The sequence below is a fragment of the Calonectris borealis genome, chromosome 3 (genome assembly GCF_964195595.1).
Source record: "Calonectris borealis chromosome 3, bCalBor7.hap1.2, whole genome shotgun sequence".
In the NCBI taxonomy this organism is placed as follows: Eukaryota; Metazoa; Chordata; class Aves; order Procellariiformes; family Procellariidae; genus Calonectris; species Calonectris borealis.
The window spans coordinates 108,851,561-108,921,441 of NC_134314.1; the positions used below are offsets into that span (position 1 = coordinate 108,851,561).

The following is a 69,881-nucleotide window of genomic DNA, read 5'->3' on the forward strand; positions in this document are numbered from 1 at the left end:
ACAATCCACATCCTCTGTTTTCTTCTTAGCTGAGCTTCAACTGTGTTTGGTCAATAATTTTATTTTACGTGTGAAGCCCATAAATCACCTTCCAATACACATTGGACAGTGAAGAGTCCTGGTAGATTAGACATCAGCCACAGGAGAAATCACATCCGGATCCACGAAAGCCAGGTGCTGCTGGAGCAATCAGGCATTTTCATTTCATGTTACCATGGTTTTTTGAAGAGCCCTCATTACACAGCAGGACCACTTTCCAGAGCAAAGACTAATTGAATGGATAAAGGTTTACTGGATCAGGTCTTCTGACGTGAGAGAGAGACCATTACAAACCTGTGAACTGCAGTTTTATCCAGGTGACTGTCACTATATAAACATAACAAATTCACTGCTGGAACTGAGTTAGCCAACACTTACAGAGCTGAAGGAAACTTTGTCGGGATGCGAACATTGCTGAGCTGCGGTTTGCGGCCCAAGCCTCCGAAGCGGTTCATCGTGTGACTGCGTTTGTCCCATCCCATGGGAATCAGTAAGGTGCCATTTAGCTGGGGAGGCAGTCCGAGGGAACAGCCGGCCGTACGGAGCCTTCCTAAGGGGCTGAGAGGGTCACAAAGATTTCAGCAAAAAAAACCCTTCCCTCCTCTTACTTGCAAGAACAGGAGTTTTTGACATGAGTTGAAGTTGAGGTGGTCAAATGAAGTGGATATTTTTCACCATTATTTGTGTCGTGGGAATGAATATAACAGGAAATACTGATTTGTTCAGAGAAAGATGCTACACAAAGGGAAAGATTAAAGAATGTACGCCTTGGGCCGTGCACAAACTGTTAGTTTGTAGTCTACGTTTCCATTTTAGCCTTAAAACGCGATTCAACTAAATAAGGTGCCCCTTTAACATCTAGTGGAGGCTTTGTCATGTTTAAGGAGACAAGTTTCTTAAAAGGTTATAAAGACAAAATGAGCAGTAACAGAAGTGTTTAGTGAGGCTCTTTCAGACGGCTTTGTTGCCTTCCTCTGCGGACACAACAGGCTGCCTCGGCTGACACTTGTTTTAATGAGGGATGAACCGCAACGGGGTGCTTTTGTACAAGTTCATTACATCGGGTCCTCCAGCCAGACTTTTCTCAGGGCACACCATTCAGCCTGGACATTAGATGAAATTGGACCAATTTAAAATCATTTAGAGAGACATATAAAATCCAAAGAACTTTTGATGCTGAAGACATTTGCTCAGGCATGTTACTGCTGGAGAGGATGAGATCTGCCCCAAGTGCCATGCTCCTTCACACTTTTATCGACCACATTTTATTTTTTTCAATTCACTTCTCCTGGGATTGGTTTCAAAAATAGACTTCCGCATCTTATGCCAGCAAAGGCCAGGGAAGCAAAGGATGCGAGCTTCAAGTTTAAAGGTTGACTTCAAGGCAAACATCCAGCCCCCCCCAGCCTCCGGGTCAGCTTCGCTCTCCAGAGACAGCTCTCTATTGTGGTTGTTGATAGTGTTCAAAATACCAATATTCTTCATCCATGTTGTGGAAAAGCAGAGTGGTTTCTCATGTTCACTGAAAGGTGATCTGCCTTTATATAAAGCTGCCTTCTTTTAAGCGCAAGTATTATGAAACCCACAGGAATCCATAAAGAGTGATGGGACATTTTTCTAAAATGTCAGGCCTGTACATTTTCCACCTTCTGTGATTCAGAAGCAGCGTAAAAGGCCATAAACCGTTCAACTGCTGTGATTCACTGCCCTGGTTCATACGCTTGATACAAATATTCAGAGATCAAAGCGATACCTACCCCCCAAAAAAAGATTTTAAATGATTTTTTAATGCCTGCCATAAAGATGGACTTCCAGCTAAAGCATTATTCTCCTGATTGATATTGGCTATTTTAGGTAGCAAGTCCCCTGCGGTAAAGATTGACGCTTCCTTTAAGAATCATATGGTGCGGTACATAAAGCAATGTACTCTGCAGATGTGTTTCCTCCCTGACCCAGGCTGAACATGAAACACTGATCACTCAGGGGTTTTCTGGGCAAAAGTTTACAGGGAATTAAAAAAGGATGGAAACTTCTTCCCCCGTGAAGGAGTCTGGAAGCTCCCCTAAACCTTCCTATATTAACTTTGCAGTAGATGAAGGTGTTAAACTGGCATGTGTCTACCGACGGGGGAGTGATCCTTTTAAGTCCTCTGCTTCGTCCCCACTTGTGGAATTTGTTGTGCCAGTGGGACGAGGCTGGCTATAAAACCCCGGTGCAGGGGACCTCCGTCCCGCTCAGGCAGCCTGCCACCGCATCTCTGCCGAGAGCAGCCCCGGGAGATCCCCCCTTCATCCCTGCCGGGCAGGCGGCTGCTTCGCCGACGGAGGAGGATGGACGCGAGGTTCGCCCGGGTGCTCTGCGCGCTCTGCCTGGTCGTCACGGTCCGAGCGTTTACCCAGGAAGGGTTCAAGGAGGTGTTGCTGAAGCAGCTGGGGCTCTCCGAGGTCCCTAAGCTTCTTAAGAGAGACTTGGTGGATCTGGTTATCCCAGACCACGTAAAGAACAAATACATCTCCATGCTGAAGCGCCACAGGGTGAAGCGCCGAGCTTTGCCGAGCCTGGCCGGCATCCTCAGGGGGATCCCTGGCAACGCAGGTAACGTTTCGACCGTCGCTGTCGGGAACTCACAGAGCACTGTGCCGCTGCCAGGGGAAGCTGCCCACGCTCGCCCGGCCGGCCGCAGGACAGGCAGAGGCAAACCCACGGGGGGAATGAGGTTTGAGTCTGGCTCCAAGCCTGAGCTGGGTAGAAGAAGTGCATGTAACAGCATCTTAAAGATTAACACGCACTAGTAACTCCTTGCACCTGGAGAGGGGGTCCCAAAGTCCTTGCAAAGGGCAGGCTGCTGCTGGAGCTTGGTACCCAGGCAACATTTTGGGCAGGTGGAAAAACGATGTTAAAAAAAAAAAAAGTCAGAAGAAGTGCAGACCTTGCAGATTTGGGGTCAAAACTCCAGAAAGTCCTTTAATAGGAATCACACCTCTTTGAGGATGTTTCACTCTCCCCTGTCTTCTTTTTTTTTTTTGTCTGGGAAAAATATCAAGGAGGAAATCAGCTGTACAGACACAATGGTGCCTGTACAAGGACACTTAGAGCTTGCTTCACTTTCAAAAGACATACGTAGCACCCTGGGCAGCAAATGAAAACACTTTTTCATTGCAAGTGGTGCAGTTTCCTGCTTTCATGCCCAGCGCTGGCACAAAGAGATTGCACCTTTCGGGGCTTGCTCAGTTTGGGGTCAAATTAATATAGGAGATTTCTTTCCTCCAGGTTGCAGAGACTCAGACATAGGAGAAGAATTAGGGCATTTGCAAGACATTGATTCAAGTATGCATTAGAAAAGGTGTGTTTAGGGGCTGCCTCTGCCACAAGGGCTGGATGTGGGAGCATGGAAGGAGTGTGTTGTGATGATAATTGTGGACGAAGTGTGGGGACTTTGCTCACCAGGATGGCAATGACAGCCTGTCTTTTTTGTTCCCAACGGGCACAGGCATGGCAGGAGAAGTCCTCTACTCTGACACCACCACGCGCCAGAACCTCATCTTTGACATGGAGGGCAGAATACCTAAAAACAGTGAAGTGACAATGGCTGAACTGAAACTCTTCAAAAAGCCTCTGGACAGAGCAAACCTACCTGCCAAGCAGCCTCACAGGCCCGTCTCCAACGCCAGAGTCAGCGTGTACTGGGTGCAACGGCAGCACGATGGTACCAATAGGACCTCCCTGATAGACTCCAGGTAAGAAAGGGACCTCTCCTGAAGGCAGGACTCTAGTTACGGGGTATGGGTCCTCTGGGCTGGGTTTGGGTGTCATGTGTTTGTGCCTCTAGTCAGTCTGATGGGGTTACATCTGTAGAATCGGGCTCTATAGCCTCTAAACCCAGAATGAGTTCATAAGAGCAGATATTAGGTTAAGACTGCAATATATGATGATTCATTGAAATAATCTATTTCTGTGTCAAACGATGCTGTGTACTGCTAGGTCTTCCCCTCTAAAACCCTCTACCTGGTTCACTTCTCTCCCACTCTCTAACTCACATGGGTTACTGGCTGCTGGTGTTCTTTCCAGTAGCCATTTCATTAGCTGGTTTAAATAAGTAAATTATGCAAAAAGCATGTGATTCTGTAGCCTTGAGCTCTGTGGAATTTTTACAACCCTTGAAGGCAGAATTAGACATCAAACCAATTTTCTGGGTGGGTAGAAACTTACGGCCCTAATACAGCTAGGACAGGAGCACGTGGGAGTAGTGGTGTTTACCAGGCTGTCGTCACTCATACTGAGGCTGCATGTAATTCTGCACCGCCATATTTCAGTATGAGCATGAATGAATACCTTGACACGAGCATGCACAAAGGGTTTTATTTAGCCCTTCAGTATCTGCTAGATCTGCATGCTTCTTTTTGAGGTGTGAGTTAATTGCCATGGGTGCTTGCCCAGAGTGCTCAGCAAAAATTGTCGTGCAACCAAGGCATGTGACAATCTATGGGAAGCAAATTATTCTGCTGTAATAACAGCGCTGCGAGCCCGGGCTTTATCTGATGGGCTTTTCTCTAATGCCGAGCCCCTGTTGCACAGGCTGGTTCCCATACGCGAGTCGGGCTGGAAGAACTTCGACGTGACGCAGGCCGTGCATTACTGGCTGCGAAACAAGAGGCGGGAGCCGATGTTCCTGGAGGTCTGGATTGAAGGAGAAAGGGTAGGCAGCCATGCCTCAGAAGTGGCCAAAGCTGTGCGTTTCACCTCTCAGGACCCCAAGGATAAAGCCCTAGGCAAACCTGAACTGGTGCTTTACACTCTTGACTTGGAAGACTATGGGTACGTACGAAACCTAAATCTGTACTGTCTCCGGTGTAACTTTGCCCCTGAATTATTGTGCTGTGTGTGCCAACCCAGGGCGTGCAGCTCTTGCCCTAGCGAGTAAACGGCTGTGAACGGTGGAGTTAGAAAGTTGCTGCTGAATCAACCTCTTCTTTTCCCATATTTGTTGCCTGAATATTCTAACGAAACCCGAGCGTGGTCTAAGTTTCACGTCCCAGGGCCTGCCTGTGCTATCAACAGGGGGGTTTATTTCTTCCACCTTCCCGGTTTCCAGTTACGGCATCAGTTCTTGTTTCTCCCTTGGCGCGCAGGGGCCCCGGGGATTGCAAGGAGGAGGCGGTGACGGGGAAATCCACCTGCTGCCGGCAGAAACACTACATCAACTTCCGCGAGCTCGCCTGGACGCAGTACTGGATCATCGAGCCGGCAGGGTACCAGGCTTACCGGTGCTCGGGGGGCTGCCTGCAGCCCCCCAGCCCGCTGCGGCGCTTCGGCTACAGGGAGCGCGCCTGCACCGTGGCGGAGAGCTCCCCGCTCCCCATGATGTACCTCGTCAAGAGGGGCAACCGCACCGAGATCGAAGCAGCCGAGTTTCCCAACATGATCGTTGAGAAATGCAGCTGCGTTACGGACGGCATGGTGCTGGTGTGAGGTGCGGGCGGCCAGCCGGGGACCCGCGGCTCTCACGGGGAGAGTGGGATGTCACCCAGTCCCCCGATTCCCCACAGCCCTGCCCAGAGCCACCCCGGTCCCCAGCCCTGGGACTGGCGATAAAGGTCTGGGGGGACCCCCAGATACCCGCCTGCAAGGGTGGGCAGCGGCTGAGGCTGCGGCTCTCCCATACGCCCCACTACCCTGCAGAGAGGGTGCACTTAAAGGCACTGTCCATATAGATGGGCTCAGAGGAGCATGTGTCTTCACACATACCTATGTGAGGGGTACTTATGGAGCCTAACGCTTCTCGAGGCCCCCTTGATGCTAGCCAAATTTCATTGAATTTGGTGGAGCTGCGTCCAATTTATTTTAGTCCCCACCCCGGGAGTACTGCAAACAGCTACAGGCAAAGGAGGAGCCATCACCGCCAGGTGAAGAAGTAATGCGTGGGTTCAGCTTTCCGTTCTTAGACTCACAGCATTTCATAAGTTTTGGTCCTTGTCTGTCCCAGTCATGTTTGTGGTGAATTGTAGAGCAGAAGCACTTACATGTATATATTGTATACACACACGCACACACACGTACATATGGTATATGAATATATGTATGTATTGTCTACATACCTATTGGATATATACATATTGTCTACATACATACATATATGTGCATAAAATATTGTCTAGAGCTCAAAGGAACATATATATGTGTGTATGTATCGTATGCATATATACATATATATACATGTGCATAAAATACTGTCTGGAACTCAAAGGATTATATTTTTTGGTCCCTGCACCATGGGCTTAGCACAATTTTAGGCAGAATTTAGAGTCCTGAAGTCAAGGGGAATATCAGGGCTTAGGTTTGCTCGCATGAGTAACAGTTCGTAGAATCAGGCCCTTATTTTTCTGGTGGTGTATTACAGTTATTTCAATTTAGGGATATTTTTCAAGTTTTATGTGCTTTCAAACTCAAGGAAACAATAAAATTATTAAAGTAGCCACGTGTTTGCTTATATTTATTCATAGGTCTAAAAGTGGAGGGGAAAAAATCTGTCATATTTCTGAATGTACCGCAGTGCCCAGCTCCCATAAACATACACACCGTAACAGCTCTTCTCAGCTACCTGTGTCATCCTGCCTGCTTCTGGTAAAGCGTATCTACTTGGGCAGGGACTGGGACTGGGCTGAATGGGCAGGTGGAGCAGAGCCCACACCGCCAGCGCTTCTCCCTGAGCTGCTGCGGGGTTTAAGCCAACACTTTCTTAAAGAGAAAACCCAGAAACCTCTCTGACAGGCGAGAGGTGATGCTCTCCGCGTGAGCTGCAGCAGTGCAGTGCAGTGCCAGAACCTGCAGGCAATCAGCTGGAGCTGTAGTGCAGAAAGAGATGAGCTGCCTCCCGCCCCCGCCCCCCCCCTTCCCAGTGAAGCGTTTTAACCCTGACCCTTCCTTATGGACATCTGACCAACACATCCCCTGCAGAACTGCAATGATAACATGGTTTAATCTCTTTTTGAACTGTACTGAACTGTGGGCCAGGGTGTCACTCATGGTAATGATTTCCACACTTTGTGTCACTCCTCTCCTCAGTTCATAACCTATTGAGATGCCGGTGGCTCTGGGGATGAAGTGGTCGCTGCTGTCCATCTCTGTGGGATGTGGTCCCCGAGGCCCTGGCTGAACCTGCTGCTGGTGGGAGGATTCTGAAATGAGTTCGTCTGGCTAGACAGGGTGGCCATGGGCCATGGGCCAGGTGAAAAGAGGGACCCACTGGACTCTGCAGTGGCTTTGGGTCATTCATCAGGAAGGCTGAGATGTCAAGTGTTCCTGCTACCCTGCGGGACCCCAGGTCTGAGGTCACCCAGGCATCCCTGCCGTTGCCGTGGCCCCTGGGTAGGCTGGCACCTTTCACTTGTGTAAACGCCTGTGGCAAAAGAAGAGCTTTAAGGGGAGGAAAAAAAGGCAGAAGCACAGACTCACCAGTCACCAGCGCTGGGCTACAGCACCATGGGTTACTGGAATCAGAATCAGGTGAGCCGGATTGATCTCTGGCCATTTCCTTCTCATGACTATGTAGCATCTATCTCAATGGCATTGGCATTCAGCCCCAGTTCCTCTCCACTCCGGCTCGGGGCAGGGCATAGCCTGAAGGCCATGAGCTCAGCTATCACCATGAAGAACAAAACGGACGATTTACCCACACACTCCTGGGGAAGAAAGTGTTTGAACTGGTTCCTGCCTGAGAATGAAGAGCATTAACCCTGGCTTCCCTCCAGCACTTCGACTCTGGACATCATCCCCCAGGCCGAGGAGAAATCGGGGCCAGGCTGCTGTGGGGAGCAGAGCATTACAGCAGGGATGCGGGGCTGGGACCCACGGGGTGGACGAGGGCTGAGCCCTCTTCTGCTCCCCTCCGCCGGGATCCTGCACCGTGTCCAGCTCCCTTTGCTGTGGATTCCTGCGGACACAGGTACATAACAGCGAGTGATGGGTCTGTGTGGATGCGTGTGACGGGGGAGACGGTGGTCGAGGAGACCCCGCTGTTACTGTGGGGAGAACTGTGGGTATTACGGTGCAGGGACAGGGCACAAATCTGTGAGCGATCAAGCCCGGCCACCAGCATGGATACTTATTGCTAGGGGAGCCACAGAGACATCACGGCATCTCCCTCCTCAGTCCCACCGCCCCTCTCTCTGCACAGCCCTCGAGCCCAGCGCGTGGTGCCGTCCAGGGCCGGGAGGCTGGGGGTAAGCAGAGAGCGGAGACCTGCAGAAGAGAAGATTTATAGAAGGCTATAAGCACAGATAGCCTGGGTGGCTACGCACCAGGCTGGGCAGCACTAACACCCGTGCCTGGCAATTCACGTCCCCATCTCTTTGTGCCCGCGGTCGGTACCCCCGTCCCTTCCCGGCAGCCGCACATGGAGCCTCCGGGGGTCTCCCGGTATTGCCCAGACCCTCCCCACCCTGACTCTGTGCACAGCATCGCCGTCATCTGTTAAAGTGACTGAAAAATTCAGCTTCTTAATTAAAAATTAACCAGCTGTGTTGGTTAATGACAACAGTATGACGGATGCTGTGGCTAGTTTTTAACCCACATTTGGATTGAAACTCCTCGCTTTTGTGGGGACAGGACATTGCTCCTCAAACTCCAGCTGGTTTTGCAGTGAAAAGGCAGCAGACTCGGAGGTCGGGCTGATGTGCGGAAGGCTCCAGAGATTTCTACAGCGCAAACCCCTAGGCAGGAGGCTGTGGATGAAATACTGCCACACCGGGGGCTTCTTCAGACATCAGCCCGTGCTGCGGGAAATTATCTCCCCGCCTGTCATCTTCAATCCAGGCTGCATTGGCTGTGATACCGTCTGTGTGCTACCTCGCTGCTCTCATATGGGTACAACTTGTAACGCATACAAAGGCTGTCAAGCTGTCATGTTATCCTTTCCGTCTGAGCGGCACCACAGTCTCTGAGGAAAGACAGAACAACTTACGTACCTGGCAGCAGCGCGGTTCGGCATTAACGTTTATGCTGTGCTGTAAAAAAACAAAAGGAAGAGCAGTGCAGCCGCGTAATTAATCACATATAAGCAGAAACGATTTCAAAACATGTGAAGGTGTTTTAAGGCAAAACCAGCATTAAAATATGGGGCGTCCTCCCGCACTAGTGAAAGCGCAGAGGAGCCGCGTGGTACTGAAGGAGGAAGAGGTGCGTGCTGTTCATGTTAAGGGCTTCAACAGCCCTGTTAGTCCCACGCTTAAAGTTAAGCTCTCGTGTAAGCATTCAGAGTGGCAGCGTATCTGAGTTAAAGCTTATTGCGAGCGTGAGCTCTGACCTGCCCTCACGGCACTGCTCACAAGATGATCTGTGAGGTCCTGCGATATTTAATGGAGCTGGACATGGGGAAATCTATCGGTCTCATGAAAGCATTACTTATGAGAGGGGCTTGGTCAGGACAGCAGCACTTTCTCTCTCTGTTATCAGTACATTTTAGGAGAGATAACAAAGGTTTCAAGCCATATTAAATGCCACTGCTAGCTGAGTTACGTTGCCCTGGCTGATCCTTCCACGGTTTCATTTGAACCAAGGCTGCTGTCCCTTTTTCTTTCAAAATCTAGGATAAGTTGCAGCTTTACCCTGCTGGTGAGACCTTATTTCCTCTCCCTCTCTTTTTTTTTTCCCCTTTGCATTTCACAAACTCCTACCAAGAGTGTCTGACACTTTGCCTTTCAGGGCAGCCTTCTAATTGCTGGTGTAAGTGGAAAGTCAGAGGCCCAATCCACATCCCGGCAAAGGTGATAATCAGGAGAGCTCCTCCAGCTTTGGCTGGGAGCAGCTGGAGTCTGGGAAAGGGGAACCCGGGGCAAACAGAAAGGGGGAGGCGGAGATCCCGCAGGACACTGATGTTTTTGGAGGAGCCTCTTAACAGTCTCAACATCTCCTAGTTTTTGCCATTAATTTAACGTAAAATTAGCTCCAGGACCTGAACTCCTCTGCCCATTCCTGGAGCAGGCGCAGGAGAGCGGCCTGCACGTCAGCCCGTTTCAGAATAAAACAGAATAAAAAGCTGTTCACAACTGCCGCCTTCTGGCCTGCGCTGCAGGGGCACAAGGGCACTCCAGAGCTGCGTGGGTGCTGGGATTGCCAACAGCTAAACCAGCAGGTACAGAATGACCGTGGCAGGAAATAGTAAGTTATCTGGAGATACTGGGCACTGGAAAGTCATGTCATCAGTCCACAGCTCTCGGTATCCTTTTTGACAATTGCTGAATCAGAGGGTGGTTTTTTTTTTAAAAGCTATTTAGTAATTTTGTTTTAAAGGTACTCCTAATGTTTATTTTTCTGTTTACATTTTTCCTTCTTTTAATTTTCTCAGCCATGATAAATCTGCCCCTTTGAAAGTCCAAGTACCTGTATCCCCTTTAAAAGTTTGTCTTCTGTTTGCTGAAAATGAATGCAATCAGTTCATAATCGCTACTTCCCAGATGACTGCCAACTTCCAGCCCCGCAGTCAATGACTCTGCCACCCTTAGGAGGTCTCAGACAGTTACTGTATGCTGGACACAATATCACACAGGCCGTAAGGTACCATCTATAACCACCAGACATCATGTTTTCACTCAGATGTGTAATAGTTCCAGCAGATGTTTCACAAGCCGGCTGGCTCCTTATAATCACTGCTTTTCTTTCCGTACAGCTAGGTCTTTCAAGAGCTTCTTGCTCCTTTTTGCGCTCCGAGTTTTGTGCAAATTCCTGATTCCTTGTGCCTGGTGAGAGACACACGGCGAACACAGCGGGGAAAGGCAGGACACGCAGCACGTGCATTCGGGCCACCGGGACGCTTCCCAAGCAGGCATGGCTGCTGGGTCTAAATCCAGACTAACCATCCCGGATTAGCCAGCCCCTGCCCAGCCTCCAGCAGCGCTGGAAGGCAGCGGTGCCTGCCCAGCCCTCCTGCCCAGCTGGAGGAGGTCAGAGCAGTTGTCACCTCCCTACCTTCAGGTGCCATTAGGCATGTTAATCTGCAAAGCCACCCTAATTGCTCAGCTATAACCAAAAGCAAAGCCAGCTGAGGTGGCTGTGTTAACTAACTAGGGTGCAGTCTTTAACATCTCCGGTTAAATGTTTTGAAGGAACCTTTCAGATTTAAAAATAGCACCTTCCTGAGAATAGACATGGCTACAAACCAACCTTTAAAATGCCAACATTCTCCAGAAAGCAAAATCTTGAATAAGAATGAATTTCAGGTGGATCAAAATTATTAATGTTGGCTGTTTCTGGAAAAGGCAGAATGACGTAAACGTGACCCAATACCCCCGCTCTGCAGTGGCACCATATGCGTGTGCACCACGGGGCAGAGCCAGGGCCTCCGTTCAGGGATTTTGTTCCAAGGGCTGAGGGTTTCATCAGCGCTGCTGAGACTGGACACATCCTCCGCCATTAGCTCAGTGCCACCTACAGTAGCAAGCGCAGAAGCTGTCAGACGCAGGAAACCAAAGGAAGAAATTCCTGCACACTCGAGCAAAGAGCTGTTTAGGTCAAAACACTGAAGTGGCTTTTTAGTAACTCGCTCATTTGTCCATGTTGCAGAGAACTGCGTAGGCGAGGAAAATGGGAAAGGAGCCTTTTGGCTGAAGGCTGGCACAGCTCTGGCTGTGTCTGCTGGTGATGGTCCTTCTAAACTTCCACAAGTTATTTCTCTGTAGCTCAGTTTAGAAAGCAGGTAATCAGTCCTAATCTTACAGTGCGCTCATGAATATGAACTCTTCAGTACTTCTTACACTGCGGGGAGATCCCAAGATGGAAATCGTTAGTGGAAATCAAAACCACTGTTAAGCCAAGCCAGGTGGGTTTTTGTTATATTTGATTTCTCTAAAGTTTTTTCTTCTGGGCTGGGATGAAAATACCGATTTTCACTGAACAGCAGCAAGTTTCTGTCCTTTGTGTCACAGAAAGAAGCCAGAAAAAAAAATTACTCAGGTTTAGCTATGAATACTCCTGTTTGGCAACACTGGATGGCCGAGAGTGCTGCTTTTTGGCACCAACGCACTGAGCAATCAATAGACCAAAGGCTTGTTAGAAAGCAGCACAGGAGGAAACAGTATGCTCTAATTCTGAATTTGCCAGCCAGAAGCAATTTCTTATAAAATCTGAATATTTTGCCTGTTCCCTGCTATTTTTGTGTATTGTATGTATTTGTATTTCTTTCCAGGGTATAGATGGATCTGTATGAGGCGAGGAAAAGCACTCCCTCAGGTTTGTGACAGTGTTTTCACTAATTAATTTTTTCAGTCAGTAACTCTGAAATGCAGGAGAAACACGAGGCAGCGCTCTGGATCTTCTAGATGTTGGAAATGAATGCATTTAAAATGACACTTCAGAAGAATTCTGTAAGACACGCCACTTGCTTGTTAGGGAAGTGTTTGTGTGGGAGCATGAACCTTTTCTCTGGAAAGATGTTCACAGTTTTGGTGCATTTAGAACCAGAAACACTTTTGAAATCCAAAGCTGCATTAATCCTTGGAAAAAGAAAGATACAGGCAGGGGTCCTGCAAACTCTGCATTATCCTCTGGCCCTGGACTAGAAAGAGCACCTCTATTCTGAGGCCATTCTGTCTCATGGAAATGGCCCATACTACGTTGGAATGGTTTCAGTTTATATTCTTTTGTTTTTTTCCTGGTATTTGTTGACTTCTTTTCTCGCCCAAATTCTTAAGAAAGCTTCAAGCACTACACCTGCTCGTTTCTGTTCTGTTAAAGGATCAGTCCAAGTCCTGTTTGTTATCCAGCTATTTTCTGAAGGATGCCCTACGGACACGTGAAAGTCTAGCCTTGCCAGTGAGTGTCCGTACAGCTCTCCAGACACAGTATTGCTCTAGGCTAATCCTTTATGTGGGCATATCCCAGAGCAAGCGCTTGTTCCTGTTTAGCTCAGCAGGAGCTAAACAATTCCCAAATAAATGTGCCGAAGTTGGAGCTGGTTCAAGGTACACGTAAGCTGTTGTCCTCTAACACAGATTAGGGTATTTCTTTTAATGCAGGCACTACTGAAGACACAGTTTATCAGTAGTGTTTGGCACTACTGCTGGTTTAAAATATTCCAGTTCCCCTTCACCAGCCAGTGTTTACTCCCTACCCTATGTAATGCTACTTCAGTTGTGCTGGCACAAATTTATTAGAGCTGCATCATATGCTCCATGAGGGAACTGATCTGGTTTAACAAGGAATCCATAACAACAAAAAAAGGCAAATAGGTGACGCATGGGGTAGACTTAAAAATGGCTGCGTCACTGCAACTGAAGCAAGAGTGCAATTACAGTGAGGGGAAACAACTTAGGCAAGAGTTGTTGCCAAAACACGTCATTAAACTGGCCTGTTCTCTCTTGGCCCACATTATCCTTGCCGTACTACAGAGGAGCACGAGTGTGTTCACACAGCTGAAGGCTCTCCTGACCCAAACAATGTACATGCCTTTATGAAAGTAGCAGTCAGCAAGCCGAAGGCTTGCCACCCAAGTGGGGGACTGCTGCTGGTGTCATTCCCAGACAATGCATTTATGCCAGCAAAGCCTCATAATGTTGAGGTGACCTCCCAGGTACCCTCCATTCCAGTCTCCTAATGAAACATACTCAGTAAACAAAACCATTTCCTTTCTACCCAGGGTCCACTTGTCCTGTCGCAACCCCCATGAGATGGGATTTGCAGAGACTTAATGTCTCTCTACTCTCCCCCCCCCCTTTTTTTTTTTTTCCAATTTTCCAAGACTCCCTTATAGATTAAAATGTCAGACATGTCAAGTGCTTTACTGCCACCATACATCTTCTTACCTACTATATCATTTGCTGCATTTAAGTCACTGCTCATCATATAAACCAGATTATACTGATGATAAGCTGCAAAATGCTAATTTCATTACTTTTGGACCCCATAAGTAGGTAAACAGAGAACAGTTTAAATGTACTTTAACAATTTAGCCATCAAGTGCCGTGATTATGTTTTCAGAACAGTGTCAAACAGATCCATGAGAGCTGGGTTTGTGTATGACAGTATAGTTACCACCACTGCAAATACCTGCCCATCCTTTTCATAACTCCTTGGGATGCTAACAAAGCTTATCTTGTGGATGTGAATTTGGAAGTTGGGGATACTCAGCTGAAAGGATACCAAGGACTTTTACTTAACCACATCAAATATGCTTGCAAATAGGTAAATAGTCAATCCATCTTGCGGGCAGAAAAACTATAGTATGTGCCTAGACATCAGCTGTTGCATTAGAAATAAATTCTGCACTTCCCAACTCCCACCCCTGTCCTCAGCAGGCCCAAACTCCGTCTCCTACCGACCAGGATCCATGCAGAGCAGCAGCAGAGCTGCCTCCCGGCCGGCTGCCATGCGGGTGGTGGCGGGGGGGCCCGGGACCCCGCAGCCTGGGCCCGCAGCGACACCTGCCGGCACGGGGCCCCGAGGCCCCCGCACTGGGACGGATGGACGGACAGGCGGACACACACACGGACACACTCACAAACCTGCGGGGCAATGAGCCTTCCCACCTCATTTGATAACAAAGCGCGCCTGGGAAGGTCACACTGGTGGGGGAAGGAAAAACTGCCAGGTTAACCAGCATTGTGGAGCAGCTGCACCCACGCGGCTGTGTTAACGGCTTGCCCACAGTTTGTCAAAACGAATCCCTGAGCTTTAACACTCTCTCTCAATCCAAAATTCCCAAGCGTAAACAAAACGGCTTCTGAGGAGAGAGGTCGTAAGATTGCAAAACTGACTGATATATCAGATGCAAACTGCTCGTGTCAGAAACATTAAGCACTACACGAGTGAACTGATTTCCGAGCATTTGAAGTCCATTTCCTACCAGTATTGCAATTCAAAACTTTACTTTATGAGCCAAACTTTAAAACAGATAAACGGATGGTATGATGTCAGAACAAGCATCCCTAGAAGAAAGTCTGACAACTAGATCATAAACATAATATTCTCCAGCATATGGTGGTAAAATTGGAATCCAAGGCACTGAACTAAACATTTTTTAAAAGCCTCTCAAACCAGAGAAGTGGCAGCTGCACCCGCAGTCATGCGAGCATGCTACCCTTGCCACCTCACAGGGTAACTCCCAGCACTGAGATTACAGACATTGCTTCAGGATAAAGCACCACCCCTGCAGATATTTAAGTCCTTGGGAGACAATTCCATTGCTTTTACCACTGAAAAAAAAGTTAAACCCCATCCTACTAAATGTCCCATTCAGCATCAGAGGATCACGCGGTATGTTACTAACCTTCAGCAACCAGCAAGTGTACTTTACTCTTTTTAAATTCTTAAGGATGTGATTCTCTCTTTTCCCTCACTCAGATACTTTTCCAGAGCAAAATAAGTAAATACCCTTATTTAACTTCTAAAAGAAATACTTACGTGCCATAATAATTTATATCATACTGATACCTGACATCCCACAGAAACTCACAGCACAGTGTATTTATTTATACTGACCTCACCCATATAAAAATCTTCTTTTTATATAAAGAAACTTCAGCTTTTAAGCCTGGATCATAAGTTCAATGTTTCTCATTTGACAGTTGTAACTGTGATAACTGGAATACATGTTAAAGGAGATTCAATATAAAGCTAAGAAAGGATTGCTATTTTTCTTAAAATAGGTGATGACAATGTCATACAACCATTTTCCAGAAAACATTCAGGTTATTTCTTTCCATATACAGTGAGTTTGTTCTACCTGTTGCATTAAGACTTGTTACAACTATTTGTAAAGTTTATCAAAAGATAGTAGTTTCACTCCTTTAATATTGAACATGTAACTAACTCACTATCTAGCAACTTACTCTGTGTTACATTAATCGAACTTCCTTAAGAATAGAAACAAAAGACTATCCAGGGATGCCAAAGAATTCTATGTGGCAGTAGAGAATGACAACAGAATAAGAAAAATTTAAAAGCATACAGGTACAAAATGATGTTTTTTAAAAAAAAAAAAAAAATCACTTTTTTTTCCCTTTAGAGGGCTTTGCAAATAAGGCAGGATCGATCTGGTCTCTCGACAGACCTCTCACTGAAAAAAGCCTTGCTGCCCTTTCCTTTAAAGTGCCTCCACATTTCAGTCCTAAAGACATCAATTCCATCTTCAGTTTATCTAAACCCAGGGCTTCCAGTTCAGCAGCAGAGCTGAATGCCAGTAGGTCTATTGGTTCCGCCTCCTGCAAAGACAAAGACAAAGACATCCCATCAGACTATTTTTATTTTCTTCCTGACTCAGGGGGAGGAACAAGTATAGACAGAATGCTTCATTTTACGGAAGACCTTCAATTAGGATTATCTCAAACTCCTAATTACTTATAAGTCGAGCAATGTCTCCATATGTATTATGTTGGATATTGTCATTATTAGCGGTACTCATGCTACCCAGGCAAAGTATTACTTGCATCATGTACAAGCAAGTTAAAGCTAGCTAGCAGCCTCGTCCTAAAACATGCAAATCTCAGTAGAGGTAACACACCCAAGAGCGGGGTGAATGCCCAGGTGAGCTTCGTACCCGGTGTCCAACTGTGCTGCTACAACTCTACTCCTCGCAGTGGCTCTGCTAGCTAGTTAAAGGCTCACTCAACATGTCCAGACAAGCTGCAGGTGTGCTTAGGCTTGCAATGCACACAGCCTCCACGACAGAAGCACTGGTCATGTCAAACGATATGAACACCGCTGAACTTTAAAAATTATTCCACTAGAATTAACACATTCTACTTGTAATAGAGGAACGCCGAAAAAGTAAAATAAAAAAGTAAGTGACAATATTTAATCCTACTTCTCTGGAGACAAAATAGTCAACGCTATTTTTATCCCCAGGGAAGTTAAGTACTCCCAAGAAAACGGAATTAAAAACAACAGCCCACCATCTCACCTAGCAGTTCAGTAGCTTAACCTCAGCTTCCAGAGGCATGGCAAAGCTAACAGCCCCTTTTTAGCCCAATGTAGGATATAACCAATATACCCCCGGCAGTAGCAGGAAGGAGGGATGAATAGTAATTTCTAATGCAGTTACACTGTAATTATAGAAATAACTATAAAAGCACCCTCTTTTTAGTAAGATTAACCAAAAAGCAAGTTCTGAAGTTCACATCTCATCCTGCCACAAGAAAATGGATTAAAATTTCATCTTAAAAGGAAATTAGTATATTTGCAGAATAATCGAGGGTGAAAGGGGACCTCTATAGATTGTCTAGTCCAAGCCCAGGGCCTTGTCCACAAAAGAACATGGACGAAGACTAGATAATTCGAATGCTGGAATTTACTAACACACTAAACACTAACACTAAACACTAACACACGATAAAGGACACACAAATCTAAGCCCATTTCGTTCAATACTTAAAAGCACATATTAGTCTTACGGTACGTATCATGATGGAGTTTCAAAGAGACTTCAGAGCAAGTAATACCATCAGTGGGAATGAGACCACTCCATTATGAACTCAGCAAAACCAATTAATGCTAGCAGAATTAGAACCTGTGTCCTGCTAAGCATACAAAAAAAGACTGGTTGCCTCATTATTCTCATCCTACTTTAAAAAAAAAAAATCCATCAAGGACTATTATAAAAATATTTCCACCTGCAATAACAATCTGCCACAGCATTGGTGGAGTTTCCTGTTCTAGGAATAGACAGTCTCGCAAACACTGAGCAAAAGGTAAACAGTGAAGAATGATAAACATCCTGTTTAAAATTTGCCAGCTCTAATAGTACAGTAGATGACAAAGTTCTAATTTATCAGATTACATCCTTGGTCTTTTTTCCATTTAACTGTATTAAACTTTCACTTAACAGAATTCAGTCATTGGCAGTGGCAGCTGATGGTAGACTTTCTGCTCAAGCCAAAAAAAGGCAGAAAATCCAAGCAACTCCCAGGTTGGAAAAAAAGGCATATTTTGTTTTATTGCTAGAATAAGCCTAGATTCATTACCCCTAAAAATTTTAATAGTAGTATTATGCAAGGAGCAATGAAGCACAAGTATTGGCATCTTCTACTACCAAATATTAGTTGGGCTTTCATCAATTCAGTGGGAAAAGCTACATCCTCTCTTGACTGGAAGACTGATCCGAAGCCTCTTCAGCAGAAGAATCCCAGCCATCCTCCTGTCAATCACCAGAGAAGGAACCTCATGGTCAGCACTGCTCCTGATCTGGCTAAGGGCTGTGACACCAACCCAGACTGCCAGCAGAGATAGTGGTACGGCAACAGTACAGACTTGCTTCCACCGCACATACACTTGATGATCAATTTTAAGACCACTCTTCCACCATCCTTTGCAGTTCAGATGAAACCCATCACTTACACTAACCCTGTCCCTCTAGTGAAGGAGCTGCTGCTTTCAGACTTCTGATGGTCAATGAAGAACTGAAGTTTCACCAGACTACTAGGGTTCTCTATGAACTAGACTCAAGTCTTTTTATAATAAAAACTAAGAAAGATTGATCAGCTGATTGGTTTAGGGGGCATCTACTGGGAACAACTTCTAATTTAAACATTGAGGTCAATTATAAACATTAAGGTCAAATTATGTTATAAATAAGATTAGTCAAATTGGACAGTGTTTGGTAATGTGTCAAAAAGTATTGATAAGAGTCTTTCATCCTACAGAAGGGTTTTATTTTCCTTTTTTCCCCTCAATGAAGAATTTTGGATCCAGAGTGTATCCATTTATGTAGAAGGAGAAAAAAAAAAGCAACAAAAAAACCCCAAGAGAAACATGGATCTCAGGAAAGACAATGCTAGACAGCCAAGGATAACTGCATCTTAGTAGAAACTCTAGACTACTAAAATCTTAATCTTATAAAGTTCTTTCTTGACCCATTCTACTTAGCATCTCTCAAGACAATGCTATCATACTACAATGCAACTTTCTCCATGGAGACACTGTCAACCAAGAGCCTTCTTTGGCTGCAGTTTCCATTAACTTGCTACACTCCATTTTCATAAGTCATACGATGCATCTTCAGTTAAGCCGTTTTTCCTTTTAACCTCAGGATTTTTTGTGCTCTGAATCAAACTTTGGAGATTCTATTAGCTTCTTAGGGAGACTATGATTCTAATTCAAGCACGTACATCTAATGCAGTGAAGTCATAGGATATAAATCCCCTCCCCTTTTCTGCGATCCACAAAGGGAAAAGTGATTGAGTAAAATCAGCTAAAGAAAAAGATATATCACATGTTGTACTGCTTCATACTTACTGTGCTTTGTAACTGCTTCGTTTCCTGTGCCTTGGAAGAAACATCTTCTTGCTCCTCTTCTTTCAGAGCTTGGGTTTCTTCATTCTTTTCTTGGGCCTCAAAGGAAGAGGCCTTTGTCATTTTACTGTTTTCTTCAGCTGGAATTTCAGTTTGCCCACCTGTGTGTGTCCCTCCTTGCAGATCTCTTCCAGTACCTTCTGGCTGCTCCAGGGGTTTCTCAGTTGCACTGGTAGCTGGACTATCCTCTACCGAATCCAGAGAGCTGCTTGAACATTCATTCGAGTTTCCAGCATTTTCATTATATCTGCTGCCTGATGGACAACTTCCGTCAGATGCTTGAGGGGAGTCATCTTCACTGTCATCCTCACAATCCGAACTGTCGTGATCATCCAATCCTTCCAATCCCAGCCTGGCATAAGCAGTACATTACAGATGAGTATTCATCTATCTTCACTTTTTTGTTTTTTTTAATTATTTTTATTATCACACTTCTCTTTGCAAAACTCACTTCAGAGAGCTGCAGTGAACTACTCTAGCAGCTATTTAGGATAGTTTAACTAAATGGAAGAGCTGCTAATATTGAACAGGACCCACCATCCCCTGAAAACAGGTATCTTTTTACGGCATTCCCAATACAGAAATGTGTGCTAGCTATGGCTACTCCAAACACCACTGGAATCATTAAGGCTTCTCTTTCATGTTACATTAGGTGAAAAATGCCAGGATTTTTTTTTTTTTTAAAGTTAATTGTAAATTTACTTCATTAATGACAAGAAGGACAATGGGAAGTAGTAGAATATAACCATATTAGAAGGAGGTGGGGGGAAAGGGTGCCTATTTTTGCAAATAAAGTTCGTCTGCTCCAGCCGGACAGAATTATATAAACACAGCAACATTTACTTTCAGTTCTCTGATTTAATCAGTTCAATTTAATTTTATTATTAAAGTCTACATCTCAGATAAGATGTCGCTTACTTGTATGTACCTAACCTGTCATCCAGTCCAAGGCTTAATACTTGAGTATTAAGTACGAAGAGAGTCATAATCCTTACCAAAAACATCTTCTTTTTCGAGATTTTGTTCCATTCTTTCCAGATTCACCCGGACGCTTCCGACTGTCGCCACTTTCTGGTGACACTATTTTGCTTGAAGTGGCCTGCAATCCTTCAAAACGAAGTTAGAAGTCAACATCATCAGTACACAATTCATGTACTTTGTAAATTCTACTTATCTTTCAATTTCAGATGCAATTTAAAACACCAACTGAAAAGAATCACTATTAGAGCACATTAATGTAGAGTCAAAGCTTCAAAACAAACTGAGTAGCAGCAAAAGCTTTCCCACACTGCTTTACTAAGGCACAGAGACAATTAAAATTGGATTCCTGAACTGAACTCTCAGGTTCTACATCCCATTCAGCCTCAAGTTTCACTATCAAGCTGTCAGCAAAGGAACAATCTGTGGATAAATAAAATAACTACAAAGAACAGTAAGTGAAACAAGGTATTTTGTAGTTGGATTCAATTTCTAGTTTTTACATAAGACCTGTTTATATATTATCATTTCACTGACAATGATTATGTAATTCTTACTGCTGAACTAGAAACACTACCTTCACAGAATTTTGCTTTTCTTATGAGATAAAGCGGTAGCACAGCAAGGTGAAGCATCTGTGTGAAGTATCCGTGTTAATGCAATTTAAAAGAAGCAGTAGCCAAAAAGGAAAAATGAATTCCAACAAATTTTACTGGAATTTAAAATTTGATTCAATTGAAAGAGTTATTGACAGCAATTTTTTTTTTTAGATTTTCATATGGAGTGAGGCTATAGGGGTTTTATTTTGCTTTATTTTTTGAGGAGAGAAAGTGAGGTTAAACTGCAATACCTTTAAGGACTGAGTCTTCTAGTCGCTCAGCCATGTCATGACACTGCTGCTGGTAGTCAGGATTTGTGAAAAAGTGCTTTGGCTCCGCAAGTTTCCGCTGCAGCCTTTCCAAGCGCCTTTGCTCTTTTTCTGCTTCCCGTTCTGCTTGCTGCTTCACCCATTCAGCCATCCTGCAGATGACAGAACTATGAAAATGAGAGTGGTTCCAACATTTAATGTAATATCAGTTTGTTGCTTTGCAATTAATTACTGAATGCTTCTACCACCTGCTAGGATGGGAGACAATAGAAAAAGATGACTAACAGCACCCAGGGGAATTACTGAAGGACTATATAGAGATTCTGCTACAGAGAAAAGTTTGTTTTGAAAGCCAGAAACAGCAGTAAGGTTACATATTCCCCAATACCATGGTCTTGCAGCTTCAGAGAGAAGAACTGTGAGAATTCCAGATGAGAAATCAAAGAGGCGCAGAACACTCTCAGAAGCAGGCTGCAGTACAATCACCTCTATTTTGCAGTAATATAATTATAGTCAGAAGAATCCTGTTGGCTTCCAGTCTACCTTAAGATTATGCTTAAGATTTCACTTTTGCTCTTTTTAGTATTCAAAACAAAATTTCATTGCTACAACAGCCTGTCATTTGAACTCTTTTGTTAACAGCGAACTACATGGTCAGTTTATTTTATAATTCTAGCTTCTAAGAAAATGCCTTACGCTTTTTCGTGATTGACATCTCGAAGTCTCCTTCCACTGAGATCTCGGCAAGCCTCTCTATTTGTTGTCTTTTCAATCTGAGCACCAAGTGCTCGCAGCATAGATCCAAACCCTGAGAAAAAAGTAATCAAGAATTAGCTAAGCAGAAACAAATGGAGATGAGCTAGTACACCGCAAAATAATTAATTATGGAAAAAGAATACAGTCAATTCAACACTTCCCTCTCCCTCCCTGCAACTGAAATAAAGGGTAAGTTAAAAGTTGCAACATGTTGGAGAACTGTCATTGGGTGAAACGCAGACACACTAAGTGAAAAAAGGTATCCAGCGTTTACCACTCATCTTGGTTTTGCACTTCCGATATCACACCAGATGGACTCCAGATTTACTAGAACTTGTGGAACACTTCCAACATGAAAGCCTATTTCTGGACTCCCCCAGCAAAATGGTTTGAAACCTTTCTAATCGCAAGATTTTGGGTCCTTTGTAATTTAGCCAGGATATACCTCCCCCTTAAGCCCCTTTAACCGCCACCAATCTTAAATTCCCTTTTAAAAATCTAACAAAAAATAAAATTACTTTTTCAGGAGATAGCCTTAGCAGCTTCATCAAGATGATCATGATGTACAGTGTTGTGCTGGAGAGTCCCCCCAAATAGATTTCTCTATGCTCCTCAGCCACTAATTACTCATAGGCAAGGCTGCTGATTTCTCTTTATCAGTCCCACCTTATGTTGTCTCCAGTTTGAGAAAGACACTTGTTTAACTACCTCAAAGAAACACAATGTGCATTAATACAATCCTTCAAGCAATTTGAAAGTGCCAAGCACTGTTTTTTAACTAGAAGCTGAACAAATCTATACTTTTTAGTGCCCCAAAAATACCTTTAAGGACTGTTACAACCAATCCAGACAACCTACTATATCATGAAGCAGAAAAAGCATCGTGTTCAGCCAGCAAAACCAATTGCTGCCATTGGCAAGGAGAACTTCTGTAGCACATGAAACACATTCTGAAGAATGCGGACCTAGCTGCTACACCTAGCCAGGCATGCTCCCAAAAATCAACAGCAATGTATTCACTAAGGTCATGGGTGCTAAATTAGGTCTGATAATAAAATGCTCAGTTCTCTTTTAAACTGGTATGATCTGCAATCCCTTGAGATCACACAGTAAGTCTCAATAGTTTTGACCTGTTTGTTTGCCTGTTTTTAATCACTCTTTTAAGTTATAAAGTCACAATAAAAGGAGCACTTCAGAAATCAGACAAAATTGTTAAAGAACAATTTTAAACTGACCCCAATGGCACATCAGTAACAGAGAGTGAATGACAGAACACGTATCCTGTGTCATCCCAGGATAACTGAAGCTGACGGACAATAGGTGAGGAAGAAGCATCCTGTCCTGTGAACTTATACCATATGCACCACTTTTAGGGCACTTAAAAAACCCACAATAGCTCATAACCTACAGCAACAATATTTATTTCCAGTTCTGTCTAAAACTATGAAGCCAAAGCAAGCTGAGCTGCAGCCTGATGCAAGGCTGCATAATTATTCAGCATTTTAACTCAATAGCTGGAACATTCTGAGAACTGGATTCAAAAAGCAAACTCCAATTACACCCAAATGCTCTGCTAAACCTGCTTCACCCATCATGTTCCATTTTAGGGAATGCCCATGTTGTCAGTGGCTACATCATTTTGTATGATTACTACATGTCTTCTGTAATGCAGTTAGAATATTTTGTTAATATAAGGAGTCTGGTTTAGATTAAATTCTTTAGTTCTCAGGCTACTGAGATCTTGGCATTTAAATATTTTTTCAAATAAGAGAAGACAAAATCAGTTAAGTCATGTAACATATTCAAATCACAGACTATTTGTACCTGCCATATTTGTCCTAAGTGACCACAAATAAAACTTAGGAGTCTAAGAAGCCAGGTGCTATTAAACACAATTTCAACTCTGAAGTCACTTTGGTGCATGTTACAGATTTCTACTAGCAGGGCAAAGCTGACCAGGGGTGTGAAGAAGAGCTGTGCCAGCAAAGTTGTTAGCTGAACTACAGCTTCCCTGGTAAATTCTCAGCTTTGCACGTAGACTTTGGTTTCAGCTCACAGATAGTGTATCATAGTCACCCACATTAAAAGAGATGTGCTAATAGATTAGGACTGCTGCTGTCAGTATAGACTACGGTATAATAAAAGTTTTTTAATCTAAGAATCTAATCAATAAGAAGCAGTTGAGCAACACACCTCCTTTTCCACCACAAAGTCTTGGCTCCAGACTATAAACGGCTCCATTCTGCAGTACATCTTCATCATTAACCAGTCGCCCGTTACATTTCACATACAAGCTTTCTTCAGGAATATTCTAAAAAACAGAAAAACTGAGTCATATGATCAACTGAGAATGAAACATTCTGAGAAACTAAATCACTAAGAAATAATGTTTCCTTCCTTCCTACAGGAACAGAGGGAAAGCAAAAATCAGACAATCTTAAAAGCATAAACATTCTCTACAGTGCTTGTTTTAATTCCTGTTTACTCAAGGATTAAACATAGCCTAAATCAGCTTGTAAACATGAAGGGGCAAAAGCCGTGCTATGGGAAAATTTACACCAAGTGTTCAAACACGCTGAATGAAAAAACGAACAAAGAAACAAAACCCACATTTTTTGGGCTGTAAAGAAGTTAAGATCGATATCTTCCATATATATATATAATATATATAAAAGATTACAAGACTCTCCTATAGCAAACCCTCCTGCTTAGCTCAGCGACAGCAACGAGAAGAAGCGTGCCCGCAGTCGCGACGTGCCACAGCCCGTTAGTGGTCCCTCCACCGCGGCGAGGCCTCACGGCGAGCGGGGAAGGGGCGAGGGCAGACATGCGGCCTGCTAGTCGGCACCGGCAGCCCGGCGCCCTCATCCACCCGCTCCCCGAGGCCTGAGGGGACGCCGCATCCCCGCAACCGCCACCGCCTTTCGCTCACCAGCGCCCGAGCGCGATCGCGGAGGAGGCCCCGCACCGACCCGCCGCCGGGGGGCAGCGGCAAGGGCCGCGCCCGTGAGGCCAAGGGATCCCGCACCAGCAGCGCCATTCCGCCCCGGCGCCGCCAACGGCCGCCGCGCCTGCGCCTGTGACGACGGCGCCGCGCGGTCAGGTGACGCGGGGGCGGAGGAGAGGGCTGGCGCGAGCCGATAACGGCCGGCTGCCGGGGGCGGGGGGGCCGGGCCGAAGGCCTCAGCTCCGCTGCTGCCCGGCGGTTCTCGGCCCTTCTCCGGGGCTCCCTGAGGTTTGGCGGTGCGTGCGAGGTCTCTGCCTCTCTCCTCGGGTGGTTTGACTGGGCTGTTAATGGCTGTTAACTGTTTTTCCTTAATTGGCGTTTGGAAAGATTTCCTAGTTGCTGGGGTTTTTTTTTCAGTGCCGGAGGCTCAAACTGGACTTAAGGCAGCCTGTGTTTCTAATATTTTGGAGTCAACTTGATGTTTCAGTCCTTCTAGGGACCAAATTTATCATTTTTACACCTGAAGGGTGTAAGGCGACCTGTATTTCTTACATCCTAAACTTTGGAGTCAGTCCGACATTTCAGTCCTTTAAGGGACTCAATTTATCATTTTTAGACATGTACAGTTAAATGAGAATCCAGGTATTTTTAGCGGTCGGTCTTTGGGAATGAAAACCATGGTACCCTTGCCGAGGAGAGAATAGATCTGATCATACCATACAGGGTCTTACACATGGTGTCCTGGTATCTTGTTTTAGGAAGTGGCCCTGAGCACCATTCGTCTGGAGTGTGCTGCTCGGAGAAATGCCCCATCTCCCAGTGTAAGTGATACCAGAAGCCATCCTGGGAAGCAGTTTCTGTGCTTTACCTTTTCTACATGAGGCAGCCCTATCATTCTAATTCTAGGCTATGTGCAGCCTACTAGGTCGTAAAGGCTTTTTACAACCTGTCACGTCAGCTCTGTGAGGATGTAACAGCAGGCAAAATGGACCATGGCTCCAAACATGCTCGTCTGCGCTGCTCTTTTAGTAGTGGTGGCAGCAGCAGCATGAGAATGGAAATACTCGTACCACCTCAGGCAGCTGGGAAGGGGCAGTACTGCCATTGCGAAGCACTGCAAGTGTAAGAAATGCAATGGAAATGTGGAGCCGTTAATTGTCCAATCAAATATGGTGCAAATTTCATGTAAGGACTTGCAGGATGATGGACTCTGTCCTTTTGGCTTCTTTGTCCTGCTACATGCATTTTAGCATGTGGATGGGGAGAGGCCCTGAACTCTGATATTTGGGCTAGATTTGGTTACGAAGTCGCATAAAATGTTTTTAAATCAGGGTGAAAGTTGAGCTGGAGCAGGAGACCACACTCAGCTCTTCATGACATGTGGTAACCACCCGTAAGCAAGAGACTGAAGAAGTGGTTAGAAGAAAATGCACACCTCTACCTCTCCAGGAAAGGACGCATACAGAGGTATGATGACGATTCAGACGATGTAACCACTGCATTCTTTGGTGGCTTCAAATCTCTTCCATGTCTTCAACATGACTATCCAGCTAGAGGATATTTGAAGGTAGGTCGCTACCAGCTGTCTCTGGTGGGAACTGTTGCAAACACTAGCTAAGGCGTGGTTGGGCTGCCCTGAGATCTGCAGCACAATACACCTGTCACCTTGTTTCCAAATAACGACGTTACCTGCTATGCCTTTTTGTTTAGTAGCAGCATGGGCAAGGACTGTTGCTCACGGCATCATCTGCCCACTTCAGCTCTGCCCCTGCCCGAGGGGGGCTCCCCTGCCAGGGTGCACCTGGCACACTGAAAATCCCCTGTTCGCAAGTGAGATAGGCACCTATGTTGGAGCCTGCGGCTAAATTCAGGCCTCAAGCAACCACGCTGCTTTAAAAAGATGGGGCTTGTGTCTGAGCTGCCTGGCTGTTCCAGAAGGTTTGGTGCTGTGGCTGTCCCACCCTTTTTGCTTGCAGAAGAGCCGTGCTGCTTGGCCGGGCCTGCGTGAGCGTGGTTAGGTAGCTCTCGTGCCTGGCGGTCTTAAGTCAATGTGGTAAAAAAGGAGGAAGCTGGGAAACGGAGAAGCAGAGAGATGTCGTGACCCAGAAGTGGGGACTTCACCCATGAACGTAAACAAATTAGTAATAATTTAATTAAGGGAATCTCTCCATGGGCTTGTCTTGGCCAACTCACGAGTCAAACTTCACCCACCCTTTCTTACGCTATATTAATTTTAGCTAAAATGTTTTGGCAAAGCATTTTGACTCAGTCTAGATGATCCCTTACTGTCTTTCTATAACAAGTTGGTATTTCCAAATTGTGTGTCATGTTGCTGCAGTGCGACCGACCGTTCAAACCTGATGTCTTTGTAGCCTGGAAAAGCTGTGGTTATTTTGTGCTGGATTGGGCCCAAATTCAGTCGACGTATTTTAAGTCACGTGGTACTGCTTGTTTCATTTATAATCACATGCCATATCTTTGCCATGCCACCTAATGTTAAATTCCACTAGATTTGGGGTATTTTTATTCATATGCGATATTTGATTGAAATGTAATTGGCAATATACGAGGTATGCACATATACATATGCAGATGAATAAGTATTTTCTTAGATCTGTGGGATTTCAGTTGCATTCCAAGGGCATGATTCATTTCCTCCTCCGAAACTCCGGCTATTGGTGCTGAGGGTGTGGAGCTTGCCAGTACAGGCCAAATAGGTGGAGTTGTCCAGGAAAGACTTGGGCCACAGCACTGTCCAGTAGATATGCTGAATCCGTGTAATTCACAGGTCGTTTGATCCATGCCTTTTCTGAATGTTTCGAACTACTCTTATATCTGTGCTGAATTCGGGGCCCTAGGGAGCACCTACTGAATTACAATTTCCCTGCGAGGAGTACCTTAGCTAACACAGCTGACATCATAGGGAAAAGAGGACCAAAAAAGAGGGCCCACTGCACCCTGAGAGGAGGTGTGCGTCAATGACAGCTGTCATTCATAACTGACACCTGGATTCTGCCTGCAGATACATGCTATAGCTGTGATACACCTGTGAGCATGAGAGCTGACAGCAGTAGAATCATACTGACATAAATCAGGCCCTTTGTAGATCATACATTGCCACCTTACAGGTAGTTTTGGGCTACTAATGCCATACTTGGTTCGGGGTGGCTATACTGAGGTGACTCACACAGATCCTTGCACATAGTCAGACTACAAGCAAGTGACATCTAATAGGTAGAGGAATAGTTTTCTTTCAGCTTGGTCCTACAGCAGTGCTAGGTATATAGTCCCCGTTCTCATGATTTATGCAATGCCGTTTAACTAGAGCCACATTAATGTCAGCGGGCGAGTGTTCCTGTACCTGTTGTTCTTGATTACACTTCTATTTGTAGAACTCATCAAAAGTCTATTGCCTTGCTCCTCACAAAAAAATCAAAATGAGTCAAAAAGGCTGTTGTTAGAATTTCCCATTTGAAATGTGTTTTATTAGAAATGTTATTCTCTTGATAAAACAATGATCAGTCTCTGATTCTGCAGTGGTGTTTTAGACTTAATTAATAAATCATGCTTGCCACTTTTCATTTAGAAAGGATTTTACAGACATAATTAATTAAACCTGACAGTGTCCTTGTGGGATAAGTACTCCAACTTTTTAAATAGTGATACTCAGGCAAACTGATTATACTACTTTCTCAAGTCAGTGGAAGGACCGAGACTAGAATTTAAAACTTCCTGCTATCTTGACATAATTTAAGAGATGAGACTACCCATCCTTTTCTTATTTCATTCTGATATCCATGCGTGTGATGCCTGAGTTATTGGGTGTGGTTCTGTGGCCTATAATATGCTGTGCGTTAGACTAGACTATTTTCTGCTTAAAATCTATTACTTGATTTAACGTGGAACAGAGCTTTTACAATATCTCTATCTGGAACCATCAGGTGTGTAACCGTCATAATGCTGCTATTCATTCATTCATTCATCCTTATTGTTTCCTCCACTATATTCCATTTTAATAGTAGTAGCAGTGCTTTATAGTGCTTAATAACGGTCTGTCAAGACCAAGATCACATTATGCAAGACTCTGTACTGAGAGAAGATGTAAGGTACTCATTGGCCCTTGACTTCTAATCTGCACATGGAAGCTGCTGCCTGTGGGAGTGAAGAATACAAAAACAGTTGTTCACAAGGTACCCAGATTAACAAGGGATGGGTCAAAAGTTGCTCTGATAAGAATTCAATGTTTCTCACTTCTAAAAATGTTCCTAGATATAGGCGAGAGAAAGGATGAAAGATATCACTTAAAATATGAAACAAATGTGTATGTTCCTTTTAGAATATTCTAAGTGTGCAGAGATATTAACAAAGGTAAATTTTGTCCAATGAAGTCACTTCAAGAATTTGAAAACATGTCTTTTTAAGAGTGCGTTTTCCATCTGCTAGACAGTCAGTCATGTACTGTTGATATATGGAGACTGGCTCATCTGGATATATTTTCTATTATATTTTAATGGTATCCCAAAGTGTGAGTTGCAGATAATGTATTTACAAGACTTAAATGTGTTACACGCTTTCATATTATTTTTGCATGGAGGATCAGGACAGAATGAAAAAAACCCTTTGTGTGCATGTTCTTAGGACAATAATTAAGATGCTGTATGCCAGGAGGGAACATTTTTTACTTCAGATACTATGACATCATATTCTTTGACAAAAATGTAATTAACTGTAATGAATCTAAGTTGATATTTGCAAGTGCAGCTTCCTGCCAAATGTCAGTAGTCTGCTTCAGTTTCTGTGTCATCAGCACAATGGGTAGAGACAGTGTGTTAAGATACCTGATACTGGGTTGGGAGCAGGGGGGGAGAAATACAAATATTACGTTACTTATATTACCCTTGTATTAATACAATAGCTACCGTTAAATATACTTATTGTCTCACAATGAATGCGTAGATATCAATCTCCTAACAAGTCTGTGGTGAATAACTGTATTTATTCTTCTTATGCCCACAATTGGTAATAGTGCAGATACTTAGACATCAGCAAGATTTTAAAATAGCTGTAAAACTGGTTTTGGCCTCACATTAGTCCCTTTGTTGTATTTAGTATCTTTGTCTCCACCCTGTGCAAGGATGTTTAAACTGAGTCCTTTCAGGGAAGGAACATGTACTGCTCTGTGCATATACATGTAACGAACCTGAGAAACTAAGGTCCCTTTTTGTTTGGCTGTAAGTATCATCAGCACAGTCGGCCTTGTTAGTGTTGTTAATAATAATTTTAAATTTGGCAGCAATAATTTGAAATGAATTGCTAATTAGACATCCAGGTAATATTGTAGAAGTTAATACTTCAGATTCTAGGATTTCCTTAACCTCGTGTTTCCTCTGATTCGCTAGCTTTAATGCTTAGATTTGGTTTGTTCTGATTAATTTTAACTGAATACAGCTGGAGAGCACTGAATGGGTTAGTTGTAGAGTACAGTATATTTTATAGAAAACAATACCAAAAATAGGTCTCAGCCTCTTTACTTTTGCTCTCCCTGTAATGAAGCTAACTGCTTTTAATTATAGCTTGCGGAGACACAGTGCTGAATTACTTAATCTCTGTGTAAGGACTCGATTCTAGTTTCTTAATTGGCATCTGAATGTTTGGCAACTTTGCAAAAATCCAAAGCTAAGAGTGAGCATATGGTATGAGGTGTGTATTATGTACATGGTAGATCTCTATGATCTGTCAGACCCCTATACCTTAAAGTTTTTAAGAAACAGGAGAGGGCGAATGTTGCATGCCCTTCCCATGTGAGCTTTTCATCCAGTTGTGGCACTGTTTGAAATAATTTGAAGCTGCTAGACCAAAGTAAGTTATATTCTTCTTGAAATGATCAGCTGAAGGAAAAAAAAAAAAAGATCAGGTATCCTCATTTGTTTTTCAACTGAGATGAAAGTTGATTTGGAAATGTTCCTTGCTACAGCTGAAGTTGCATTTCCAGTAGTTGGGAGGAGCTCCCAAATTACATTACCCCACCCACATCTGCTTGCTTTTGGTTTACCTGGGGAGATTGTACAAGGAAACTAAAGGAGAAAAGGAGGACAGCAACAAAAGGGAGAGCACACAGGACAGGTCTAAAAAGACAGAAATTTAAAGCAGAGTGCCTCAAGCAGGTAAACCCTCATTTTGAATTACACTCAGCAGAGGTAACACGTGGTTACACTGGGCATGGAACGTTGTGGGTGTTCATAAGTCCTGTTTAAAACAGATCATGTCACTGATTTGTTCGTCCCTTGATAAAATGTTATGAGTCAGATCCTCAGTTAGTGTAAATTTTCAAAGCTCCATTGGCTTGAGGGATAAATGTCTTAAGGATCCAGTGTGTAGTGTAGAGAGGCCTCATTCTTTGGGTGCTGAGTTTGATGTGGCTTCCTTTTGACTGGATCATTATAAGCCCCACTTACATTCAGCCAACATTCTTGTAATAGTAATATTTAGCGCCTTGAGTAGAGAATGTTCTGCTAGCTTAAAGAGGACCTACAAATGAATAATAATGGATGCAGGGTTTTATTTGTTTCTCTTTAAAAGAAACCATACAAACAATTTTTAGGGAAAATGGTTGGATTGTTTTGGTTTTATACAGTAAGTTCAAGTTGGAGAATACTGACTTTATAACGTTACAGATGTGCATAGCTTCTTGTTGGCTCGATATTGGAATAGCTTGCCATTTTGTTTATACAACATCTTTTCGCACCCATGCAATTGAATTTAAATTGTTAGTATGATGTTTAAGGAATGTCACTGGTGTATTTTGGACTCCCCTCCAGTGTTTCTTCTAATCCTTTCTAAAATAGAGGTAATTATGTGTCATTTATGAGGAATTTGTAATAGAGCGTACTGTGCCCCTTGAGGATCTTTCTTAAGTCATATGTATGTGAGGCCTGGAAAAATCATGTCCTCACATGGTTATATTTGAATATTAGCAACATGACAATGATACAGCTGTGCATTTGTTCCTTCGTGTTCCTGTCTGACTTGGGCTCTGGCCTAGAAGTGATGTCGGTGTCAGAATATGTCAGATTTGTTTCTCAAAGCAGGACTATGAAAAAGTCTTGCCAGTGTGTGAAAGTCACAGTTGGAAAATCTTGTTGATGATAGTTGTTTTTTTTTTTTTTTTCTTTCCCCTGTTGTTCTTTTGTAGCAGGAAGTTACAGGAACAGTTTGTCAGGAGAAGCCTTCATGCCACTCGAACCGTGTCTCACGTCTGCAGAACTGGGCATGGCACTAAAGTGTGTTCACTGCATGGTTTGTGCGGGCAGCCCTTTACCTGTAAAGGCTCTACAAGTGATCTTGTGGTTCTCATAACCAAGAATCTTAAATATTGCAGATGTGGTGTGACCAATCTTCCTGGCCCTCTGAGCCACATACTAGAATTTGGGACTGCCAGACAGCCAGCTCGTTCTTCAGTGAACGAAAGGAGAAGGGCACTGTGTGCTTTTTCCAGGTGGGAAATGACAGTGGCTCCCAGGAATGCTAGCTGTCCATTGTGGGTCAGGGCTAGGCTGAAGGGTGTAACTTCAAGATGTAATGAAGTGTATAATGTCACCTTCAGTAGCATCTGATAAATTACTCCCTCTCACAGTGGGGATTTATCCTACATAAGCGCAGCCCCTCTGTTGCATGTGGGACAGAGTGCCAGCATGCGAGCTGTGCGTGAAAACCTTGTAGCCCAGGGTAAACAGGCTGGCAACCTCTCCTGTAGTTCTTCGTTGCTGAGGTTTCAAGTGGTGCTTCTTCTCTGCCTTGAGATCTGTGCTCCGCAGTCCTTTGTTAAACCCAACTGATGTTCTTCACTTTAGTTGTGTAGATTGTGGCTTCTACTTTAACATCACTCGTACGCTTTAAGTAGTAGTGCCCAGGACTTAGCATACAAAAGTTGTCGTGAGTCTCCACAGAACATAAGATTTGCCAGAATCATGCAATGTTAACACATGCTAAATTTGTGCATTCTCATATACCTTCCACTGCTTGCTTGTTTGTTTTGGTGGGTTTTGAGCCGCTGGGGGATCAAGCTTGCCTCTGCAAGCACAACTGCCTGAGCTTTCTTTAGAATTCAAAAACAAAAGATGAGATTTTGATGTTATCACCTATCTGCAGGGATTTGGGGCTTTTGCTAAAGTTCCCAAGACTTACTGTAAAACTGAAGAGGAAATTTTATCAGCAACTGGCTGAGACATACAAATCATGTATGAAGAACTGGTGCTGCCTGACAAATTCTTCTCGTACACCAAGGATCAGTGGACTCCTTTAAAGCAGCTGGGCCCCATGAAAGCAGCTTTGCAGTACTCGCAAAGAGAGCGAGGCTTGGCAGGCACTGTTTGATCAGAAGGAACTACCTATTGCCACATCATTCCTTTGCACCCTCGCTTCCGGCTCTCTTCTCTATCACAAGAGATGTGTGGTCAGAGCGTGATTGGGAGCCAGGAACTTCTAATTCTGGCTCTAACACCATCTTCTTTCTGATGCAAAAGCAGGTATATGGGCATTTTTAAAGGATTTTTTTAAAAATAGCCTCTAATTAGGGTACCCACGTCTGGGTATGTAGTCAAAGGCATACTAGGCCTGATTTTCAGAAATGGTAAATACCTGTGAATCCTTTTGTTCTCAGCTGGGATTGTAGATACTCAACAATGAGTAGTCAGGGCAAATTAGTTATTCTTTAGAAGGCTTGATCATGAATTGTGTTACATAAGTTTCTAAGCATTGGGAAACTAATGAGCAGCACATATATTAAGCACTATTCTTAATAGCAACTGCAGTTTTCACATTGAGATGCTTTATGAGATGCGAATTTGACAAGAGGAGGAGGAGAAATGAAGAAAAATGATCTAAAAATGTGATACAGTAAAGTATAGTCTACAGAGTGTGTGACTTACAAAGAATGTTGGGAAAATAGGAAGCTTTTGTTTCTTTAAAAAAAAACAAAATTCTGTAGTCTTGTAAGACTGAAAATAACTTAATTAATGTTCTTTGCTATCACTTTAAAATGTACTGTCTGCCACTCCATCTTCTCTTTCCCTTTTCTGCTCTCAGGAGTCTAGTTCTCCAGAAAGTGGGTTTTGAGATTTGGGTGTGCTTGGTAAGAAAGACAGGATATGGCAGAACACTTCACAACTGTGTTAGGGTCAGACCTCAGAATAATATTTTCATTTCTGAGACTCTTCCTCAGCTGACTTTCACAAGTGAGGCTTGTGAAGCATCAATGCCATTTCAAGACAATCTTACTCTTGTGCTTTTACAAAGAAGAAGCAGATCTATTTTGAAAGTAACCAGTCTACAGAATAGTGTTCCAACTAAATTATGGTATTAGGCATCATACCTGATATTTTGGTCTGCTCTTTGCTGTTGGAGCCCGAGTACTGTGGTCTGTGCTGTTTGCATTGTACTAAAGTATGGCTGAGTTTCACTGACTGCTATCCCCAGGGCCCTCATGAAGAAGAGATTCATATCTCATGAGATTACCCCACTGAGCAAAGAAATGAAATAAATAATATTACTCTCTCAGTTCTGTCAAGTATAGTAGCTCATAGAGCCTTTCAAGGCAGTGTCAGCATGGGCTAGATACTGCATCAGTGCATAAAAAGACATCCTTTACAAGAACAGCGCTGCAAAATGAGGCCAATGTGAGCCTAATGGGTGGTGGAAAACAGTGAGCCTTTTTTTTTTCCCCTCCCTAATGCAAGCCTGCAGGGGTTTATTTTCCAGTGTGTGTGAGTCTTGGGGCAAATCAGCCTGCTGAAATTCTTCTACAACAGGAGCTCCAAGTAAATCACTGTAGTAGTAGGGATCTTATTTGGGAACCAATTAGAGCTTGTGCTGGTTGTTTCTCCTTGGCAGCTTTAATGAATCTATCAACACAGAAGGAAACACTAGGAAATAAAATATTTTACAGTAGTCTCCGTTAGGATGAAGCCCACGGGCTATCCAGTTCCTTCCACAGTACAATACAATGCTTCAAGAAGACGGAAAAGGTTGTATGATAACTTAGTCATGTGTGAAGAATCAGGAGAGCTAAAATGAGTTTAATAATTTTATCGTACTGTAACTTTAGGAAGAAATATTCCCCAGAACAATTGCTTTTCCCTATACTGCAGAGAATCTTGCAAAAGCCCACTTGAAATGTGTCTGTCAATGCAAACTAACTCAAGCAGGTACGGTAAATTTCAAAAACTTGTATTATCATTATAGAGAATAAACTCCCTTTTCTTTTTACTTGTCAACCAGTCCTTTCACCCAATGCCTTAGACATATTTTAATAATTAAATTTCACAGCATATCTCTGAAATACATGATGACATTTGATCATATTTTATCTAAAAATCACAGATACTCCTTCTATCATGTAATTTCTAGTGTTTGGCAAGGCTGTACAATAACCTCACAATTATCTGTTGTACCCTATTCCCTATCTGGTGCTAGGACTCAGTTTCTGTTTCAGTTAACCCTTTAGTGCACTCCAAACTGATAGTGTCTGTTTAAGAACAATAGCATAATACTGTCCTGAGAAATGGAAGAAGAAAAGGCATAAGCTTAGAGAAGTCAATAAGAAGCTGAAGTTCCCTTGGCAAGAGGATGTCCATGACTCTGTAAACATGTAGTGCTATTTTTAATGTTATTGTCCTTTATCATTCCATACATCGAAACAAATGAGAATATAATTATTCAATATTAAGCACGTGAGTCATGCAAAATGAAAACATAATATAAAGTAGAGTACGGCTGTCTAAAAAGCTACCTATGTTTCTGTTTAGGATTTTTATGGTGTCGGTATAATAGGAATACTGCTTTTTTGGTGTAGTATTTCAAGTCCTGTTTCCACCTTAAGATGATGAACTGTGGTATACAAGCCCTTCAAAGCTGGTAACAAAAAATTGAGACTGTGGTTACAGCTACAATGCATCTTATGTACCTGGAATGTTCTTAATTGTGTATCAGGAAATTAAAGAGATTTTTAACTTCCAGTCTTTAAAAGGCAATGGACTTGATTTTTTTTTTAATATATATAAAATGATATTAAAATATTAAGCATATTTAAAAAGCTATTATAAATAAAACAAATAAGCAAACAAGATAGGAATAGGAGTGGAGCTTTGGGATGTCATTATAGGGTGCTCTTACTGTTTTTTTGTGTAGCACTCTTTCCACCAGAAGAAACTCACTAGACCATGGAAGAGAAAGAATTAGCGCTATTTTATGTAATGTTACTTACTCTTTCATGTTCTGTAGGACCTCATTAGAAGGATAAGAGATGAGTTCCAGCAGTGCATGTATGTTAATAATAGGCAGTACAAATGAGATTATAATAAGAGAATCCTGGATGATACATAGGGAATTAGAGCCAGGAGTCCATATATAAAAGCAGGCATGTACTCAGTGAAGCTAAGTGCTTGGTAAGTCTTTGCAGGAGAGGAACCACAAAGGTAGAGGCTGAGTCAAAAGCCTCCTAAAGAGGCCTCCTAAAAATTAGTGGTAATCCAAAATGAGAAGCAAAATCCAGGAGTCCTGAATCTTATTCTCTGAGCTATTGCAAGTTTATTTTCACTCTCTTAGAACTTTGTCCTTGAAATTCCTTTTGGGAGAAACTTTTCATTGAAACAGTGTAAATTAAAAAAAAAAAAAATAGGTTGGAGACATTAGAAAAATGCAGTTTGTCTCCGAAATAGTTTGTTCTGAATCCCCTGCACGTATGTGATGCTCAAAGTGTGAAAAGAAGTACCTTTGACAGGACTGATAATTTTGCATTTTAAAGTAGCGCTCTCTTTTAAGCTTTGCTAAAGAACCCAGGAATTCCAAGATTTTTTCATGTGGCACATGTACTCTTTCCTTATTATTTAAACAGGAGGACTTTCCTTAGGGATCGATCTTCACGGAGACACTGTAGCACACGTGTAAATTTAAGAGTATGTATCTTCCATTGAAGTCCATGGAGCTTGAGAGGTGCTTAAAAGTAAACAAGTGTTTTGAGAGTTTTCTTTAAACAGGGGGACCATAATGTCTAATATATTTTATAGAACTGCAAAAGGCAAAATACATGATTAAAAGACCCAATGAAAGTAGATGAAAGAGAGGAAAAAGCTGTGTCTACTACTATTACACAACTTCTTATCTGTATTTCCAGTAGGTGCCAATGTCTAAAGATTAGTGTACTCTGCAGCTGCTAGTTTTGGATGGTGTATTTTTTGCCTATACATTGACAAAGAGTACAAATAATACAAATGATAGATATGTGCGCTGTGTGGTGCAATAGGCAATCCAGCATATCAAACAACTGTGCATTACAGTGGCTGCTATTACAATGCTGTAACTTCTGTGGTATACAAATTCATGACATAGAAAACTTCAAAACAAATAATAATAGAAAACTATTTACACAGAGGCAAAATTATTGTGAATCATTTTGAGGTTTTAAATGACTTGTACTTTCCTTCCTAAGTGCCAATGATTCCTACCCCAGTAACTTCCTAGTAAAAACACTGGAAATAGTGTATTTTCATCTTTTATGTAGATGATTATTTAGGAGTACATTTAAATCTGCACCAAAATGTACTGTTAATACAAAGGTAAGGTTACAAATGTTTTCATTCTGCTGAAATACATCTTAAGAGGAAGATAGTTTAAAAACTTGCGAGCCTTGTGTACTGACATTTTACTTTAATTTCCAGGAGAAGTTGTAACTGTATAGCAGCCGCAGCCAGAAACTGGGTGCAACACTGGACTTTTAAGGATGGAGATTGGAAATGGCTAGGAAAGGCTGTCAAGCCTGGGAGCTACAGAAAGAGATACAGCAGGTATGGGACTGGCTGAAAAACTAGGGGAAGGTGGGAACAGCTTGGCGTGAAAATCAAGACGATGAAAGATGGGGATAGGGTCAAGAAGAAAGGTGGTGAAAAATGAAACTGCCTGAGCAAATACATTGAATCAAGGAGGGTGTGTAGGGAATATGAAATCATAAAATGGCTGGCAGGCTGGGAGCTGGGACAGGGAATAGGAGTGAGGACGCAGAGCTTGAGTGCAAAAGGTGATTGGAGGTTCGATGAGTGAGAGAAGAGAGGTGGATCTGAAGGACAACAGGAAGGGAGAATTGGGTCTGGGAGGAGATACGTGGAAGTAGCAGTCAAGTGAGTGTTGTAGATAAAGCAAGCTAGTCTTTTATATGCCTTCCCTCACTGGAATGTCTGAGTAGCTTTTTGCGTAAAATGAATAACAACCCCAACTTTCCCTGGGTAATAGAAGGGGACCTTTCTCTATTTTTGAGTTGGAACTAGACTAAGTCATTTGGATTTTTAGTTTGTGCTTTTTGTGGGGGATAGGAGAGAAATATTTCTTCTTTGATCAGTGTTGTGGTTTAACCTGGCAGGCAGCTAAACACCACACAGCCGTTCGCTCACTCCCCACAGTGGGATGGGGCAAAGAATCAAAAAAAAAACCAAACCAAAAAATGTACTCATGGGTTGAAATAAAGACAATTTAATAGGACAGAAAAGAAAGGGAAAATAATAATATGATAAAAGAACATACAAAACAAGTGATGCACGATGCAATTGCTCACCCGTTGACTGATGCCCAGACAGTTCCCAAGCAGCAGACCCCCGGCTAGCTTTTCCCCTAGTTTATATACTGAGCATGATGTCATATGGTATGGAATATCCCTTTGGTCAGCTGTCCCAGCTGTGTCCCCTCCCAACTGCTTGTGCACCCCCAGCCTGCTCGCTGGTGCGGAAGTCTGAGGAGCAGGAAAGGGCCTTGACTTAGTGTAAGCACTGCTCAGCAACGACTAAAACATCAGTGTGTTATCAACATTATTCTCATCCTAAATCTAAAACACAGCACTATACCAGCTACTAGGAAGAAAATTAACTCTATCCCAGCCAAAACCAGGACAATCAGAGACTGTTTGGAGTTTGGTGATAAAACAAACTGTCGATGTCTCTTGTAACGGAAAATCTTTTTCAAATGTTTCTGAAAGATACCTGAAAATGTTGCTTAAAAACCATCATACTCTGAACTCGCTTATTCTCCTTTGTCCAGATAACCTCAAAAAAGGCACAATTCATCTCCACTGTGTTTTGTTTTGGGGCTTGTAATCTGTGCTGTTGCAAAGGGAAGCAGCTGCTGCAGTTGTTTGTAGATCTTCATGCAGTCTGTGATGTTACTGGGATTGATCTGTTAGCTCTTTGGCCAACAGGGCCAGCGCCTTATACCAGCAGTTGAAGCTGACTAGGAGCTATCTGAAGGGCTTGAGCTTGAAGCTTTTGCTCCAAAGCAACAATTTTTTTTTCAGGAACAATTTTGAAACAGTATTTTCAGCTTGATACAGTGAGTTGCAACTAATCAAGTCTGATATGAAACATGCCTGCCTTTCTCTGTCCAGAACCTCCTGGGCAAGATGGAGTTTCCCAACAAGGTGAAGGGTAAAGAGAGTATTTTGGAAAATATATGCTACTCAGACAGCCAAAATGAGTATGGGCTGTGGAAGTCTGCCTCTCTTTGCTGGATGAGGGCTGTGCACCTCCTGTGAAAGGTGCTAAAAACATCTCGGACAACTTCTGATTTGAATGTTCCTCTTGAGTCGTCTTTGGCTCCGATCTGGACCAGCTGTTTTCCATCCTAATCTTATTTCCCGTAGCAATCTGGACACGTTCGGCGGTTATGCTGGGTGAGGATGGAGCACTGCAGTTGTCCTTGGCGTGTTATTGTCAGTTAAACCGGTGGAATCTCATTAGGTTAGATTTCTCCATGGTCGCTTACAGACGCTGAAGGGTGGAAGGTCCCTGTGGTCTGCAGAGATAAAGGCCTCCAGAAAGGAGGAGCGAACGCTTATCAGCGCTGCCGGTGAGGGAAGAACGTCTGGAGTCTTTTTAGCGTTGGGCCAGCTCTTTCTGCAGTGTCCTGTTGGCACACAAAGAACATTTCTGGTAGAGCTTAAAGGGCTGTCCCAGGGTCGTACCTGTGCCCATAGCCCTGGAAAAGCAGGTTTTTAACGGCGTTAATCAGCAAGGATTAAACGAGGGTGCAAAAGTTGATAATACCGAAATAGTTTTTCCTTAGCTGGGCTTTTCGTCGGGTTCAGTGCAGGCAGTCGACAGACGGCGCACCTCAGTCCTGCCTGCGGGGTTTCTTAAGCGTTGTAAATCAGCCAGAATGACTGGTGGTAGGGCAGGCGGCAGCCCTAGAGGAGAGGTACAGACTCGCTCGGTCCCCTGTCTCCCGGAGAAAAATACTCCGCTTGGCTGTGAGCTCCGCGGCCGGGCGGGCTCTTCGCGGGGGAAGGGGCCGAGCGGGCGGCACCGGGGCGGGGACAGCCCCCCGCGCCCCGCCCCCGCGGTACGTCATGGAATTCCAGGGCGCTTCCGCCAATGGCGGCGGCGGGCCGGCGGCAGAGGGCGCCGCGCCAGCGGGCCGGGCGCTGGAGCGGGGCTCGTTTGGGCGCCACCCGCGCGTGTCAGCGTCAGCCCCGGGGCGGGGGGGGGGGGGAGCAGAGCGCAGCGCAGCGCTCCGCCGGTTCGCCGCAGGTAACCTCAGGGCTCGGACCCGCCTTGACCCGCCAGGGAAGCCTTGGTCCCGCCAGGGAAGCTGCGCGGCGGCGGCAGCTCCTCGCTGCGGAGGAAAGACGTGGGGAGTAGCCGGGGAGCGATGAAAGCACGGCTACTTCCCCTTCACGTCCGAGCGTGTTCAGAGTTAAGGCTAGCAGGGATAATCTATGAATTATTAATCTCTGGGCAGCTTCTGCAGCTGGGAACTAGTGCTGCCGGCTTTTAACTTTTCCAGCTGTTCATTATGGGGTGCGTGTGTTATGTTGGGAATTGATGCCAATTTCGGTGCCTAGCTTTTAGAGTTTACAGAGTATTTGCAAATGCTCCATTGTATAATACTGTACAGCTTTGAGTTCTCTTTCTGGCTGTCCAGTAAGGTGCTGTTCTCTCGTAAAATACTATCAGTAGATAAATTACTCCACTAATTCTTCTGTAAGTACAACTAAAATCCTTTGTAGTTTCTTTTTCCTGACAGTCACCTCTCATAAACTCACTGTAGGGTCAGAGGTGTATGTCTGGTATGTCTACACCAGTCTGTGTAGTCCAGCCTGTTGTGTTTGAGTACCAAAGCAGCCTATATCTATTTTAGCAGGGTGTTCTGCCCACGATAACACTCTTTTCCTCATCAGGTTTGATTAGCCCCAAGCGAATTGCTCTACTCACATGGCTAAACTGCTGCTGGAGGTAGCTTGGATCTCACTATACAGAATTGCATTGCATCATCATCCGTAATAAAGATTTTGCAAATCAAATACAACTCCTTCTTGTACCTAAATGACAGACAAGATGGTGGCACCAGTTTGCGTGAGTACAGAATTTGACTCTCTATTTGAAATGTAGTTAAGAAAATTGCAAGTGACTGTTCAATCATATTAGAGGTTGCTTTCCCATAGGGCATTTCATTTCTGATGCTAACAGAAAATAAAGTAAGAGTGAATTTTCTCATTAAACAGCACGGCAGCTGATACAACTGGATGGGATCCGTTGGCAATGCAGTGCTAAATTTACGGTCCCTTTTCTAATAGCTGCATTTCAAACTTGAAATAGTTTGACAGCACTGCTACAGGGGCTGAGACTCCTCTTCCTTCCCAAACCTCAGGTTTTCCTTATGACCCATTGTGTCTGCAGTTTGCTTCCGAGTCGGAAGTGACCCTGGCTGTCCGCTCCTGCCGCCCGGCTCTTACTTTGCAGAACGAGGAAAAGGGCGCTTCCACGGCAGACCCTCGCCGGGTTGGCTCTGACGGGCCTGCTTACAGGGAGAATTTTGGCGTTGCTTCTATGTAAAAAAAAAAAAACAAAACAAAACCAAAACAAAACCAAAAAACCCACCAAACCCAGTCAGACGGACTCTGGGGGATGACAATGTGCTTGTGCTTGGGTGGGTAAGAGCTCGGGCTAGCTGGCTCCGCAGCGCTGGCCCGCTTCCCAGCCGGGGCTGGCAGCCCCGCGCCCTGCTCGCCTAGGGCGTGCTTTCCGGGTGCGCTGTACCTGGCGGGCGGGGGGCCGGACGCGCCAGCGGCTGGGGGCTGCCGGGGCGGGAGGGCGAGGGCTGGGGGGCCGGGCCCGGGGCCGGCGGCGTGGAGCGGCCGTTGGCTCCGCCGTGGCCTCGCGCGCCCCCGGCCCGGCCCGCCGGGGGGTGCGGTGGGGGGGGGCGGGGGAGGGAATCCCCCTCGCGCGCGCGGCGTGTCTTTTGTGTTTGTACACACGGCGCCGAGGGAGGGGGCGGGGCCGCGGGCGGGGCCGCGCCTTCCCTCCATTGTGCTCCATTGGCGGGCGGGCGGGGCCGGGGCGGGGCGCGGCGGGCGGGGGCGGGGCCGAGCGGGGGGCCGGCCCTCCCGAGTCAGCCATCTTTCAATTGTGCTCCGAGCCGCCGCCGCCGCCAGCAGCAGCAGCTCCGGCTCCTCCTCGCGCCCGCCCTCCCTCCCTCCCGCACGCCCGCCCTCCCGCACGGCAGCCGCGCTCGCCCAGCGGACGGGGTAAGTCTGGCGCCGCGCCCGCCGCCCCCCGCGCCCCGCCACCCCCCGGGGGCGCCCCGCCGCCCTCCCCCGACCCTCCCCAAAAACTTTTGGGGGGCTCGGGAGGCGGCGGCAGCCTGGGTCCCCTTCCCCGCGCCGCCTTCCCGGCGCAGCCGGAGCGGCTCCCTCCGCCGGCACCCCCGGCCCCGCTTCGCGCGGTCGTTGCCCCCCTCTGCTCCCCTCGCCCCCGCTCCAAACCCCCACCAGCAGCCTCCCCAGCCCCTTAGCTGGCTCCTCAGCCCGACATCCCCCGGATCGGGGCTGGGAAGCGGCCGCAAAGAGGAGCCACTCGCCAGCCCAGGGTAACTCTCCTGCCTTCCTTCCCCTGCTCCCCACAGTTGTTGCTCAGCTTCACCATCTTGTCTCTTTTCTCTGGTCACCGACCATATTTTTTTTCCTATTGCATAAAAAACAATAAAAAGGGAAAGAAATTCGCCGAGGGAACGACCCAAACCCAACGCAATTTTTTGGTTTTCGAGTGCAAACTTTTCCGCTGCCTCCCCCTTCATCTGCACCCACATGGTTTGGAGTTTCTTGCGATTTTTTGGCGTTATTTTTTGCAATTTATTTTTTCCTCCTTTGCGAAAGGACTAGGGCTGCATTTCGTGATTGTTTCCATTTTGTTCTGGGTCTGGGAGATGAGTTTGCCTGTGAGAGGCGCTTGGGAGCGAGGCGGCTTTGGGGAAGCAGTTGCACAGAAAGAGAAAGACGGCACCCAAAACCACCCCCCTCCCCCCAAAAAAAAGTTTGTTGCTTTCTCGCACTTTATCCGGACCCTTTCCTTTTTGCACGATAAACGCCGGTTTGCCTGCGGTTGCCGGTGGGTCGGGGAGCGCAGGCGGGCGGCGGCGAGGGCCGGGCTGCCCGGCGGACGGCCGGCGGGGGCTGCTTCTCCGCTTTCACCCGCTCCGCAGTTTCGGAGGAGATTTTCGCCGGGTGGAAGCGGCGGGTCGGGTGCCAGCCCCCCGATGTTTGCCGGGCGGGGTTTGCAAACACTTCGCAGGTGACGGGCGGCCGACGGGGGGAGGCGGCAGCCGCCTCTCCGCGCCTGCTGCCGGGCGACTCGCTCGACTTCAGCCGCCGCCGCCTCGCTATTGAATTCGTGGGCAAAAAAACCGTATTTTAATATTCCGCCATCGGCAGACGTCTAATTTCTATTTTTTTTGCCCCCCCTTTTTTTTTTTTTCCTTTCCTCCCTTGGCGAACGTAGGCGTTGGGCGGCCGCGGGCTCCGGGGCTAACGGCTCGCCCCGCCGTTCAGCGGCCGCGGGCAGGGGCGCCTTGCGCGGGGCGGCGGGGTCGGGAAGGCGGGCCGCCCACCCGGCCGTTGGGGGGCAGGTGCCGGCGGGGCGTGCGCTGAGCGGGGCGGCCGCCCCCCCCCCCCCCCCTCCCGCCGGCAGGTGTAAGGCAGCGACGTCGGCAGGAGCATGGCCCGCACCAAGCAGACGGCCCGCAAGTCCACCGGCGGCAAGGCGCCCCGCAAGCAGCTCGCCACCAAAGCCGCCCGCAAGAGCGCGCCCTCTACTGGCGGGGTGAAGAAGCCGCACCGCTACAGGTACGCAGCGCCGCGCAGAGGCGGCGCCGGGCCGGCACCGGTCGCACCCCCCCCCCCCCCCAACCCCCCCCCCCCTCCACCGCGGGGCCGGCGGGCGGGGCGGGGCGCCGGGGGGGGGGGGGCTTTTCCCCGCCGCCGCGCTGCGCTCCCTCCGCGCCCGCCCGCCCGCTCCCCGGGGCCGCTTCGCCGCGGCGGGGCGCGGATCCCCGCTTGCCGCAAAAAAAATAAACGCCCAACGCGGGCCCGGTATTTACCATTAGCCCCTTTCCGGGCGTTTCGGTACTGGTGCCGGAAAAACGAACACCCTCCCCTACGGTGGACGCGGCTCTGCGGTGTTTTTTTACTTCTGATTATTTAAATGCTACAGCAGGGTTGTGCCGCCGCGAAGTTTATTGTTACCGGCGTATCGTGATTTACTTGTGGGGTTCGATCCGTCCTCGGCGCTGTTCGGGCTCCGGTGGCCGTGCAGGGGAGGTGATCTGCCGCGAGAGGGCGCGGCACGTCCACGGGTGCGCGGGGCCTCCCTCAATAGGCGTGCGCTCCGTCGTCCCGAATAGGGACGTTTGTGCGCGGGAGAATGTAGGCTAGAAGGGGCAGTGGATCTTTTTGACCATCTTCTAATAATAATGTTTTCCACCCGCTCGGAAGCTTTTGCTCGGTCCAGAATGGTAACAGTCGTGCTTCAGCTTGGAGGATGATCTTGGGCTAGCTGTACGTATTCCTTGGGGAAAAAGTGAATTCGGAAGGAGAAGCGGCTTTGAAATAGTGAACTTAATCTAAAAGTCTGTTGCTGTAGGTGTGAGGCGGAATTAATAGTCCAGGAGAAAGGTAGTAAAACTGGAGTAGGAAAATACAGAGTTTCCACAGGAATAAATGTGGTATAATTTCATGGATGGACTTTGTGGCTGCAAACGTACATCGTTAATCCGAATTTGCTGTTCAGACACCAGAACTAACACAAGGAAATACTCTAGATACCTTGTACTGATAATATCACACAGAATATAAATTCTGTTAGTTCTGTGAATGTTGATAGTGTCTTATGTCAGCAGGGAAGAAGAACCAGATTCCCCTTAAAATTGTGCTAGCTGTCAGGCTGATGGCTAGGAGGGTACCTACGGAACAGCTGCACCAGCGAACTCACTGCAGTGTTGCGGTTTGCCACGTCTGCGCTGAGACGCGTTAGTGTCAGTTAGCTAACGCGTGCCGTCCGCCTCTTCTCTTGGCGAAGTCAGGGCCTCGCCCGAGGGGTCCCTGTTGAGGCCGGCGGAAGCTCGCGCAGACCGATGGTGAGAAAAGAGCGACCCTTTGCCGGTGAAACTGGGTGTGTGTTGTAAACCCTGGGACTCTTCTAGTGAAAACAGAACGCGTATGGTGCCTGATTTAGATGATGAACCCGTGTTTTTAAGGTGATGTAGAATATGTTTTAAATACTAATTCTTTATTTCTTTTTATTATTATTTAATTTTAAAAGGCCGGGTACCGTGGCTCTCCGTGAAATCAGGCGCTATCAAAAGTCTACCGAACTTTTGATCCGCAAACTTCCCTTCCAGCGCCTGGTGCGTGAAATTGCTCAGGACTTCAAAACAGACCTGCGCTTCCAGAGCGCTGCCATCGGTGCTTTGCAGGTGAGCCTCACCCAGGGGAGCACCCTGCCCGGGCGGCAGGCGGGGGGAGGGCTGCCTGTCAGTCAGTGCTGTCACAGCGAGACACCCCCCCCCAAAACCTGGAGACTGAAGGTAAGGGAGGGCTCCGCCTCCCGCACCCATTGGCCAGCCTGTTTCTAGGGTTAGCCCCAGCGCTGCCTGATTGGTGGGCTGCCGCGGTGGGCGTGGCCCCTGCTGGGAGCGGGGCTGATATGGGGGGATGCGCCCCTCCGCCTTGCCTTGCTCAGAGTGGACCTGGTGATGCCCTACAGATACCATAGGCCAAAATAACGCAGTGACAGGTCCGCAGCTCCTTACAAAGGCTGTAATGTGGAGGTTTTTTTGGGGGGTTGCTTATTTGGTTTGGTTTTTTTTAGTGGTTTTTTTTTTTTTACCCCCCCCAAGTAGTTGCACTTGACAGAAGAGTGCATCTTATTAAAACACTTAACATAAACCTGTTTCCTCTGTCCTCGAGCTTTGTTAGAGGTTTTGCCTTTGAAAGCTGTGCAGTCTGAGAGGAAAGCGTTGTCGTGTAAGGCTTGTTCTAGTGTGTCCAAATGGAGGTCTTGATACCCTCAGTTGCTCTAACAGTTTGATAAGCCACATCTAAACATGGTTAGGGAAATAAGTGCTTTTGTATGATGTAGTTGATGCTAAACACATTTTTTTTTTTAAACATATTAGTTAAATCACTTTGAGGGTGAAATATTGATTGCTCTTTCTGCCTCAAATTCCTGCATTGAAGTTAGATCCCCTCCAAGACTGTGGCCTTGTCACAGGAACGTTTCCCTCTCGAGATAGAAATACACTCCTGATTAAAGATAGGTCTTTAGTGTTCTTCTAGCTGTTGAAAGACTGTTCCAGAACCTATCTGTAACTGTAGAATATCTGATACCCAGGCAAAATTGTCTTTTTCTGGTTAATGACTTCCACTTTATAAGGGCCAAAATGTGTGCCGTGAGATGCTATAAACTTGAGCACATGCTTGGCTGGCTTCAAAAGGTGGCTGTGTGCATTTGCAAAGTTGCTGCTTTTGCTTTTAGTTGTTGTTCTGTCTTCACTGCTGTGAGTGAATGTGGTAGTTCTTAAATCCTGAGGTTTACCTATGTGTCTGTTTATCAGGAACTGCTTATTAAAACTTAGTCAGTAGTTAATACATTTTCAGAAAGCCGGTTTTGCATTAAGGAGTTGTTGCTATAGAACTTGTTCATTTACTATTCCTAGTGCTTCCTGTTTGCATATTTGCAAAAAAAACTTTTAACCCCTTTAGTACCATGTTGTTTGTGCCAGCATGGCTTATTTGGTGCAGTGTCTTAACTTTTCATGTAGTGATTTAGCAAAACTGTGTTAGGAGAACTTACGGTAGCCATATCCTACTGGGTATGAAATGACTTACTAATACTGCAGTCCTCATCTGCTGTAGCAAATATTTTTCCTTCTTTGTATTAAATGGTCTGTGTTTTTAAACAGGAACTTCAAACTTAGTTGATTTTGTGGTTCCTGGTAACGCAGTGGTTCACACAAGCTGTTCTCTTACATGTATTCTAGAAAGGTGGACCTCAACCTGCTTTCTGTAAGCGAGCCCCATCATTCCTGCCTTCTCACCCCAACCACGTGCTGTGTCCTGGTCCGCATGCTGATCTGATGTTGGCGTGCAGAGATGCTTTCTAGGAGATTGTTAAGTGTTACGATTCTTGTATCAACCCAAAAATGTGTAAACGGTTACCATTGCTGTGCAGGGCTTAATAGCAGCTGACTTAACATGAGCCAGACCATAATTAGGTCCAGCGGAGCATCTGTCTAACCCAGAATCCTGTCTGCAGTGGTTCAATAACAGAGAAAACACTGCGGTCAGGGTTGTGGTTTTCCCAGGATAGGGCTTGTCCTTGCTCTCCCAAGTGCTGACCCCATGATTCTCACAGATGTGAGGTGAGAACCTTCTGTGATCATGGGGGGGCTGTGGTGTGTGCCCCAAAAAGACAGGGGGTGCTTAGGCAGGAAGAAAGTATAGGAATAGGACGAGTGTCTGATGGTAATTCTCAGATTGCTGCTCCGTTTTTGGTGATTCAAGATGTTCCTGAGTCAAAGGTGTTGTCGTCTTCTATCTAATAATTCTCAGGACGCTTTTTCTGCTAATTTTTGACTTTTGAATTAAGCTACCTCTTCAATATCCTATGGCAAGGAGCTGTGTGCCCAAACCGTGTGTTGTGAAGGAATACCTCTCTTTTTTTCCCTAGAACCTGCCAATTTCACTTGATGCTCAATAGCTCTTACTCTGGAAGAGGCAGCAGACAAGTCATTCAAATAGCGTAACCCAGCCTTTAAAAAGAGAAGTTCCTAAACAAACTAACCTTTTGATAAGATAATCCCTTACCTTGTGAGAGTCCTGTCAGAACATTGGTTCAGTTGTGTTCTGGAGGATGTCACCGAATGGCAATAGTATGGAACTTTGACATAGAATATTATTTGGTGGTTTGTGAGAAAATGGAGGCTTTTATTTTTTGAGAATCTAAAACTTTTGATGTTTGCAAATAATAAAGATAGAAGCCTAAACTTAATGCCATGTTACATTGTACTTTGAATTATTATTATTTTTTTCCTAGTGCTCAGAGACTGAAAGTGCTCTTAACTCTTTTCTTCTTCACTAGGAGGCAAGTGAAGCCTACTTGGTTGGCCTGTTTGAAGATACCAACCTGTGTGCTATCCATGCCAAACGTGTCACAATCATGCCAAAAGATATCCAGCTAGCACGCCGCATACGTGGAGAGCGTGCCTAAACTTCACTATGATGGGTTTGTCATTCTCGAAGCAAAATCTTCTTCCTGTTATTGGTAGTAATGAACGTTAGATATTTTTTCCATGGGGTTAAAAGGTACCTAAGTATATGGTTGCAAATGGAAAAATAGGGGACAGAATTGGGTATTGGCAAGTTTTTTTCCATTTTCATTTGTGTGTGGATTTTTAATATAAACGAGGGGACATAAAACATCAATGCGGTCAAAAAATGTTTCAGTGAACAAGTTTCAACAATTCAACTTTATAAAAAAAATTATAAATAAACCTGTCAAATTTTTCTGGACAATGCCAGCATTTGGATTTTTTTAAACAAGTAAATTTCTTATCAATGGCAACTAAATGGTGTTTGTAGCATTTTTATCATACAGTAGACTCCATCCATTCACTATACTTTTCTAACTGAGTTGTCCTACATGCAAGTACATGTTTTTAATGTTGTCTGTCTTCTGTGCTGTTCCTGTAAGTTTGCTATTAAAATACATTAAATGATGCCTGCTTTTAGTCTTGATTTTTAAATATTACATGTGGGTTATATTTGATTAAAAAATAATCAGCCTTCCCTTCCGTTTTTCTCTTCAATATGTGACCTAAATACTTAGAGCAGATCTAGGAAACAAACACTGGGGATACTACCTTGGCTGAAGTAGTGTATATGTGAGGGTTTTTTAAGAGTGTAAAATTTCTGTCCATTCCACGTGAAAGCAAATTTGGTGAGTATATTACTGGGTAGAGTCTAGAGCTGGACCGGGCTCTCTAACTAAGCTGTAGTGCTAAGAAAAAGCAGTTTTGTTGCTGTTCAGGTTCCTTTCTTACTCGACTTAATGCTGAATGTGGAAGCACTTCTGATTTTCATGGTTTGTTAGTACGGTGTAAGTGGTGGAGTGTAGTGGTTTGGGGGTTTTTTGGTGTTTTTTGGGGTTTGGGTTTTGGTTTTTTTTTTTTTTTAGCTTGGTGGTTTTTTTTTAAACCCTTTTGCACTCTACTATCTTGGTTTGTAGGTGTTCACTTTTTGGTTGACTACCTTTCTGTTTTCAGTCACACCCGCTAGCATGTTTGAGAGCTTAGTCCACGTATGATTAGTTTCAATTTGTACACTCCAGTCAAAAAGACACTCTTCTACCATTTTTGTTAGTTACAGTACTTCATGGAAGCAGTACTTAGACGGGAGCACACATTTGAAACTTACTATTTTTTTTATATTCCCCACTCAACTGATGATGAAAGTTCCTGTGAAGAAATTTACTGCTGAAATTATGTTCTATAAAAACTTTGTTTTAATTTTTCACCTGAAACTTGGTTAAGGATTCTGATGGACGAGTCTGGAAGTGCGTTATGTGGCATGCTTTTTGATAGCTCTTGCAGATAATGAAACGAGTTACAGGGAAGAAAATACGTAGGCAGTGAACAGACTTCACCTCTATGCTAAGACCCCTACAGAGCTTATTTGCTGCTAACTTCTTTCAAGAGGTACTGAGTGAGCTCTAAACACATGAGTGAATTTGTCTGAAGATTTCCAAAGAGGATTAACAGAGATGTATTATCTGCGTTGGTATCTTGAACAGAGAGCCAAAAATTACAGAATAAATCACATTATTCATAACTTGCTCGGCTCTAATAATGAATGCTGTCTGCCAAGGTTGTGCAGAGTAAAGTCTATTTAAATGGAGTAGCTTGTCACAGGGAAAACTAATGCTAGACAAAACGTGATCACATCCTTTTGATGCCAAGCAGTTCATAGCTATCGACTAAAAATTAAGGAAGGCTTGTCTTGGAGCATCCAGAACAACAGAGATTTAAAAGGGGAGCAGCTGAGACTTAGCTGATTTGAAATGTCCCTTCTGTCTACTTGGTCACAACCCTGTTAAACTTGCTACAAATGCATTTCAATATAATTAACTACTTGTTTTTCCCTGTACTTCAGAATTCTGTTTCATGCATCAGTCAGCAATGCTGCAACCACCTACACAAAAAGGTAATTAGGCTGATTTTTTTTTTAATAACTTGGACCTGAAGGTACTGATAAAGGAACTTAGTTTTTTCTTTCTTAGGCATATTAGAAAACCAAATCTAGAGATTTTGTTACTCAAATGAAATACCAAGTTCCTTCTCTTGAAAGAATTGGGGTGAGGAATACCATAACAATGCAGTTAAACTGTTCAAGGCAGAAGAATTCGTAATGGAAGACGAAGGGATCGGAGCCCTATGCAGTTGGCAACACTTACGTGTGCAGTGCTACACCTACAGCTCAGGGATAAACTTTTGCCCCTTTGAGAGTGTTGGTTATGATGGTTGTGGTCCTAGAGACGGCATGTGAATCCTGTTAGTGGTTAGCTGTCTATGTCTGTATTGATACAGAGTGCTGTCTTGTTTTTATTCTTGAGGAATCTTGGGGCACTACCTCTCTGCTCCTCATTTGTTTTATCAAGTATGATGGATTTTCATTAACAGCTATTTCCACTGTATTGCTGAACAAATTGCTTTATCTCTAGCTTTCTCACCCCCTGCCCCGAGTACACTATATTTCTGTCTTTGAGCATGAAAATAAAAGCAATTAAATCATCAGCTTTCAATAAGAACTGCTTTTTAAAAATTAATATTTTGCCGAATGGTCAGGTCTAATTTTGGATGGATCTTCTGGTTGATGCTGTTTAACTTAATGGAGGAAGGGGAGTACAAAAGGTGACGTCGTTGCTTTTTTTTTTTTTTAAAAAATGCTGAGAGTGTAGTTATTTGGGATTATATGTTTCCAGCAGATTTTAGAAGCTATCTGTCTAAATATTGTTGGCATAACTCATCCAGAGTTGACAGTTCACTTGTACCTGGGAATCTCTCAAGGACATGCTCTGCAGTACAGAAAGAGTAAAACAAAAAGGTGGGGATTGGTGTTAATACAAGAGCTGCGGAGGAGGAGGAACAAGACCGTCTGCAGTTCCTGTTTAATCAACTTTTTTCCTTGTGTAGTAGCATTCCTACAAAAGTGTTTTTGGAAAGTGGTGGAGGGACAGGAGGACTACATAGCACTGGAGATCCACAGTTAGGGCAGGCATGGATCGTTGGAGAAGGTAGGATACAGCATGTTATTCAGAGTTAAGTTTTAAGCTGCTGATGTGGTGATGTTGGCACTCCCTTCCTTCGGTCACTTTGGGATTACAGGTTCCTGCTCTCTGGGGTGAAGAAGAGGGGCGGACAAAATGGTTCTGATCCAGTTACATGCAGTGGAGTGGTTTAAAAATAACTGAAGAATTGTTTTGATCAATGCAATTTCCCCACTTCACGTGTTGCCACACGTCCGTTGTGCTGTTTGGAGTGAGCGATACCTGCTGGTGGCCCCGTTAGCTGTCTGCGTATGCAGGTTTGGGCATCACCTAAAAAGAAATAGTCCAAAATCTGCAGGCCTTTACCAAATAGGTATTGCAGCTTGTCGTCTTGCTCTCCATTGCCTGGGCTGCTTCCTCCGGAGCTGACAGGTGGGAAATGAGTCACGCTGGGGAGTTCGCTGACCTACAGGATGATAATCTGCTAAAACGTTTTATTGCTCGTGGGTGTCCTAAATGTTCTTTGGATAAAACAAGGGGTGGTCCTCTCGGAACCGTATATGCCTGCTTCTTGGGTGAGGTGATGTTTGAGGAAACTATTGACAAACAAATATTAATGGATTTAAAATAACTTAAGGGTTCGTTTGGGTTTTTTTTTCAGAGAAGCACACTTTTCCTCAGCCAGTTTTGCAAGCACCGTTTAAAGTTTTACAAGATTCTTGGTATCTGCCATTGCCGTGTGTTGAAGAAGTTGTAATATTTAAAAATGTAAATTCCTATTAACTTGTGGTGTTCGGGAGTTGTGGGGAAAGGGAATGCCATCAAACTTGAATGTGGGCTAATTTAACAGTGACAGAAAATCTGCTTAAGTCACACGTGCTGCATTATCAGTTTACATGCAAGAGAGATGTAATACTGATTTAAAGCATTCTCATTCTGTGGAAGAAGTGGCTTCAGGTTCCTCTTTCATGTTAAAAAAAAAAATATTCTGCTATTTCCTGGGCAATTCAGTTGCAGCTGAGATTTGGAATACAAGAAGAATACTTTTAGAAACAAGTTGTGGGCACGTGGACATCCTCCTGGGGAGGAGTTTAACTGTATTGGGTGGAGGGATGGACATGACGTGGCTCCTTACTTGTTAGTGACAAACGTATTCAAAGGTTGAACATCTGTTTAAGGCATATGGTTGCATGTATGTCCACATTCCAATTTCTGAATTATTTTGTGAAGTCCTTTATAACATGTATGTGATAAGCTGGTTTTTAGGTCTTTGTTTTAGATTTGTGTGTTAACAGCTGTATTTACTTGCTATTTTCTCAAGAGTAAATACAAAACCTTATTTTTTCTTAAGTTGAATGCTTTGTAAGCAAAAAAAAAAAAGCAAGCTTGCCTACCAGAGCCAAAACTGAAACGTACTGGGAAATAACCTCAGACTTGAGATCACTTGCTCTTGTGTGGCTGTATCAAATTTAACTGGTACTTCTTGAGAGCTTGATAAACATGGAGCTTAAACCCAGCATTTCAGATTTTGTTTAGAAAAGTAACTCGTTGAACATAAAATAACTAACATTAATGTACCTATGTTGAAGTGCTGCATTTCTGAGTTGGGTTCATCCAGCCCTTTATCCCATCTGGCAGTAGCTATTAGGTGATGCCGCTGTCCAGGGACCAGGGTCATTAATGCCTGCTCTATGACAGGTTGTAGCACCTGCTTGAAATTAGTAATGCCATCTTGTTCAGGAAGGAGAGTAAGTGCAACTATTTCTGTTAAAATAACTGCTCGCTAACTGTCTCTTACACTGGTGAATTTTTGGAGTGCATTTTGTAATTTGGGATTGCTGTCCAGGACATGCATTCTTGCCTTCTGACTTTCATGGGGTTTTGTGACCACGTGGTGATTTGAATCCACTTTTTGATGTGACTGAAACCAGTGTGTCTCACACACATACTTCCTCTGCCACCGTTTTTGGTCAATTAGCCAAATAATTTGACTCGGCATATCTGCTTGATCTGAAGCGATAGGGCAGTCAGGAGAGTAGGACTTTCCATTTTCCTAGCAGTATACAGGTTAGGTTCAGTTACACAATGTGCTTAATCCAAACTTGTGCCGGTGCTACCACTCTAATACCAGCTTTTCCTGCCACACTTGCCTCTCTTGAGACTGCGTGATGGGTTACTTCAGTTTATCTCCCAGAGCTTAATTTTAAGTTCAAGGTTTAATGAAGTACAGGCAGTGTTCAGATCAAAGATGTTGATTGCGTTGCTTACTGCAATTTTGTTTCTTACTGTAGCAAACAAACACATGCAACTTTTCTTGGTCATCATAACAAGTAAGGAATTAAAAACACTTTTCATATAACTTGGCTTCAAAGGCTTGAATTCAGAGGAAGAATTCTAGTGTCAGGACAGTTTTTCCCTGGTCCAGATCACCCTGTTGATATTGGGGAGCTGTTTGCTCAGCTTTTACTTGTGTATTATTCCCATCACCGTGTATAATGAGTCATCCTCAGTGATGAGATTTTTTTGCACTGAGTGGATGTTGCAGACTTGTTTATGGCAGGTTTGCCTACAAACAGACAAGTATTTTGCTGAACAAAAAGCCACTGTTTGGTTTTGGTTTTGTTTTTTTTTAATCTGAGGAGACTTTGTTATCTTTTGACCTGGATAATACAATGTGAAAAAAACTAGCTCAGTGTGTGAAAAATACTACATCTATCAATAGTAGAACTAAAAAGGGACCATTATGACTGCATGTGCTGATCTGCTTAATGAAAGCTACTGAACTTCATCAGATGGTACCTAATCCAGTTCATATTGTCTTTTTGAATTTCAAACATACGATGCTTAGCAGCGCACGTTGCAGAGGCTAAAGACTTGCTATAAAAGACAATGTGTGCACCAAGAACATCTCTAGGGAATGCGAAGGGATTGTCTGGTTTCTGTTCAGGAGACCTACTGTCACATAGTTGATTAAGGCAAGAAATCACTCTCAAAAAAACCCCACAAACTGTAAGAATTTATTACTTTTTACATGTGTTTTGGAAGGGTGCCTCAACATAGCATGAGCCCTCTTTTGAGGGTTATATTTCAAGCAGTGATTGCCTGGCTGGGGGAGCAGACCCCCCTTATTGTCTGATCTCACAATGTGGGACACACATTACTCAAAATGCATCCTTCTCCTCCTCCCTTGTTACCCGAATGAGAATAAAGTAAGTTGGGCCAGGAGGGTTGTGGTGTATGGCCAAGTATCTACTCCGGATTAGAGGGGTTGGTGACATTTTGGGGGCTACAAATGAAGAAGTAGGATTGAGGAGGGATACATACAGGTAAGGATGCGTCTTTTTCTTCTTTTGCCCTTGTAGCTGACTTTCTCACTTCTCACTGGGCAGAAGCTGTGGACTCTATCAGGAGGACTTTCTGCATAGAGTGTTGTCCCAGAGGCAGCTGTTATATCTGTTTTTTTTCTGATTCATACCACCCCTTCCCTTGCTCCTGGTCCATGCATGGGGATTTTAATTAAAAAAAAAAAACAACCCCAACCACAACAACAAAAAATCAGATCCTTGTAGGAGATAGGTACCACCTTTTCTGTATTTGAGAATCCTCTGTGTATGCCTGGCAGTGATGGGATACTTCTGAATAAACAGGGAAGGATGGCATGAATTGTAGCTGTAAGTCTGAGGGAGTTTTTTGGTTGCTTCCTGCCTGTCATCCCTGGGAATATTACCTGTTAGATGATCACAACTAAATAAATATACAAGAAACAATTTTTTCAAAATGCAGAGTATTGTCTAATTGTGAGGAAATGGATGCAAAATGCTGAGGCTTAGGAATGCTCCCAGTTGCAGCGTGCCTGGACAGCAGCTTTCTGCTTTTTCCTTGATGGTGATGCTTACTGTCCCCTTGCAGCGGTAACACTGAAGACCCAGGCACTTGGGTAAAATCCCACAAAAGATGAGGTTGGGGTCAAAGGCAGGTACGGTGTGTGCTCTCCAAGTCAGCATTGCAGTCGCTTTTGAGTGGGAAATAAGCACAGATGTCTGTCCATCTCTCTTGATAACACATTTGTAGGCTTCTACGTAGCTTGCGGTTTGAGACGTGCGCACGTATTCTCTGCTGTATCGTCCCCTGCCAACAGCATCCCCCTCATCCTCGTGTAGGCACGCCATTACACACAGCAGGATCTCTAACAGCAGGAGCGCTTTATGTTACTAGAAGCTCCTGTGAAGTCAGAAAGATTTAAGGAAAAAAAAAAAAAGCCTGAAAAAGAAAAAAAACATCCCTACGGCTCTGGAAACCACTTGTGTCTCCTGCCGGTGTTAGGACTGAGCGTTCTTGTCCCCTTACCTTGACAAGAGCCTATCGTCACCTCCTCCTGCGTTATGTTTGCCTTTATGTAGATGCTGTTTCATGGAAGTGTCCCAAGTAAAACCCAACAGGAAAACATCGATTGCATGTACATCCTTCCCTGACTGCGAGCTAATTCCATATGCCTCAGTGATAAATGTTAACCCTTGGTTTTGCCCCCACCACCCTTTGCTCATGAATGATTCGTCTAGTTGATCCCCTCTCCCGCCAACCTAGATTTGCGAGAGATTTTGCAAGTTCAACCGCTTTTGAGTTTTCCTTAGCATATGTTGAAGTTGGTGAGGAGTGTAATTATCTCTTCCGCCTTTACCTTGAGGACTGCTTTGAGGAGAGGACAGGCTGAGATGATGTAGCAGTCATCAGGTGAGAGACACTCCGTTCTTTCTCCTGTACTGGAGGAGGGGGAAGGCCAAAGAAATGATATTTACAGCCCTGCTCAGGCCTCCTGTCTAAATGCATCATTGCCTGGCAGCTGAGACCCTGCCAAGCAGCCCGTGGGTGGGAAGGCTGCCAGGTGAACACATGGGCATGGATGCCGGCCGCGAGGAGGACGAGCAGGAATTGTGGATGGCAGGATGGGCATCCCAGCTGGGCGCATCCCTGGGACCGGTTACCGCTGTGGAGCTGTGTCCCCCTACATCTAAAGGCTGGAGCGACTTCAAACGGTCTCTGTGCCTGCTAATTCAGGGAGAGTTGCCAGGCTGAGGCGTGCATAGCCCTGAGACCTCAGGCTTCGGCTTAGCCGCGGAGCGGGCAGGGACTTGGCAGCAGCGACGTGAGCTTCCGTGTGCCGGCTTGCCAGTGTGCTTTGCCTGGAGGGGCTGTCTCCACGGGCGAGTGGATGATGGCTTTTTCTTTGTGCCTCCTTTCATCTGTGAACGTGGGCCAGAGAAGATGCACAGAGGCGTACGGAGCACAGGGGTTGCCAGGCTAATCCCTGTGCTACTCTCCCAGGAGGGCAGGGTGAAGCCAGGACTTCACCAGCCGGCCATGAGTAACGGGGGAAGTCCGGGGTGTTGGTTTGAGAGATACTGCCGTGGATGCACACCCTCTCTTGCCGTAACTGGCACAGCCGAAGCCGGTTGTGTCAGCAGGGCTTTGCCGTGTTCCCGATGTGAGCTGTGGTTAGCGGTGCTAACTCTCGTGGTAGTCGCTGAGCTGACACCAGGGAGTTGTGCCTTGCTGCTGGCTTGGCCTGGGACTGGGCTGGGTGGGGAGCTCAGGGGTTTGCTGAGACACGTGGCACCGACCCAGGGAAAGCGGTACGTGATGTGTGGACCTGCAATAATTGTTGTTGGCTCCCTCCGGCCCCGCTCTTCAGGTCTATGTGTGCAAAACATGAACAAAAGCATTTTTCTTTGCCTCAGTTGTTGAGGAAGAGGGACTAATTTTCTTTTAATGACTTAGGGGCAGGTTTTTTTGGTGGAACCACCACCATCCCCACGACAAAGGCATCCTTCCTCCCTTCCATTCCCTGGAAATGGATGGGTACTTGCCCTTGTTTTGAAGTTATGGAGCCAGTTCTTTGATGCAACCGCCAGCTACCCTGCGCAGCTCAGACCTAGCGAAGTTAGGAGATGTTTTCTGTCTGATGTCAGCTTGAAGCCTCACAGACACCGAATCCCTCTAGAGGAGGGCACATCTGTTCAGGAATCTGATCTCATTTCTGCCTTATAGATTCTCCAACTAAATGGACCATTTGCTTTCATGAAAGTAATTGCTTTGAATGCTGTGGAAAAAAGAAGCCAAAGGCACAGACAGTATCTAACCTCGCTAGTGTTTATTCAATAAATTAATAAAATAAACACTAATAGGGTAGCATTCAAGTTCGCAACAGTACAGTAATCTGTTTTGAAGCCGTGGTATTGCTAGCAGAGCACACCACACAGCAGCCGCTATCTGTAATGTAAAAAATCTGGCTACGGGTGCAGATAGCGGTTATAGTGTACCCACGAGCATCGTGGAGCCGGGGTGTAACAGCTCCATAGAAACACATCTGTTCCCTGCCACGCCGAGGAGGGGCTGCTCTGGTTCCACCGCCTGCTGCTGCCGGCACTGAATTCGTCCCCCTGGTCTCAGTTACCTGATCTACAGGAGATCCTGTAAAATACGGTGCTAATACCGGGGGGCTGTTGACCTTGTTGCTGAAGCTGCTCTGACCTCCCTCCTGCCCGGCTGTTGTGCAGGCAGGGCACCCGCTCCTGGCATGGAAAGCAGCGATCTTGTGTCCCCGAATCTGGGGAAACCTGGGGCACTCAAACCCTGTCCTAGGCTCTGTCTCAATACTTGTGTGCTCTTTCTACAAATAAGAAAGGCATAATTACATTCTTGCTATAAAGCTTCTTCCCTTCCCAGCTACATCACCTTGGCCCTCTCTGCCACATCTGCAGCCTTACTGCTCCCTCCCACCGTCGCACAGAAATGCTGCTGCACGCCCTGTCCGCGCGGAGCCGCGGGTGCACCTCTCCCTGTGCACAGACTCCCTCACCCCCCTCTCCTGCCACCGCATCCACCCGGCGCCGGGCCTTTCGTGTGGCAGGGAGGCACAGCTTATTGCTGCAGGTACCACAGCTGCTGCAGCCACTTGGCTGGCTAAGCCATGTCCTCTAACGCTGACAGCATCCTTCCCGCACAGGACTCGATTCCCCTCACCTTCTGACTTTGGTATGAGGCTGGGCAGATGCTTCTTTATACGCTTAAATAATAATATGCATTATTTACTATAAGTATATTATAATAAATAAGATATTATTAATAATATATATTTTAAGCATATGTTTATTGTAAATATATTATTATGAATAATGTATTATTTTATATAATTATATATGCATGCATATAAAAATATAATAATATGTTATTATTTAAGCATATGAGGTTGGGCAGATGCTTTTTATATGCTTAAATAATAATATATTATTTATTATAAATATATATATAAGCATATTAAAAAGCATCTCCTCAACCTCATACCAAAGTCACAAGGTAAGAGGAATCGAGTACTGTGACGGAAGGCTGCTGCTAGCTTTATATATCTATATATCTTCCATTTTTTTTTCTGGAGGGCTGGTAAAGGTAGGTTGCCTTAGGTTTACTTGTTAATGTTGCCTTTTCTGTATTTTTTTTTTAAGAAGAAGCAAAAGTTAAGTGGATTCTTCAGAAAGAAGAGACATTTTTACAGACGTACAGCTATTAAAATGGCACTAACAAAACCGTGGAGCTCATCACTATCACCCAGGCCACAGCCACCAGAGGCCACCCCAGGCAGTTTCTTTAGGGGGTGTGACGTGCTGCAAGGCAGAGAACTGTGATTTCTCTCCCTCTCCTGCATGTACCTGCTCCCTCCTGCCCTCTCCTCACCTCCTCCTGGAGCTGCCTTGGCAGTTTTGAGGCAGGTGCAACACAGTCCTAACGATCACCTCTTTCTTGGATCTTTCATTAGATACTAGAAGGCTCGTTCCGATTCTCTAACGGCCTGACATCCTATGGAGATTCCAGTGCGTGCTCTGCAGACCAGTTCAGAGTCAAGGTGTGTCCCTCAGGTTCCAGCTTGCGGAGACGGTGTGCAAGTGAGGTGGGGAATGGGCTACAGTAAAGCTGGTGACAGAGCAAGCGTCCAATTTCAGCAGGCTCCTGGGTTGATTTGCTGTCACGCAAAGATGTGGTTTCTCCTCATACCAGCAAAGGTTTTGTTGGGTGGTTGTGGTTTTCACTGCCAGATGGATGAAGATGGCTCCGGTTGGGAAGCAGGAGAACTACCTGCGCTTTCCTCTTCTAGCTTGAGGAATATGCGTATCCATCCCCAGGCTGGAGCCTGTGCAAGCAGATGTCATTTCTCCCTCTGCCTCCATGTCCCTGCCCCATACACGAGGGGAAGGCAGTGCTATTTGTTAGTTTAAACTGTTAACCTTGCGCAAAGGGTCTTTGTCACGTGAAAAATAGTTAAAATTGGTAGGAAAAGTGTTTTAGTTCTGGACTTCCAGAAAAGTACAATACCAAGCTAAAATGACCTTCTCAATGCTTGACCAGCAGAAGAGCCTCACCCCCAGCCAGCCTGGCCAAGGTGAGTTGAGGTGGTACCAGCAAAAACTAGAGGTCACCCTCGATGTGAGATGCGTGTGCTGGCTGTGAGGTCCAGCTGAACGTGGTCCTGCCGCCGTTCCTGCCTTGCTGAGAGCCTGTCTGCAGTCAGCCTTGCCCCAGGGCTCCAGGGTCACAGCAAATGGTCCCTCTAACCCTCCCAGCGCCCACCCCAGCACCCTCTTGCCAAGCGCCTGGGTGATGGCTGCTCCTGCGGGCTGGCTGAGGGAACGGCCCGTGGAGGTCTCATGCCTGCAATAACTGCAGGTGACCAAGGCCAGCCCACCCGCAGCTTGCCACGGTATCAAAACGTCACCTACCGGGTATTGTGAAATAGCGTGGGAGGGACAGTGCAGACCATGTTTGTGATTCCTGAGCTCCGAAATCCTGATTTACATCAGTGTTTCTCCACTCATTTTTCTTTATACCTCTCTCCTCGCTGCATCCGTACTGCTCTTCTTCCCGAGAACAGCTTAGGCAGGCTCTGCCAGGAAGGAGAAATACTGGATGCTGTCTGGAGCTTGCTTTAAGCAAGGTAAAGAGGGAGCAGACAAGGTCCACAGTACGCTTTTGGCACCGCGTAGAGCTGCCTTTATTTAGCACCACGGTGCTACTGTCATCCGCAGGATGTAGCCTGGCACTGATCGCTTCTCCAGTCGGTTTAATTACGATATGTTGGTCCTGAGACGCTGCTGCTTTTAATATTGTGAAGATTCACGCGGTACCTGCTGCTAGATCCCATGGGTGCTGGGAGCCGCTGGACCACGGTGCCAAACCTCAGCTCCTGAGTGAAACTTAGTAAGATGCTGAGATATAGCTTTGGTGTGAAGACAGCCAAAATAAAATTAAGCAAGCCTCTATCCATCGGTACTTATACAATGGCACAGTTGTGACTGGTGCTTGACGGGTTGAGGAAGGGCGTGTTGGAAGCGTTTCTGTACCAAATAAACCCAGAACCAAGTACAATAAACCACGGGGTGGAGCAGAAGTGTGGGGAGATGCAAACAAGCAGAAGATGAGGACCGGGGAAGAGCTGCCCTGAGGTGCGGTGAGCGGCAGGGAGGCAGACACCCAAACTCGCCCTGTGAGCCCAGGAGCAGGCTTTCCCTTCCCGGTCTTGCCCAGAGAATGACTTTCTCAACAGCTTTGGGCAAGTTATATCACTTCTGGACTTCCCTTTTCTCTCCTAAAAATCCAGGTTGCTGCTTTTATGCCTTTGCAGCAGTGCTGGGAGGACGGTTACTGTTTGCAACACGCTCCAAAGAGCCACCAACCGCCATTTATCCTGGAGATGAGGGGGTTCGCCCCCAAAACACACCCTCCTCCTATTACAGGTCCTGGGAAAGCTGGAATAGATGCTCCGCTGTTTGCAGAGCAGGAATCCAGGTGGGACCGTAGGGGAGGTCTCTCCTGGGCAGCTCAGAGAGGAGCGTACTCTTGCTGATGGAAATCTGCTTTCAGCAACGTCGCTGAACTCCCTGCTGCTTTAAATGCTAGCCTAGATTTTAATAACGATATTATTACATTGCTGAACAGATTCAAACAGCGGGAAATACATCCACCTTATTTAAAGGCAGGTAAATAAGCATATTTTATTTAATAAAGTGTCACTGGTAGGAAGGCTCTGCAGAGGGACCTGGACAGGCTGGATCGATGGGCCGAGGCCAACTGTATGAGGTTCAACAAGGCCAAGTGCCGGGTCCTGCACTTGGGCCACAACAACCCCAGGCAACGCTACAGGCTTGGGGAAGAGTGGCTGGAAAGCTGCCCAGAGGAAAAGGACCTGGGGGTGCTGGTTGACAGCCGGCTGAACATGAGCCGGCAGTGTGCCCAGGTGGCCAAGAAGGCCAACGGCATCCTGGCCTGTATCAGAAATAGTGTGGCCAGCAGGAGCAGGGAGGTGATCGTGCCCCTGTACTCAGCACTAGTGAGGCCGCACCTCGAATACTGTGTTCAGTTTTGGGCCCCTCACTACAAGAACGACATGGAGGTGCTGGAGCGTGTCCAGAGAAGGGCAACGAAGCTGGTGAAGGGCCTGGAGCACAAGTCTTGTGAGGAGCGGCTGAGGGAACTGGGGGTGTTTAGCCTGGAGAAGAGGAGGCTGAGGGGAGACCTCATCGCGCTCTACAACTGCCTGAAAGGAGGTTGTAGCGAGGTGGGGGTTGGTCTCTTCTCCCAAGTAACTAGCGATAGGACGAGAGGAAATGGCCTCAAGTTGCGCCAAGGGAGGTTTAGATTGGACATTAGGAGAAATTTCGTTACTGAAAGAGTGGTCAGGCCTTGGAACAGGCTGCCCAGGGAAGTGGTGGAGTCACCATCCCTGGAAGTATTTAAAAGACGTGTAGATGAGGCGCTTAGGGACATGGTGTAGTGGGCATGGTGTGTTGGGTTGACGGTTGGACATGATGATCTTAGAGGTCTTTTCCAACCTTAATGATTCTATGATTCTATGATTCTGTGAGTCTATGATAATGTTCTTTTGGCACTAGACCTGTCCTCGGTGTCACCTGTGACAGTTCCTGTGTCTCTGTTGGGTACAGGGCTGCATGGTGCCGACATCGGCAGCTGAAAGGTTTTTTTTGATGAGGAACCAACATCTTTGGCTGAGGATTTTGGCTCCACTTTGTGACTGCAATCAGCCAGCGACACTTGAAGATTATGACATTAAAAATATATTTTTTAACTACAGTTAATTGATTCTCATGGGAAATTAGCATGCAATGGGCCGATTACTCTCTATTTATCACTACACTTTGCTAAACGGCATCAGCAGTGCTGTCTGTTACCGTGTCTCTGCTGTGACCGGTGAATCTCCTTGTACCTCGGTGGTGCCGAGCTTTGATTTCGGAAGACAGAGGCTAACCCCAGCTGGGGCAGGCAGCAGCCACCCGGCTCTGTGGATGCGACTGGAAGACAAACGCTGCCGGATGGTTTCAGTTATTCTGTGGATGCCGTGCCGTACCCTGCATCCCCATATTTCTTACTGCTTCTTTCCTTTTCCTGCCCCACTGCGGCTCCGTCTGGGAAGCCAGAGCCACGTGCGTGTCTCCAGGCTGTACATCAAAACCAGGCTTCCTGCGCCCGTGGCTCTGCAATAAACAACGAGGAGAGCGTGTCCCTGCGTGGCTGGTACGTTAAGCAGATGTTCAGTATCTAGACCTCATTTCAGGCAGGCGGAAAAGAAAAGGAGGGAGAAGAGGATGATTTTCTCTCCTCCCTAACAGCCAATGATGCCCTTGCAAACCTTCTGCGTTTGCGACGCCAGCCTGCAAATTCGCCGTTAACAGCTGTTCTTGAGCTGCTGGCTGGATTGCAGGGATGCTACCTCCCAGGATATTTGAGCGTGCGTGGAGCTGGCTCCAGCTGCAGAGATGGAAAGGGCTAAAAGGATGCTTTAGAGCCGCTGAAGCAATGCTGAAAGAAGATGCTGGAAGCTTGGGGATTATCGGGCTGTGTCACACCTGAGCTGACCGCTTTAACTCTCCTTTGAGCTAGTCTCCTTTATACTTATTTCTTACAGAAGAAGCTCAATTTTTCATAACTTCCCTGTGTGAAAGGCTTATTATTATCTGTCGTTGTTATTATTCTCCAAGGTTACACAGCGTCTCTGTGGTAGAAATGCAGCCCTAAGAATGAGCTCAGCCGTCTTGGCTCTTGGTCCTGTTTTGCATCCATCCAGACCCCTTTGCCCTCACCCATGGGCATCAGCAGGGAAATGTCCCATTGACAGAGGGATTTCGTAAGCGTTATTAATATAACAGGGTTTTCTAGGCACAAAGCGAGAGCTAATTAGTGTGTAAGTGTGCTCTAGTTAATTGGGGAGACTATAAATACCGCTCTACCTGGGCTGGACACAGTTAAGATGAGGTGGCTTGTTCTGTTTCATCTGAGGGGTGAGGAGCAGAGCAGGAAAGTCCCAGCCGCGTGCTCCAGCTAAGAGGTCAGCCTTCCCCTTGCCAGGTTAATCACCCCCCCGCCTTCGTCTATGCAAACAGTTGTTAAAATAACCCCTCATGTCCCTATTTAAGCTGCTTTAACTGCACAAATGACATCTATGTAGGTACAAGAAAGACAGCGGTCAAAATTATAGCCGATGGCTATCTGGAGAGCAGAGCATCCGTGCAACAGCGCTGTTAAATTCTGAGTATTTCGTGGAGGAAAATGGAAGGGCAGTGGTGCCCTTTTCAAGCTGTTCCAGAATAAATCCATCACTGAGCATAACGGCTTCAATCTGTGTGCTTCATAAGGAAAAATTCCCTTTCAGCAGCAGCACAATGGTCACCACGATGGGATGCTTGTAGCAGAAACCTTCTCAGGGCTGCGCCAGGCAGAGCCTGCGTTTCACGGGATGCCGCAGGAGTGACAGTCACCGGGCTGGTTTCCTCCGCTTGGCTGCTGAAAAAATCAAAGAGCATCAGTTGTGGTGACAACAGTGGAATCTGCTGTGGGTAAATGCTTCAACTTCCCATCATAATAAAAGGTTTCTCCCAGACTCAGGTTTCTCCTTAGTCCTATATCCACGTGAAAGGGGGCCACTGGAGACACACTGAGGCACAGCTGTGGTGAGAAAAAAATCTCTGCCAGCTAATACAGCCGCTACTCCTCTTACCAGCGGGGCAAGGATGCGGGCAGCACGCCGGTGGGGACCTAGCCAAGTCCTGCCCTCCAGCCAGCCCTCACTTTGCCTTGAGTTCAGCGGAACTTGCAAGAAAATAAAAGATTAAAATCATCTGGGGAGGGAAGGGCAGGTATTGAAGGGCCGTACGTTTTACATGTGATTGACGGCTCGCAGTCAATGAGGCTGTGCAGCTTCACTGGCTGTAAGGGACTGAATTCGGACCCCATCGAAGGAGGCAACGGCTCTCTCAGCTTCAATTTGTTCCTGCAAATCTCTGCATTTCAGAAAATAATAAACATTTTACAAGTTGAGGAAGAAGGAAAAGAAAAAAAATCCTCTTTGATTGATTACTTTGCTAAAGTAGTCAAAAATTGCTCCTGCCTGTTATGCATCTATTCTGGGAGCAGTGATACCGAGGAATTTAGCGAGGAGTTGAGATTGGCTATTTGGTGTGCACGGGGCATTTTGGACAGTTTTCTGTTCTTTTAGCAATAAGACAAAAAGAATTGGGGGTAAAGGACTTATCTGGGAGGAAGGCTGCCTGGGGTGCAGAGTCAGTTCAGAGAGGTAATAGTGTGCCTGTGCACAGGAAAAAAAGTGATTTAACAGAACTCAGGGCTCCATTTCCAAAAGTGTGGAATACCTCGAGCCCGGGGGGAGGTTTCTGCAGGAGCTCGCCCCTTTGGCAGTGCTCCTGAGGGCAGCGGCCATCCCAGCACCCACCTGGCTGGGCTCCAGCCACTGTGATACCGGGCACCGTGCGACGGCGGAGGCCATTGCAGCTTTACCAGAGCACCCAGCGCTGGTCGCTCACCCGGAGAAACCAGCGACCAGGGCTGCAAAAGAGGAGGTGATGGGATGGGGAGGTGATTTTGGGTAGCGGGGGGGAGAAACCGAGGGTGTTTGCTCAGCAGACGTGGGGGGCTGCCTAGCACCGTGGAAGCTGGATCCCTTCCTTCCTCTGAGTCGGTCTCATCGAATGAAAACAAGAGGCCAGAGGCTGAGGTTTATGGCTGGTATGTCTGAAACAAATCAAAGGAAGGAATATTTGGCTTGCCTCAGTGTGGCAGGGAGCGTGCCCAGCCCTCCGTGTGGGAGCACAGCTGAGGGGCTGCTGCGCGCTGGGTCGGGGGTGGTGGGTCCTGATGGGTGGGGATTGATGGGGGCTGCAAGGGACGGGCCGGGAATCACAGATATTGCACTGGAGTTTAAAAAAACCCATACAGTAAACTATATAGCTCAGTGAGACAAGGAAAGGAAAGCTGGTCTGCAGTCCCCCTTAGGGACCTCCAGTTGCACTGTGCTGCTTATCTCCTGCCTTCCCAGCCCCTTCCCCGTCCCACCTCCCTCCTGCCGCAGAAGTTAGCTATATAAAAGGACAGCATTTTGGAGACAAGATGAAAATGGTCTTTCATTTTCTTCCATCTGTGTTTGCTCACTCGGTTATCTACCTGACTTTCTATGTCAGACTTTAGCAGCTACCACCTCCCCGCCGCCGCCCCTAATTTCCCTGCCTTGCGATTTGGGTTTTCCCTGGGCATTTTCCTACCCTTTGGGCTGTGAAATTTCCTGTTATGGTCATCCCTTGAATTTACACATGCAATGCAAAGACTGACGAGGGGAGAGGAGAAGCATGGCAGCCGTGTGAGGGGGATATTGTATGTATAAAGCTTCCAGAAATGACAGAAAAGCGCTGAGCTGGACAGCAGGGATGGCTCTGCAGCCTGATCCCACAGCGCTGGGCCAGCTTTGGGATGGAGACGGGTACGGGGCTGGAGGAAAACGTCTCTCCTTGGGCAGGTTGCTAGAGGAGCAACAGAAACTCCTGTGTGAGCTAAGCCAGACAGAAAGAAGCATTGTCGTGTCTATTTTAGGATTTTGTGCTGCTGCTCCTCACCATCCCATCCAAATACATCCCTTTAATGGATGTCGCTGGAGAGGAAGCACATACATTCTCCTGCGAGAGGGTGCCTTGTGCCTGTAAGCCTGTTTTCCCAACACTATAAATTGGTCCTATAAAAGATGTTACCTCTCCCTGCCTCTCCTTAATAACTAGGTGTTGTGGCTATAACAACACTTTGCCGCCGTCATATTTTTCACCGGGACTCAGTCCCCCCTCTTTTTTCCTTCTGGGTACTGAACAGCTCGCAGCAAAACCAGGCAGTCAATCATCCCAGCATCCCAGCACCCCGCAGTCAATCATCCCAGCATCCCAGCATCCTGCAGTCAATCATCCCAGCATCCCGCATCCCAGCATCCCAGCATCCCAGCGCCGACAGCAGCCACTAGGTAGGGCAGGCGTGGTTGGGCACATGGATGTGAACAGAGGGAGCTGGTGAGGATGCTCTGGGAGGAGGTGGGATGTGGGCACAGAGAGGACAGTGGCAATAGAGCCACGTGAGAATTCAGGAGATGAGTGGAGGTGGCTTGGGTGCATATGGTGTGGTCCTGGACAGCCCTCCTGGGACCCGGCTCTGCAGCCATGCAGATAAAACCACTGTTTGTTCAGGTTTGCCCTCCTGGGACGACCACTCTGTCACCACATTGCAGTGCCTTGTGGGGAGCCCAGCCCCGAGACGTGAGCTGCGGTGCAGGCTACGGGTTCACCCTTGGAGACTCAGCGCTGCTTCTGTGTGAGGAGCATTTTTGCTGCTCTCGTCAAGCAAAGGCAATCGGTGCCTGCCTGGTGGCAGGCGCTGCCCTCTGCCAGACCCTCCTGACAACGCGGATTTTGAGGAGAGACGCAGCAGCAAGGGTGCCCAGCTGACGCTGGGGCAACCTGTCTCCTCCCCATCCCAGCCCCAGTGCGCCTGTGGAGAGCACCAGAGACCCTGCTGGTGGCCCTGGCCACTCAGAAGGGGCGTGAAAAGGGCGCCTTTCAGTTTCACTTAAAAAGAGTAAATGCCCAACTCGCCCCTCAAGTGACCAAGCAGGGAAGTGCTTAACTGCACCCAGTTTCCTCCCATCCAGCGCCACTGGGACCAGTAGTAGAGTTAGGTCCTCTCTGCATGACAGGCGCCCAAGTCGCAGCACCTGCTGAGTCTTCACGTAGCTGCTATGTCGGGCTGCTCCTCTTCCTCGTGTGCGTGCACAGGGAATGTAGCAGAGCAAATCGTGTCTGAAAGTTCACGTTTCCGGATTTCATAGAATCATAGAATCATAGAATCATTAAGGTTGGAAAAGACCTCTAAGATCATCGAGTCCAACCGTCAACCCAACACCACCATGCCCACTAAACCATGTCCCTAAGCGCCTCATCTACACGTCTTTTAAATACTTCCAGGGATGGTGACTCAACCACTTCCCTGGGCAGCCTGTTCCAAGGCCTGACCACTCTTTCAGTAGAGAAATTTCTCCTAATGTCCAGTCTAAACCTCCCTTGGCGCAACTTGAGGCCATTTCCTCCCGTCCTATCGCTAGTTACTTGGGAGAAGAGACCAACCCCCACCTCGCTACAACCTCCTTTCAGGTAGTTGTAGAGCGCGATGAGGTCTCCCCTCAGCCTCCTCTTCTCCAGACTAAACAACCCCAGTTCCCTCAGCCGCTCCTCACAAGACTTGTGCTCCAAGCCCTTCACCAGCTTCGTTGCCCTCCTCTGGACACGCTCCAGCACCTCCACGTCCTTCTTGTAGTGAGGGGCCCAAAACTGAACACAGGATTCGAGGTGCGGCCTCACCAGTGCCGAGTACAGGGGCACGATCACCTCCCTGCTCCTGCTGGCCACACTATTTCTGATACTGGCCAGGATGCCATTGGCCTTCTTTTCCCTGAGGACCTTGGAGCCCTTCCACTGAACACTAAAGATGCAGCGTGTGCTTCTTCAAAAATAAATGTATTCCTTGGGTGCACAGTGTGTAAGCAGAGCGCAACAGGGTTGCTGAAAAATCTGTGCAAACCCAGTATCAGGACATTATATATTACAATAATAAAGGTTTAAAATAAACCCTTAGAGGTTACTCTTAGAGCTGAAACTTTGAGGTATCCTTTGGTCACTGGGTAAAGCCTTGGGGGGCACTTTCAGTCGTGGTTCACCTCTTCTTGTCTCACTCATATGCATGGCCGGCTGCCTTGGGGTAATGTGGGAGGGGTATAGGCTAGCGAGGATTCATGCGTCTGGGATCAATCGCATCTTTATACTTAGAAACGGGACTTAAACATGTTGATCCTCTTTGCCGTTCATTGCATGACGGAAAAGGGGAACATTTAAAAGGCAACAAATCTTGTCAGCTCACAGTTGGCACGTCCCGGCCAATAGGTTGAGCAAAACCAAGCAGCTGAAATGTCGTCTCTCTCTCACTTGAGCCTAGATTTTTTATACAAGATTCCCACCCTCTTGCCATACATTCATTCCCTCTCAACTAAGCTGCAAATGTGAGACCCTCCTGCTGCAACGCTGCAGTAAGTTGCCGTCAAGAGCAGTCTCCTTGCTTTATGCTATTACAGTAAAGCATGGCCAAGTATTTGCATGATGGCAGTTTTAATGAGCTAGTTTTCTGATGGTGTATATAATCTTGTCATCTTCCTGACAAATTAATGCTTAAAAAACCCCCACTTTTTTAACTAGCTAAAACGTTAACCATTATTGCCCTAGAGCTTATTAATATTTTGGTGTACAGTAGCGACACTGGAATAATGCCAGGAAGTTGTAGGTATTAACGCTTCTTTGCCTGTCAGGAGAGTTAAGTCTTAGGTGTGGGATGTGGCTGATTTAAATAATTCCCATAGATTCATCAGCTTCCCTTGTCACATGTATGGGAACAGGAGAAATCACACGTACGAGCATGCTTAATAAATGAGCTGTCTAACGAAGCGCTTTCGTCTACAGGCTTTAACCATCTACTGTCAAACAGATCAGTGGAAAAAAAAAGGCATAATCTCATGTCAAAGTTTCGTTCTGTGTCCCGCCGTCTTTGACGACGGCAGCACGTCAGAGATGCTCCCAACGTCACATCAGTGTTGGATGCATTCGGCCACCAGTGAAACATAAGGGCCCCGAGTAAACAAATCTGGGTAACGGGAAGCTGGTGAATAACAGGAATAAACTAAAAAAAAAATATTAGAGAGTCTGATAGGAAGAGGTTTATTTAACAAACCCCAATGAAATCTTTAATTAGGCAGCCTTGAGCAGAGGGTCGCCAGCCACACAAAACAGAAGAAACACAAAACGAATAGCCCATAAAATGAGCATAAATTTAATATTAAAAAAAAAAAAGTCACAATTTTTCCTACGTGCATGTACTAAACAGAGGCTTTCAAAAAGATGCTCTGACAACACACCTTTCCAACGCGGAAGGGTCAGATGTTTGTAATGCCAGGCCCTGC

At 45.8% G+C, this 69,881-nt stretch overlaps 3 protein-coding genes and 2 long non-coding RNA genes across 8 annotated transcripts; 3 read left to right on the top strand and 2 right to left on the bottom strand.

The window, feature by feature from the left end:
* Positions 1-29: 29 nt before the first annotated feature.
* LOC142080944 (left-right determination factor 2-like) lies at positions 30-6,509 on the top strand. Its single transcript, XM_075147247.1, has 4 exons — positions 30-2,634; positions 3,530-3,776; positions 4,615-4,854; positions 5,169-6,509. The coding sequence occupies exons 1-4, from the start codon at positions 2,370-2,372 to the stop codon at positions 5,506-5,508; spliced, it is 1,092 nt and encodes a 363-aa protein (XP_075003348.1). The 5' UTR covers positions 30-2,369; the 3' UTR covers positions 5,509-6,509.
* A 2,029-nt stretch (positions 6,510-8,538) lies between these two features.
* Positions 8,539-25,006, bottom strand: SDE2 (spliceosome associated SDE2). Of its 4 annotated transcripts, none has more exons than XM_075147246.1 (7): positions 24,849-25,003; positions 24,110-24,227; positions 21,857-21,968; positions 21,143-21,327; positions 20,310-20,421; positions 19,258-19,666; positions 8,539-8,974 (listed from the first exon to the last, which is right to left on the bottom strand). In XM_075147246.1, exons 1-7 carry the CDS (start codon positions 24,954-24,956, stop codon positions 8,930-8,932), a joined length of 1,089 nt encoding a protein of 362 aa, XP_075003347.1. In that variant the 5' UTR covers positions 24,957-25,003; the 3' UTR covers positions 8,539-8,929. The 4 variants fall into 4 exon arrangements, with proteins under 4 accessions (XP_075003347.1, XP_075003344.1, XP_075003343.1 ...); XM_075147243.1 differs by lacking the exon at positions 8,539-8,974 and adding an exon at positions 16,002-16,229 and having other exon boundaries at positions 21,143-21,312; positions 24,849-25,006; XM_075147242.1 differs by lacking the exon at positions 8,539-8,974 and adding an exon at positions 16,002-16,229 and having other exon boundaries at positions 24,849-25,002.
* A 72-nt stretch (positions 25,007-25,078) lies between these two features.
* Positions 25,079-41,773, top strand: LOC142080946 (uncharacterized). The gene is made up of 6 exons (XR_012673178.1): positions 25,079-25,159; positions 25,622-25,684; positions 26,195-26,330; positions 37,577-37,702; positions 41,077-41,251; positions 41,547-41,773. It is a non-coding gene; the product is annotated as an uncharacterized LOC142080946 (long non-coding RNA).
* LOC142080947 (uncharacterized) lies at positions 38,366-40,231 on the bottom strand. Its single transcript, XR_012673179.1, has 2 exons — positions 39,944-40,231; positions 38,366-39,803 (listed from the first exon to the last, which is right to left on the bottom strand). It is a non-coding gene; the product is annotated as an uncharacterized LOC142080947 (long non-coding RNA).
* Positions 41,774-42,314: 541 nt separating the features above from the next.
* Positions 42,315-48,948, top strand: H3-3A (H3.3 histone A). Its single transcript, XM_075147248.1, has 4 exons — positions 42,315-42,423; positions 43,862-44,016; positions 45,491-45,644; positions 48,311-48,948. The coding sequence occupies exons 2-4, from the start codon at positions 43,889-43,891 to the stop codon at positions 48,437-48,439; spliced, it is 411 nt and encodes a 136-aa protein (XP_075003349.1). The 5' UTR covers positions 42,315-42,423; positions 43,862-43,888; the 3' UTR covers positions 48,440-48,948.
* Positions 48,949-69,881: the final 20,933 nt, after the last annotated feature.

Coding starts and splice junctions, on each gene's coding strand:
- LOC142080944 (XM_075147247.1), top strand. CDS start 2,370: ATGGACGCGAGGTTCGCCCGGGTGCTCTGCGCGCTCTGCCTGGTCGTC. Junction 2,635..3,529: donor GGGGATCCCTGGCAACGCAG/GTAACGTTTCGA, acceptor CAACGGGCACAG/GCATGGCAGGAGAAGTCCTC. Junction 3,777..4,614: donor ACCTCCCTGATAGACTCCAG/GTAAGAAAGGGA, acceptor CCTGTTGCACAG/GCTGGTTCCCATACGCGAGT.
- SDE2 (XM_075147242.1), bottom strand. CDS start 24,956: ATGGCGCTGCTGGTGCGGGATCCCTTGGCCTCACGGGCGCGGCCCTTG. Junction 24,228..24,848: donor GCGATCGCGCTCGGGCGCTG/GTGAGCGAAAGG, acceptor TCTGTTTTTTAG/AATATTCCTGAAGAAAGCTT. Junction 20,422..21,142: donor AGAAGACTCAGTCCTTAAAG/GTATTGCAGTTT, acceptor TTCGTTTTGAAG/GATTGCAGGCCACTTCAAGC.
- H3-3A (XM_075147248.1), top strand. CDS start 43,889: ATGGCCCGCACCAAGCAGACGGCCCGCAAGTCCACCGGCGGCAAGGCG. Junction 44,017..45,490: donor AAGAAGCCGCACCGCTACAG/GTACGCAGCGCC, acceptor TAATTTTAAAAG/GCCGGGTACCGTGGCTCTCC. Junction 45,645..48,310: donor CTGCCATCGGTGCTTTGCAG/GTGAGCCTCACC, acceptor CTTCTTCACTAG/GAGGCAAGTGAAGCCTACTT.